Source organism: Cricetulus griseus, chromosome 5 (genome assembly GCF_003668045.3).
Source record: "Cricetulus griseus strain 17A/GY chromosome 5, alternate assembly CriGri-PICRH-1.0, whole genome shotgun sequence".
NCBI classification, from domain to species: domain Eukaryota; kingdom Metazoa; phylum Chordata; class Mammalia; order Rodentia; family Cricetidae; genus Cricetulus; species Cricetulus griseus.
The window spans coordinates 3,779,067-3,850,651 of record NC_048598.1 but is presented as its reverse complement, the minus strand read 5'-3'; the positions used below and the strand labels follow the sequence as shown (position 1 = coordinate 3,850,651).

At 46.3% G+C, this 71,585-nt stretch overlaps 2 protein-coding genes and 1 long non-coding RNA gene across 3 annotated transcripts in view; 2 read left to right on the top strand and 1 right to left on the bottom strand.

The window, feature by feature from the left end:
- Atf3 (activating transcription factor 3) overlaps positions 1-700 on the bottom strand; it is a 12,933-nt gene extending 12,233 nt beyond the window's left edge. Inside the window, exon 1 of the mRNA XM_027418686.2 lies at positions 471-700. The gene's annotated coding sequence lies outside the window, so the exon portion shown is untranslated. The remainder of the gene's footprint in view (positions 1-470) is intronic.
- Positions 701-33,241: 32,541 nt separating this feature from the next.
- Positions 33,242-38,252, top strand: LOC103162096. The gene is made up of 3 exons (XR_003486110.2): positions 33,242-33,430; positions 35,169-35,266; positions 38,077-38,252. It is a non-coding gene; the product is annotated as an uncharacterized LOC103162096 (long non-coding RNA).
- Positions 38,253-38,784: 532 nt separating this feature from the next.
- On the top strand, positions 38,785-48,445 carry LOC113836103. Its single transcript, XM_027419034.2, has 4 exons — positions 38,785-38,885; positions 39,999-40,113; positions 42,214-42,782; positions 43,292-48,445. Exons 1-4 carry the CDS (start codon positions 38,785-38,787, stop codon positions 43,404-43,406), a joined length of 900 nt encoding a protein of 299 aa, XP_027274835.1. The 3' UTR covers positions 43,407-48,445.
- The last annotated feature ends 23,140 nt before the right edge of the window (positions 48,446-71,585 follow it).

Sequence of the window (71,585 nt, the reverse complement as noted above, 5' to 3'; positions counted from 1 at the left end):
ACCGAGCGTTCCTTCCCCATTCATTTCGCTCGGGACCGGGAGCAGCGCTACCACCAGCCGCGGCCACCGCGCCTCTCCGCGCGGACCTAGGAGGGACCCGCTCCGGCTCCGGCGTCCGGACACCAGGTGAGGGACACAGTGACCCGCGATCCCGAGAGTGTGGGTCACCCCCGCGCACCAAGCAGCACTCAGCACCCACCCAGGCGACCTCTCTAGAAGCAGGCTGAGAGCGCGCGGTCTCCTCCGTCCCCGGGCATCTTTCACGACTCAAAAGAGAAAGTTCGTTCTTTCACTTTACTAGAAACTTTGTCCCAGCTCGGAGCGGCAGCGGCAAGGAGCAGTTCAGCCGAGCGACTGTGGCGCGGCAGAATAGGACTCGGGTCCGGGTGGCTCAGGGGTCCCGGGACTGGTCACTAGAGGGGAGACGAGCAGGGGAGAGCCGCTTTCCGCCGCGTGGCTCTAATACTCACCTCCAATCTCCGCTCGGGGCGGCCAGGGTCCAGAGAGCGGCCAGAGGCGGGCGTTCTGTCCCGCTGGCGGGCGAGCACCGAGGGCTCTGCCGGAGCGCGGGCTGACCGGTCAGCTCCGCGGGGGAAGCACCGTGCCCAGCGCGTCTCGCTGCCTGAGACTGTGGCTGAGAGCGCGTTGCATCACCCCTTTTATAGCCCTCGCGCTAGCTTAACTCCAAGTTACCAATCCCAGGCTGACGTAATGCTATTAATAGCTTCCAGGGAGAACTGGCCAGAGGAGGGTGGAGGAGGGCCGAGGGCGGGGCTAAGGGTGGGTGGAGACCTCGGGTTGGTGATGCAAGTGCGAGAAGGGGCGGTCACCGAGCGTCCTGCGCGCCTCGCACGCCCGGGACACACACACACACCCGCCCTCTCTCTCCATATCAGGCCCGGAGTCGCCCGGGCGCACCGCCAGCCGTGCGTATTCGTCGCTGCGTGTTCCAGGCATGAGCCAATGGTGCCCAAGCCAGCGGCATGACTCCACCGCCCTGGCATCTCTCCCTCCGCTAGGTTGGGGTAGGGGGAGGGGCTCGGGAGGCGGGTCCTGGAGGTGGCCCAGACTAGGTGAGGCTGGGTAGCGGGCACGACCTTTCTCAAAAATGCGTGGTCATTTTTCTAAAACTTCAGGAAAAAGCGCCTTCTCTGGCCAGCGGCTTTGCTCAGGGAGGGGGCAGGGAACGGGTAGGTGACAATCTTCCTCGGGAAGGAGGTGCTCAAAGTTACCCTCTGGTGAACCCACACCGTTACCCGCCAGTGTGACCTCCGCCGCCGCGGGCCCCGCTGGCAGCCGTGGATTAACCCAGTCTCCCAAGCTCGCGCCCCCCACACACGCAGGGCCTCCGGACTCGCTGGGAACCCGAGCTGCCAGTGACGAGACGCTGTCAGCTTGGTTATGGGTTTTCAATAACAACCACAAAACATTTGCGAAAGCAAGAGTGTAGATAGAGGAAAGATCTGGAGCGATCAGAGGCCACCTTTGGGCTGGGAAAAGACGTCGGCTCAGGGAGTCCCGGCTAGAGGACGCTTTGATCCTCACGCGCCCCGCCTTGGCGGAGGTAGGGGGCGGGGGTCCGCCTGGATGTCAGGAAGTATTTAGAGAAAAACCGTCTCCAGGTTTCTAGTGTCTGCAGGAACAGAGAGTCCTGCTGGGGCCCGGCTGCCCGGACTGAGCACGTACTGCTTAGAGCCGGAACGTGGGGCCCTCTGCCCTGAAATCTGGTGGCGGGAAAAGTTGGACGTAGGGCTCGAGTTTCAAGCCGAGGCCTCAGCAGAACTGGGTTTGAACGTTGAAAACAGTTTGCTGGTTCTGATCCAGTAATTTCGAAAGTCTTCGGCTGAGCGCAAGACCCCGGGCGGGTCTCCATAGCTAACCAAGGAATGCGGCCCAGGGCTCGCACAACGGTCTGGGAAGCCTTCGGGCGCACACGTCGGGCAGGGCGCCGGGATGTAAAGACAGAGGCACCTGCTAACACCTGCCTTCGAGGGGGAGGCGATCGGAAGGTCTCAGAGTGATAGTTTGGGGTAAGAAGGAATTGTCCATAACACCTTTCACCTGGATTGTTAGGGTCGTAAGGAAGGTCTCTCTCTCTCTCTCTCTCTCTCTCTCTCTCTCTCTCTCTCTCTTTACACACACACACACACACACACACACACACACACACACACACACACACACCCGCATTACACCCCAAGGAACTGATGTCCTTTGAGCAGACACTTTGGGCAGAATCAAGTTCTCTGCACCCGGGTTCCTTCTGTCCAAGGCAGAGCCTCGCCTTCCACAGGCCCCTGCCCGCCAGGGAGGCCCCCGAAGTCCCGCCCACGCCGGCCGGGGAAGCCTGAGGTGGTTCCATCCCGGGGATCCTCGTAGATCCTGCCAGGATCTGACGCGATTGCAGTAGCCTCGCGCGGGAAGCGCCGGGCGGGTGTTTTGCTTTGGTTTTTGCCTTGGTAACGGCTCTCGGGGCCACACCCTCCATCTCCCACGCCCACACTCTGCTCCTCACCTCCACCGCCCGCCCTTCAGTCAACCTGCAGGCAGGTAAACTCCGGGCGTGTCCGCACAACCCCGAAGAATGCCAGGTGCCTGTAAATGAAAGTCATTTGTGATCTGCACTTATCTGTCCCGTCTCGGTACAGGCTGCCCTGGATAACAGCACCACTGTACCGTGAGACAAGGAGATGGGGGCATGAAGCGCCCCCCGCCCCGCGCCGCTGTGAACCCCTACAGACATCCTTAATTGTTTTACGGATTAAACTGCGGTTCCATTAATACCCGAGCCAGATCTGTGGCGGTCGGTCCTGTCCTCAAGAGGAAGGCTCAGCCGAGGGTCCTGAGAACCCAAGCAAAAAGACCAGCGCCTTCGTATAACAGTGGAAGGGTATTGTGGACTGAAGTCTGAGGAACGTCCAGGGCACCTTGTCATTCCCGTGGTGGCTCCCACCCCACCCCACCCCCGTCTTTCTGCTAATCATTAGCTTTCAATCTCCAAGTCGCACCTGGATAGAAACACTCTCGATTGTTTACAGGGCTCAGAGTCGGCCATCCTCCGCCTCCCTGTCCTACAGAAACCCCCAAAGCGATAAGAATCTTCAGGGAGAAATCCGGCCCCCAACCCCCAACTTGAAAGAAACTCCTGTCCCAGGCAAACCGAAGCCACTTTCTGCCTGTCTCGGTCCCCTAGGCTCCTCCGGAGAGTCGTAAAAGGCTTAGACAAACTGGGCCAAAGGAAGTCGTCAATATCTGAGTGCCCTCGTGCCTCAGTTTACGCTGACTTAATGCCACTAGTGTTTAGCGCGCACACTCGCCCCAGAAGCATGGGTAGCGCCACGCAGAGGGGCAAGAAAAACCCCGACACCCAAATCGCTTCCCGACACGTGGGCAAAGGCATGCCTCTCCAGTAAGCCCTGGCTAGAGTGATTTCAGGGGTTAATCCCCAGTCAAAGAGGGTTACGCGGAAATTTGAATGTTGTGGAGGTTTTCGCCAGAGAACCGCCCCGGGGAGCCCGTATGCAGGTCAGCTCCGGTCTGTTTTGCTGAGTGAGATAAGAACTGGAGATTTCATGCTGAGGCTTGTACCAAAGGAATAGGGGAAATTAAAAGGGGGAGGGAGGAGGAGCCAGGCAGCTAAAAACAGTCCCCTCGTGGCAACCAAAAACTAAACACAAAAACACTGCAAGGAGCCAAAAGCAAAACCGGGAAAGTTCAGAGATATTTAAAGGATTTTGCAATTGAGTGGGTGATCTCGTCCCACACTCCTCTGCTTCCCCAACTGTGTTCTTCGTACTGCGAGGCTGTATTTGCTCAGAGAACTCTGGAAACGAGATAGCGCCATCCAGGGCCGCTTGAGTTGCCCGGCTGGCCTGTCTGGGCACGGGTCTTGACCCCACTTCTTCACCTTGGGAAGGCAGGGGGGTGTTTTTTTTTTTTCCCCCAGCCCGTGCTTTTGACCAAACTGAATGTGGGAATTACTAATTTAAGTCCCTTGAAGTGCACCCTCCTGATAAGGGTAGCCCAGTGGGCGCTGAAGTGTAGGAGCCCTGAGTGGACTGTGGATGCTGTACTTAGCACCAGTGACCCCCTGGGTCAGGGGAAAAACAAAAAACAAAAAACGACCCACTTGAGAATGAGGCACACAGCCAGTCTTTAATTGTGGATCAGGAAGGCTTTCTGGGGTACCCTCTGTCCCCTTCATCAGCGAGAAGCTAAGGGTGATATCTGGTGACACCCAGGATGGCAATCATGAGAGTGGCTGGGATGAGATCCCCCCTGTCGCCCCCTAAAAGCAACAGGAGTAAGCCTTGCTCTCCACCACAACTAATCAGATACTAGTGCTAGATGCCAGGGACAAAGCCGGCTGGGCTGGGCTGGGCTGGGCTGGAGATTCTAAGGGCCTTCTAGTTCTGCCTTCTTCACTCTTGAGAAAGGTGGGCCCTCCTTTAGGGTTCCCACTTTTTTGTTATGGAGGTTCCTGGATGGAGACTGTCTTCCCCAAAGCCACCCAAACTGCCTTGCAGATTTCCGAGAGCTGAAAGCTGGCTCTGGGAAAAGCTGTTGGTTGCATGGAACAGTGCAGCCCCATTTCTCTAGAAACTATGGCTGAGAGGCATCAGACACAGCCCGTCCTCTCTTTTCCACTTCACTCCCAACATTAAAACAAAACAAAACAAAACAGACCAGCCTGGTCTACAAGAGCTAGTTCCAGGACAGCCTCCAAAGCCACAGAGAAACCCTGTCTTGAAAAACCAAAAAAAAAAAAAAAAACTTACCTCATGTGGGTCCCCAGCCAGAGCTCAGGGTCGCATCTTTTGAGGACATCGTGTATATGGACATGAACTTAGGACCACGGGGCCAAATCTAGGTAGCAGCTATTCCTACTCAAGAGAGCGGACCCTGGGACTCCAGGAATCTGAGATGCAGTCACAGAAGCTCCAGGGTTAGGAGGACACTGTAGGTCTGAGAACTGCCCACAGGTTGACCTCCAGACACTGGGTGACTTTGCAAGTCACCAACATACTACCTCAGTTTGCTGATCCACGAAGTGGTTATCTAAGGTGAACTCCCCTGAAAGCGTTGGTATAAAAATCAGATGACATAACAGATGTTAAGTCAGTTGGAAACAGTTTCTAAAACCATACTGAAGGTTCATAGCTGGACATGGCAGCTCATGCTTCTCATCCCAACGCATCTGAGACTGCGGGAGAAGGCAGAGCGTGTGAGGCCACCTTGTGATGCAAAGACAGCAAGCAGATGGAGGCTAGCCTGGGCTCCACAGCAAGGTTCTGTCTCGAAAAACAAAAGCAAGCTTTTATTAAATAATATTTTGCCATTATGAGAATTAGGGCAAAAGGCAAGAGAAAAAGTTACTTACAATCTCAGACCATCAGTATTTTGACCTGTCTTTCCTGCTTTTTTTCTCCCTCATACACATGATTTTAAAATTTGGTTGCGGTTTTATATTTGCAAACTTCAGACCTCCTCATTTGCTTATCGCTGGGTAGTGCATGGTGTTTGTCACCATCATTGTTTCCTCTTAAAAACATGTCCATTTTATTGTAAGACAGAGCACATATTCTGATAGATATACGACACATATGTACATTTAAATAATAAAATATACTGAGGATTGCCACCCTGTCTAAGAAGTAGAATGTCACCTGCAGTGTTTAGAAGCCTATGTATATGGCCCTACCGATGTCATCTACTCCTGCCTCCCAGTAGGAACCACTGCCCTGACTTATTCCCGTGGTCTGTAGGAGCTCATGGGTGTTGTGTAACTTACTCAGTTGTTACTCTACATTTAGTATCTAAGGAACTACCAACATTTTGCTAACATGCTAGACAAACTTTAGTCTTTTTTTGTGGGGAAAGAGGCCAACTACTGCTTCACTCCTTGCTTCAATGGAATTAGGGGAGGGTCTTGGTTCTACCTTCAAAGAAAAAAAACTGCAGGTGCTTTTCCCATGGAGCATGCCCTTTGACCCCTCCTCCCTCTACTTTTGAGACTCTGTCTGCCCATTATGGAAAAGGAAATCTAGTCCTCAGTATGAGAGAACGATGACGGGCAGGACCACCTGGCAAAATACCGTGGCTCAAGCTGTGCCGTAGCGCTGGCACGGCTATACTGGCGGCCGTGACATGGATGGATACTGGGCTGGTTATCCCCGACTCCAGTCTGTACCTGGGGCCAGTGCCAGGGTCAGGTGCCACTGCTTTCCAGAACTACGTGACACCAGGGTTAGACCCTGGAAGTCCTCTGCTTCCACCTTTCCCAAACATGGGCACAGGACTCTGGAGAGGGCAAAGGGGGGTCATCTGCTGTGTACACCAGGTGCTTCAAGTACTGCTCTATCTTGTACAAGTAAGGATGTGTTGAATTCCAATGTAAGCCATATGAAAATGTTTAAGGACAAAGATACCAAATACATTCTGGGTTTGGGCTGGACCATGTAAGTCAGATGTTACAACCCTGGGGGAATTAGTTCCTTGGGGGGGGTTGGTTTTTTTTTTATCCTTTTTAGATAATATTAGTAAGCTACTTTGGTGAATAATAAGAGCTGTAATCCTGGCACTCAGAAGGCTGAGGCAGGAGGACCACTGTAAGCTTGGGGGCAGCCTGGGATACACACAGAGTCTCAGCCCAGTGCTAGCCCCCCTCTCAAAGAAAACTAAGCAAACAAAAAAGAGAGCAACTACTATTACCAAGTGCCTACTGTGACCCTGGCTGCAGGGTTAGCTCCCTACTTTTTGAACTGCAGTGGGATACATGGGGGGCTGGGAAAGGTCACTCTCCATGGCCTCAGAACTAAAGGACTTTCAGCCTTCTGGACTGTTGAGCCTCTTTTTGCCCTCTGCCTGGGGAGGGGCTTTGTTTGCCAAGATGGCAGCCAAGGTGAAGGAAAACTGACTGTAAGACAGAGAACTTGGCTGGGCCCGTACCCGAGAGCCAAGGCAGGCACAGCATACTGAGTTTGAGGCCAGCTTGGACAACACATTCAATTTTAATCCACGGGCTACAGAGTGAGATCCTGTCTTACAAAACAAAGCAAGAAGGAGGTTTGACAATGTCTCCAGGGCATCTGGCTAGCAAGGCATGACATGGGGCTAGCAGAGAGCAGGCACCTGGGATGACAGAGTGTCTGCACTCAGTAGATGGATTAACAGAGAAACTCACCAGTCAGAGCTCAGAGGAGAAGTATGCAGTGCCCAGCCATTAATGAGACATCTTCACACACAGACACACAGACACACACAGACACACACAGACACACTCACATACACACACTCACACACACATGCACACTCACATACTCACTCTCTCTCTCTCTCTCTCTCTCTCTCTCACACACACACACACACACACACACACATACACACACACACACACACACACACAGGCTCGGGGACTGTTGTGGAAGAGGGAGGGGAAAATATTGAAGAGCCAGAGGCCGGGGAGGAATGGGGTGAAATTGTCTTCTGAACATGACTGGACAGCTGCCCCCATGAATTCACAGTGTTCCGGTTGCTTGCACAAAATCTGCCCAGATCAAGCCAGTCAGCATCCCAGCATGGAGGTCGGGGAGGGCTCACTAGCCCTCACCCCTGACTGAGGAGCTACTGATAGGTGACGGTTGCTGCAGGAGAGAGAGCCAGTTTTATTTAACAGTGTAGCCCCTTGTAGTGCTCCAGCCGATGTCCCCATGCTCATGTGTATATGAACTTTGTGGGATATGTAATATGATATAATACACACACACATACATATGGAATTGGAGGGATATGGAGAGTGGATCTGGGAGGAGTTGAATAGTGGGGGAGAGTATAGTAAAAAAATTACATTATATGCAATTATAAAATTATCAAAGAGTTAAAGCCGGGTGGTAGTGGGGCACACCTTTAATCCCAGCACTCTGAGGCAGAGGCAGGTGGATGTCTGGGAATCCAAGGCTAGCCTGGTCTACTGAGCTAGTTCTGGACAGCCAGGGCTACACAAAGAAACTCAGCCTCAACACCCACCCCACACACACACACAAAAAAAAAAAAGAGAGAGAGAGAGAGAGAGAGAAAGGAAGGAAGAAAAAATCAAAGAATGAATAAAAATATCATATTAAAAGAAGAAAGTCCCTATAGTTAGAACTGAGTTCAGACCCACACTGGGTGGCTCTGGGTGGGTCCTAAGCCATTCGCTTCTCTTGTAAAGGGAGGCTAGTGTTTATCTTATAAGGTAATTGTGAGAATTAAAGAGAGATGCAGCTGATCTTGGTGTGCACACACTCGGGAGGCTGAGGCAGGAAGATGATCAGAGTTTGAGGCCAGCCTGAGTGAGCTACATAGCAAATTCCAGGCCACTCAGGCTACACAGGGAGGCCCTGAAACAAGAGCAAACCGACTCTCTCTCTCTCTCTCTCTCTCTCTCTCTCTCTCTCTCTCTCTCTCTGTGTGTGTGTGTGTGTGTGTGTGTGTGTGTGTGTGTGTCTGTCTGTCTGTCTGTCTGTCTGTCTGTCTCCAGGGTTCTCACTATGTAGCTCTGACTGTCCTGGAATGCATTATGTAGACCCAGCTGGCCTCAAACTCAGAGAGATCCTCCTGCCTCAGCCTCTAGAGAGAGTACTGGGATTAAAGGCGTGTGCCACCACGCCCAGTTTGTCTCCTTTTTATGCATTGGTCACATAGATCCCAGAGTTATCAGAAATGTCTACAGACCCCAGAGGGAAGTTTCATCTCACGAAAACTCATTGATTTGAAAAGGATATATATATATATATATATATATATATATATATATATATATATATTGTAAAATCATTATGCGACCAGGTCATAATTACACTGGTCTCTTATTTCATGTTCATACTAAGCCTGTCGGGCTGATTCTATTTTCTCCATCTTACAGATGAAGAAAGGAAGCTTGGGAAGGTTAGGAAAATACTCTTTGGTGTTTGACTCCAACATAGATCTGACTTTAAGACTTACCACCTAGCTAAATTCTGCCTGTCCATTGGCTGAAGCAGCTTTATTCATCAAGCAATTAAAGCAACACATATTTGCTGCATACAGAAGCATCATCTCCACTTTTCTGTCTAAACAAAAAGGAAGGTTTTAAGATAGTAAAATTATATGTAAAAAAGCAGTTATCAAATAAGAATCACATTAACAACATTTAGTCCATTTACATATGGCAAAATTTAAAGAAAATACTCTATCAGGGACAGAGAGAAGGAAGACAGAGTAGAGGAGACACCATGTAGTCACTGGGCACTCAAGATGCCAGGGTATCACAACCAGTAAGTCAAAGCCACTTGGAGATACACAGATTAATAGAAATGGGTCAATAATTAAGAGAGAGCTAGCCAGTAAGAAGCCTAATCCATTGGCCAAACCATTGTAACAGTTATTAAGCCTCAGAATGGTTATTTCATAGCAGCTTGGGGACCCGATGGGCAGAGAGAAACTGGTCCATTGAGACCAGACTAGACGGAGAAAATTCTCCCAATACAGATCCTTCAGATCCTGGAGAGCTTCACCTAGCTTTATTTTCTCGAACTCTGTGGTCTGTGCTAGGAAGCAGGTCCTTCTCACACAGCATCCTTGGATGCTAGATGCTTCTGGACTTGACCTTACCAGGAAACTCTTACTCCTGAAGTTCCAGAAGATTCACACTTGAAAAATGCCAGCCTTCCGTGACACTGTCTTCTCTGCCAAATTGGCCATTATTCCCTAATTTGCTTTAACCACAAACATAAGCCCTGCTATTGACTGAGTAAGCCAAGCAGGGCTTTTTAGACTTTTATTCTGTTTCCCAAAATATGAGGAACTGAAGTCATCAGATGATGAGCTCGTACTTGAAACTGAGAGCAGAGTGAGTCACTCCCGTGATTTTGTACCTATCAGTCAACTCATCGAGTCATGTCCCACTGCCAGGCACTGCTCTCAGCACTGTGCTCAGACACTCTGTGCTCACAGGGGCAGGGTAGGGACACTCCTTAACCTTGAGGACATTAAAAATCTTCAGGTGGCAAATTAGCATATAAAACAGCATCCAGCAATAAATATTTTAACAAGCACCTACTATGTTCTGTGCCAGGAGCTCAATGTCACAGTGAAGTAAAACAGTTCTCCTCCATCACAGCTCTTGGGGAGACTGATAGTGACGATCCCATGTAATATGGGCTGACACAGGGCAGAGGGGCTGTGTCCAGGGAAGCAGGCAAGTGTTGATGAACAAGTGGCTTATGAATGTTTTATAGGCAAAGGAAGACAGGGGAAATCCCACACAGAGGTGGACAAGGAGCCATGCGTGTCTGGCTCATCTCTGCCCGGTCCCAACTCCTTGTCCAGTTCAACACTACATGTCTGCACAGTCGATGAACCGAAACAAAGACTTTCCAAGACAAGCATGGAGGAGAGGAGCCGGGGTGGAGCAGGTGACAGGCTGTGAAGGAGCAGCAAAGCCTCTGCTAATTAGTCTGAACTGTGTCCCCAGGGACACAGGTGATGCTGGAAGGTAGGGGACATCACAGGGTCTTTCAGTAGCAAGTACACACGCACAGGAAGCATTCTAGCCCAGGGTGTGTGTGGACCGGTTAGCTGCTGATCGTCAGGCAGGTGAAGAGGAAAGGTCAGGAGGAATGCCTGTTTCTTGTGAAATAAAAGTTATTCGAAAAGCAGCGCTGTGGTATGTCCTGAAATTTAAAGTGGATTTTTTTTCTTTAGATCTTGTCATTTCATACACACTTTAGGATTCCTTCGTTAAAGCTGAACTTGGGGTAGGGTTCGCTTCAACAGTGCCTGGTGAACAGAAGGAGATTCAGGTGCTTAGGTGTGGGCAACAGCTTGCTGTGGCATCGGCCGTCCTGTCTCAGGTGATACAAGGAAACTGAGTTGAGACTGTGTTGGCAAGGGGTGAGACTCCAGTCACTTGGGAACAGACAAGGGCATAGCCGGTGGATGTCACAAAGAGAGGGCTTTGAGAACCCACATGTTGGGGACATCAGAATAACAGGGGGAAAAAAAAGGAGAGCAGGTTACCAGCTTAATTACCAAGCACTAAGTCGGCTCTACCAGTTCACATATGGGTGCAGGGTTTCCCCTGAGGCTTGACATTGCCGTGGCTGTGGCATTGCTGTGGCTGTGGCAAATGGACAATGGAACACCACCAAGGAACTGGAGAAGCCAACAGAACTCAGTCTCGAATAATGGAGAACTTGAAAAGGTGGAAATTTATTAAGTAACAGCCTACAAGGCCTGTTGTTATGTGTAATTGATATGTGCCAACAAAGATATAAGACTGTATTTTGAGCAGGACATGGTGTTGTACACCTTTAATCCCTGCACTTGGGAGGCAGAGGTAAATGGGTCAGCTTGGTCTCCAAAGTCAGTTCCAGGATAGCCAGGGCTACACAGAGAAACCCTGTCTCAAAACAAAAACAAAAGACAAACAAAAAAGACTATTTGTTTGCTGGGTGTGGTGGTATGTGCAAGTACTTGGCCGGCTGAGGCAGGAGGGTGAGGAGTTCATTGCCGGCTTTGGTTTCAAAACGAGTTTGAAGCTACATGAGACCCACTTTTGAGAGGAAAAAGTTAATTAAAAGTCTATTCTTTGAATGCTCTGCCACTATTTAAAAAGATGTTTGTTAATTCTGGACATGGTGACATGTGCCTACAATCTTAGCACTCAGGAGGCTAAGGCAGGAGGATTGCTGAGAGTTTGAGGTCAACTTGGGCTATATAATGAAAAAAAAAAAAAATCTCAAAGTAAAGACACACAAAACCTGTTTATATCCCAGTACTTTGAAAGCCCCAGCAGGAGATGGTCAACTTGACAAAACAGCAAAGAGAAAAGTAAGCATTTGTTTATAAAGGAAATGTAACTTAGAGAATGCTGTAGGAATGTGCAAGGTTTAATAGGCAACATATTATAAACAGAACAGTTGCGACTCAGTAAAGGTATTAATGAAAAATAAATAACAAGATTAAAAAGATACTCTGCTTATTACAAGACTCTAATTCTGGTTGGTGGAACCATAGATGGGTGATTCTTTTCCTCCTCTACTTACAGATTTCTGACTAGACGCATGTTCTGTAGCAGGGGTAGGCGAAGTAACTTTATGTTAGGATAAATGTAAAAGCAAATGGAAGCCGTGTCTTTCAAAGAACCCCATTGCAGATTACCCAGCCCGGCACTGAAGGATCAGGATTCTGTCCAGCCAGAACCTTAGCTCAATGAATGCATGAGCGTGTATGAAACACCTGCCAGGTACCAAGGACGAGAAGGGGCATAGGGAGGAAGAGCCGTTTCTGACGTAGGACATGGACTAGCAAGTCCTCAGTGAACTGGTCCTGCTAGCCCTGCAGCCCGGAAGGAAATCCTCAGTGTGCTTGTCCTCACTGACAGCAGCAAAGACTCAGGCCTGCTTCCACACGGACAGGACAGCCCTGGGACTCTCCAGGCTCAGCCTCCCTGGGTTAACTGGGTTACAACCCCCAAAGCCATCAGGAGTCCCAGCTCCACCATTTGTTGACCTGGGACATTGAAATGAAAGCAGAAGTGTCTGTCCTTTACAGGGCTGACTCAGGGAATACGTATCAAGATACACACATTGAAAAAGTGAAAACACTAGGAATAATAGTTTACTGACCAGATTACAGCCAGTCTCCTGGCCCTCCCTTCCCCCAGCTACTCACCCTCCTTTTAACCCGATATTCTCTACTCTTCCCAAGCTCCTCTCAGTCTCTCTCTCTCTCTCTCTCTCTCTCTCTCTCTCTCTCTCTCTCCTCTCCTCTCCTCTCCTCTCTTTTCTTCTCTCTTGCTAGCTTGCTTTTCCACTATTCTTTCCCACGATCTTGCTTCCATAAGCCTGGCCATGTCCAATCTACTTTTTCCTCTTTCTACTCTGGACTCTTCCCGGTACCGATGTACATTTTCTCTCTCTTATGCACTCTCCCTAACAACGGATCAGCCGGGTCAGCAGCTTCTTTTCTGCACCCCTTTGCATGCAGTGTCATTAGCAAGTTCCAAGCCAACCAGGGCTACATAGTGAGAACACAGATACAAATCAGGTATGATGGTGCATGTTTGCAATCTCAATACTTAGAGTGCTGAGGCAGGACGGTTATTGTGAATTCAAGGCTAGCCTGAGCTGTATAATGAGTTCCAGGCCTGTTTTGTCTATACTGTGAGAGAAGAAGAAGAAGAAAAAGAAGATATGTGCATATACATGTATATATATACATATATAATAAGTACAATAATTAAACAGCAAAGACACAGTAAACTACATGGAGAAGAGACACTTGGAATATAGAAAATTGCCAGAAAGCAGAAGCATCTGTGATTATAAAATTTAAAATTCCCTGCTGTGTGGTTTTGGTATGTTAAGAAGCCCTTTTTTTTCTTGACATTCCTTGTTGATCACAGGTTCCACGGAAGAGACACAGGGGTGGTCAGTCATGCTAAAGTCACAGAAGAGGCTTGTATTCTCTCAGTGTCCCATGGGCCTGCCTGGCTGGATGCAGCATCTCTTGTCCTAATCCCAGACATCCCAGCTGTATAGAGTTGCTCTGAGGAGTAACCATGTCTTCTTAGCCTTCCTGTGCCTACTACAAGCTGGCCATGTAAGGGTGTGGGGCCACAGCAGGAGGAGCTGTGCTCAGCAGACAGCCCTGGAGGGTTTTCTTCTTACATTTGCCCTAAACTACATGGAATTCCAGAGATAATCCCTGGTCACAAACCTAGTATCTCAACAGCATTTTTAAAAAGGATATGGTATCAAAATGTTACGAGCTCAGGTCACTGTGTGAGAGCATCCCTTCCCTAGGGGGGATCTCTCTCTCTCTCTCTCTCTCTCTCTCTCTCTCTCTCTCTCTCTCTCTCTCTCTCTCTCTCTCTCTCTCTCTCTCTCTCTCTCTCTCTGACTTTACAGAGCCTTAGCTGTAACTTTCACACTCCTACAGTGCACTTCTGCCTTGGCTCCTTACACGCCCTGACATGCAGAGCCCAAGGAAACACAAACTGAAAACGAAACCAATGTTCCACCTGAGTCACCGTCTGTTTCTCTTTTATCACCAAAGCGATGAACTCCCACACAATTGAGGCATGCTCTATTTAGGTCTTAGAAATGTCATCCCGGTAATTAAAGCAGGCTATTATTGTACAGTAAACAATCAGAAAACATGTTCTTAGAAACATCTCTCTGATTCACAGATTGTTGCGCTGCGCTCTGACGTAAGGGAGGTGGAGGGCTTTGTTACTTTGTTACCAGCTGGATAAGGATCAGGGAACCCTAACCGCCTACAGGGTTAGGTCAGCATCCTAGAAGTGGAAAAAAAACGGTAGGGACATAGGACATCTAGCTTGAAATGGTTGTTTGGAATAATACAGTTTAAAACATATTCTTTTCCTAACATTGCAACCGACTTGACATTTGTTTATTCATTCTTTCAGGAGGTATTTATTGACTGAATTCTGTCCTTCCTGCTGGGCGGGGACCACACACCGCTGCACTTTAAAACGCCAGCCACTTGGGGCGCCTCTGTGTTTCTAGGATCCTCTTCTCTGTGACTGGAACTTCCTCCTTCCAGCTACCCCAACTTTCTCCAGCAGGAAAACTGCTACTATTTTTATTTATTGTTCAATCTTCCAATTGCAGGGTGGTCGTGGTGGGGAACACCTGTAACCCAGCACTTGGAAAACAGAGGTAGGTAGGATACTCAGGAGTTAAGGAGGGTCATCCTTATCTACATAGTGAATGAAGCAGAGGACAGCCTGTCTTAAAAAAAAAAAAAAAAAAAAAAAAATCAAAGCTGCTTCCTCCTAAACATGGTGTAAGTCACATTCAGGATTAGCTATGCCATTTCAGGGACCCATGACAAAATGTAAACGTAGAGTTCCCTTTTCAGAGCGGTAACAGCAGGGTTGAGACAATTGTAGCTTTTTACAAGTGGGTGTAATAGTTTCTTGGCTGTTCAGCATCTCTTCACTCCACCAGAGCCAATGTTTCCCATTTGGCCTCTGGGAAAGCAGCACACCTCACATTTTTGGTTCATGAGTAGTGGGTGGCCAGTCCAAGCAGACCATCCCAGTCAGAGCTGACAAGCTGCTGGAAGCACAGGGCTAGGGCTGGGTCCAGTTTTCCTGCTCCTTGGATCCAAGGAGCTAAGAGCCTGGGATTGCAGGGGCAGCTTCATGTAGCTGGAGAAAAACCACAAAATGTCACCATCAGGCTGGTCTGGCCACCACACCCACCGTGGGGGTCTCAGTGGTGAGGTCAATAAGTCTGCTCTCTTAAGTCTTTGTTTAAGTCATTTGAAGTGACGTTTCCCCCATACTTGCCTGTAATGGTCAGAGGGAAGAATGTATGTGCAGCTCTCATTAGTGGCTTGTTTGTTTTATTGTTTCTGCATGCAGATCTAGAGCTTGGCATCATGGCTCCTGCTCTGTGTCTGTCTGTAGCCTCCTCTCGCTCCTGCCATGCTCATCTGTGGCTTGTCTCCTTTCTTTTTCTCTTTTTGTCCGGTTCTTGAGCTCACCTGCCTCTGCCTCTGCCTCCCAAGTGCTGGGATTAAAGGCGTTCACCGCCACTGCCTGGCCAGAATACTTTCTTGAAGATGGGTCTTGACGGGGAGGGTGGTCTGTGGGTGTAGCTCAGTCCATAGAGAGCATGCATGGTGTGTATAAAGCCGGGTGTTTGATCCCCAGCACCACATAAACCAAGTGAGGTAGTGCACATCTGTTGTCCCACACTTGGAAGGTAGAGGAAGAACAAGTTCAGATGTTCAAGACCATCCTTAGCTATACAGTGAGTTTGTAATCAGCCTGGGATACATGAGACCTATCTGAAAAAAAAAAAATCAAAGATGGCTGGGAATGAAGTAGAGAGCATTCCAGGCACAGGGCATAGACTCTGCAAAGGTGTGGGACATGAAGGAAGATGGCTGTCTTCAGAGAGGGAGAGGAGACCTATACCCCTGGGCAAGAGCACATAAGCAAGACGAACCTGGGAAATCACTTGAGGACAGATTATAAATGGCCTTATATGTCTTGCTACAAATTGAAATCTTCTGACAAGCTGGGAGTCTACCAAAGACCACATTCTTTGTAAAGATGGACACCTGGATGTGACTGCAGTCTGGCTTTGACACCTGTCACCCTGCTAATTGTCAGAATTTATTCTGCTAATCTGCCTGGCTTTTCCCCCTCACTACTCCCTGAGTGTCCATCCTGGAGCTGTGTGTCCATCTCCAGCTAAGAGAATGACCTTCCCCAACAGAGGAGGGCCTGTGCAGGTCAAATGTCTAAAAGTAACCTTGATCCCCTGCAGAAATTCCAAACAGGTTCTCAGGATGGACACTGACCTTCCCTCTTACTTTAAGCTCGACTGGGAGTTGTGGCGATACAGGAAAATGTCTGATTCTTTGGACAACCGGGGACACCTGGCTATGGAGTTCAAAACTATGTTACACACCCAAACTTTGAATCCACCGTTAAACACCATTGTTCAGCCATGGGTAGGAACAAGGAGATTAAGAGACATCTACTCAGGTAATACAAGATCTCAGTATCTGCAATCAGACCCATCACAAAGAGAACCCTTGATTCTCCCCAGTCTTCTCCTCACTGCCTAAGTGCCTGGCACACTTGTTTTAAAGCCAACAGTGATGGAAGTGAAGACGCGTTACCCCGCCCTCCAATGCTACCCTTATCCAGTGTAGCATCACAAGACTTTTACCAAGAGGTCCATTAAGCTTATATAGTTGCTCAGGGGGGTGCCTGGGAAATGCAGCTTCCCAAGGAACGGTACAGATTAAGGCTGTGAAACAAACACTACCAGCCCTGGCTTAGAGAGATGGCTCAGCAGTTAAGAGCACTGGCTGCTCTTCCAGAGGTCCTGAGTTCAATTCCCAGCAACCACATGATGGCTCACAACCATCTGTAGTGAGATCTGGTGCCCTCTTCTGCCCTGCAGGCAAACACTGATAATAAGTAAATAAAGTGTGCCAGGGAAAAAAACAAAGAAACCAAAAAATACTAGCAGGCGTGATTCCCGAATTTAAACTGAATTCAAGTTTTAAACCTATTTTGTAAGTTAGGTATGGGGGATTAGGCCTGCAATTCCAAAACTTGGGAGGTAGAGACAGGAGGATCAAAAATGTAAAGCCAAACTTTTGTTTTTCTTAAATCCATGAAGAGAAATGAAAGTTCTGTCATTTGCAGGAAATGGAAATAACGGAGAGAATGATTAGGCAAATTAAGTCTCAGAAAGACAAATGGTGCATTTTTTCTCATTTGTGGTTTCTAGATTTTGTATAAGTTATATAAAATCATACATGTGCATAGGGTAGGAAAATAGAAGTGAAACTATCCAGGGGAACAAAGGGGACTGGCAAGAACAGACGTGGGGAGAAAAGGGAGGGGACACAGTTTGGGGGATGTGCTCAACTACAACACATACATGGATGAAAATTTTAAAATATATAATTTGAAAAATGCAAATAAAATAAAAACCCTCCCTGGTCTTCCTGCTCCTCCCTGTGAGGGAGTCCCGCTGCCATGGCCACAGGAAGGCATCTTTGACCGTGGTCACACATGACCAAGGAGAAGCACAGAGCGTGGAAAGCAAGCTCTCTTCAGGAGTGATTTGGTGACAGCCCGTGCCCAGGAGTGGCCCATCTTAACCATACAGTGGTTTTCAGCTGTAGCCTGACACGATGAGAAAGCTGTCTGCACCCACTGACTTATCCTGGACACAGATGCAGGATGAGCAGACAGATGGTGGCAGCTCGTGTCTCACTCCCAAAGGACAATGCTCACGTGATGCATCAAACTATGTCAGTAAGAAAGCAGGCTTTGGGGCCTAGAAAGCAAGGTCAACCTCGAAGGAGAAATAAACGGGGCCAGTGTCACGCTTTCAAGCCCCTGCCTCATTGCAGACTCTGCCAGGAATGGTCTTGTTTTGTACTACAGGAAAAAAGATTTTTGTCATTTTTTTTCTTTTGGGGGGGATGTGTACATACCATGGTGTGTGTGTGTGTGTGTGTGTGTGTGTGTGTGTGTACGCACACATGTGCGAATGCTCAGGTGTGAGTGTGTTTGTAGGTCAGGGAACAACCTCGGGGAGTTGGTTCTCTCACTGTGTGGGTCCCTGGCATCTGACACAGGGCATTAGGCTGGAGGTGGGCACCTTTACTTGCTCAACCATCCTGCCACCCTCTTCTTCAGGAATTTTCTGGTAACAAACCCTGGGCTAAAGTAGCTGCAGAAAGAGACATATTGCATCTAATTACTTTTCTTCTTAAGGTTTATCTCCAAGTTTTCCAGATGGTGAACAAAGGCTGGAATGAATGAGAAGTAGAACCAAGTATGGCCTGAACCATGAAGTATAAATACTGTAAGACATCGTTATGTTCAGGAACCAGGGAAGCTTCCAGGCATACCGATGCAGCCAGGCTTTCCAAAGATGCTTGCTTGTTTGCCTCCTTCTTCCCTTCCTTCCTTCCTTCCTTCCTTCCTTCCTTCCTTCCTCCCTCCCTCCCTCCCTCCCTCCCTTTCTTCCTCTCTTATTTTTTTTAAGAGAGAGTCTCATGTAGTTTAGGATAGCCTTGAACTTGCTAAATATCTGAATTTGACTTTTTCCTACCTTTTCCTGCCTCCACCATGCTTGGCTGTAGGGGGTTGTGGAGATGGAAGGCAGGGTTCCTTCACGCTAGGCCAGCACTCCACCAACTGAGCTACGTGTCCAGTCCCAGAGGGCAGACTTTCGCATTCAGACAACTTTCCTCTGGGTTTTTTCCTGTTGCCAAGACTCCACATCCTTTGTTCCTCCTCCCCCAGGACAACAATAAGGAAGAACTAAGCTTCTCCAGGTCACCCCTCCAGGAAGGGGGGGGGTCACCTGACTACAGCTTGCAAAGAAAGCCACTGAGGTAGGAACCTGGTCTTAGTACTCCTCACTCACCCCAAATCTGAGCCTCACCAGGTCAGCAGGGATACTGTGTCCCAGCAGGCACCTTGCTTGAAACTCTGCTTTGCCAAATTAAAGATTACTGTTATTGCTGTTGCTGTTACTAAAACCATGTGTCTGCCTGTGGGTACAGGCATGTGAGCTCACAGAACCTAGAGCCTCTAGATCACTGGAGCTGGAGTTACAAGTGGTTGGAAGCCATTTGGCATAGGTGCTGGGATCTGAACTCAGGTTCTCTCAAAGAACAGCCAGTGCTCTCAACTGCTGAACCATCTCTCCAGCCTGAGAAGTAACCTGTCCGCTTTGTGAATCAATAGTGCAGCTTTCAGCCCACACCTTCCATTTTCTACAACGCTGTGAAGCTTCTCATCTGCTGTCATCCCCTCCGTCCTTTCTGCCCTCATGAGTTATTTTCCATTTCGTTCTGAGGTTAGGCTGGTCTCAAACTCACTGTGAAGCTGAGGACGCCCAGGACCCTCTGAAATCCTTTCATTTCAGCCTCCTCCATTCTGTGACTACAGAGGAGCCACCACACCTAGCTCAGACTATAGTTTAAAACTTTCTAATACAAAGTATCTGTTTAGTGTTACTTTTGTTGTTACTGTTGTTTTTGAGACTGGGTCTGACTATTGTGGCCCTGGCTTGCCTGGAACAGCTAGTTTTGAACTCATTGCAATCCTCTTGCCACAGCCTCCCCAGGTCTGGGATTACATGTGGGCACTTGTAGGGAGACACTGTAGCCCCGCCTCCTAGTAGCCCCCACAGGTGTGCCTGGCCGCGCCTGTGAGGGCATGGTCAGGGGAGGTTGAAGATGACCCGGAGAGAATTCTTAAGAGGCCACGAACACGTGGATGCCCCTTCTCTTTGGCCACACTAGCTTTCGGCCTCTAGGCACGCTCTGGCTTGCGTTTGGGATGGTGTTTATCTAAATAAAGAAATCTTAGCCTTACGGACTACGGATCATCTTTGAGCGCACGCAGCACTTAATAGGCACTGGCCAAGGCTGGTGTGAGATCAATCTTGATTGTTCACTTGACTGGAGTTAGAATCGCTATCTCAGCAAACCTTCCAGCACATCTGTGAGGGAGTTTCAAGTCGGGGCAACTGAAGAGAGAAGAGCCGCCTTACACGTGGGTGGCACCATTCCCTATGCCAGGGTCCTAGACCAAATAAGGAAGTGAGCCGAGTACCAGCATTTGTCTCTCCAGTTCCTGAGCACATGGTGTGACCAGATGCCTTGTGCTCACGCTGCCTGCCTCCCTTCCACGATGGACTAGATCCTTCAAACTGTGAGCCAATGTGAACCCCTCCTTCCCGATTGGCTTTTGTCAAGTATTTTGCCACAGCAATGGAAAGGTAACTAATATGCTGATTTTAACGCCTCGTTTTAACTGGAGATGCAAGGGCCTTTAAAAGCTAGGTTTTATTTACCGTTTCCTGTCTTCTGGTGAGGTATCTACTTGTATGACAGGCATGAGTCTGAATCTCATCTGTGAGCTTCTAAGCACGTGGTTGGTCACAAGAGACCCCGTGGATTGCGTCATGGAAGCAACCTCAATTTCCGCAAAAGTGCACTTGCAACTCATTTGTTTGGAGGGCAAAACACTCTAGTATTTGAGTTCATTTGTCAAGCTGTTCAAAGCCTGCTTACCTCATGTAGAGCTTATGGATACAAATATCCCTTATTTACTTCTGTGTTCTTTGATTTACATTACTACTATAAGATCCTACTAAATACGCCCTTATAAATACACAACTGTTCTCAGTTTCTAACTTCCATAGTTTTCTACTTTCAAAATCTCAGTTCTTTTTGTATTTTTCTTTCTTTCTTGCAGAGACAGGCCTCATATAGTCCCTGTGCCTCCAGGTCATCCTCCTGCCTCCTCTTCTCGTGCTGAGATTACAGCCTTGGGCCACCATACCCAGGCTTCCACCACCAACTCTCAACAAATCTTTCCTAATTCACTCATTTTACCGAAGCAGGGTGGGAAGTGACGTTTATGTCAGAATCAGTGAGAGCATTCATCTGTCACAGACAGAAAGCCCCAGCATGCATTGCCCTACCCAGAAGACTCCTGCCCCTTGGTCCAGCCCAGGGTCACCACAAGAAGAAGCCTATTGTGTGCCCCTAAGAACACTGTGACAGCGGCAGTGGCACTGGGAATCTCAGATCTTCCTCCACAAGCCACCTGTGAAGGCTCAACTGATAGTGCCTGGTTTTTTTGTTTGTTTGTTTTGTTTTGTTTTTGCATCGCTGTCAATTCTCAGGGAGCACCCTGTTACTCCTGTCATCTTATTTCATGTGTCTAGGTTTATGTTTGGTTTAGCATGTTCTCCACGGTGGTTCTGGGCAGGCAGAACCAGGATGAAGGGGATCTAGTCATTCATATTTTTATTACACTTAAAAAATCTTACTTGTGTGTATGTGTGCACATTGCCTCTCTTTGCTGTGTGTCCCCCAATGCCCCAGCACTGGAATTACAGGCATGAACCACCACAGCCAGCTTTCTATGGGACTCCTGGGGCAAGTACTCTACTCACTGAGCCATCTGACCAGTCCCATATCCATCTATCCATCCATCCATCCATCCGCTTCTCAGGTTCAGTTTTCTTTCTTTCTTTTTTTTTTTTTCTTTTTGGTTTTTGAGACAGGGTTTCTCTGTGGCTTTGGAGGCTGTCCTGAAACTAGCTCTGTAGACCAGGCTGGTCTCGAACTCACAGAGAATTGACTGTCTCTGCCTGTAGAGTGTTGAGATTAAAGGCGTGTGCCACCACTACCCGGCTCAGGGTCAATTTTTGTAGCAACGCCTAATGCCTGTGTCACATGACAGAAAGTGACTCTCAGGACCACTGGGATTTTTTCTCTAAAAAGTCAGAACTAAGGACTATGACTAAAACAGACTCTGTAGGGGAGGCATCAACCTCCTCCTGGAGAGCCGTGCGTCAGGGTGTCTTCTCCCCTTCTTTCTTTTCCCCTGTCTCAGGGTTTCTATTGCTGCAGCGAAAGAAAACACCAAGGCCAAAAGGCCAGTTGAGGAGGAAAGGGTTAATTGGCTTACACTTCCACATCACTGTTCATCAATGAAGGAAGTCAGGTCAGGAACTCAAACAGGGCAGGAGCTGATGCGAGGCCATGGAGAAGATTGTGCACTGCACTTGCTTCCCCCGGCTTGTAGAACCCAGGGCCAGTAGCCCACTTCCCACCATGGGCTGTACACTCCACCACTGATCACTCAGTGAGAAAATGCCTTACAGCTGCATCTCCTGGAGGCATTTCCTCAGTTGAGGCTCCTTCCTCTGATGACTCTAGCTTGTGTCAAGCTGACACACAAAACCATAAGGTACACTGGCCTCTACCTTCCTTCTCGATCTGCTGCAGATAGAATCAGGGCCTTGCAAGTTCTAGGCCCTGCCGTCCCCACTAAGCTGCACCCTGGCCCTTTAATCCACTAACAAGTTGTGGAGAGGGCTGGAGAGATGTTCAGTTGTTAAAAGCACGGTCTGCCCTTCCACAGGACCCAGTTCCCAGCACCCGTTATCTGCCGTTCACGACTGCTAGCAACTCCATCTCCAAGAGGTCTGGCTCTTCTGCTAGCCTCCCTGGGCATCTGCACTCATGCAGGCACATACGTGTGCACCAAATACAAGAAAACTGAAAAGAAGCTATGAAAAACTTCTGGAGGTTTAGACACAGACTGGCCAAATTCCTTCTAAGAGGTAATGGGAAATGAGAGCCACCATAGTACAGACAGGAGTCTGGAGGCACACCTGAAATCTTAGGTGAAGTGTGATTACCATGAACTGGGCCAGCCAGGGCTACATCGCACGAGTTTTAAAAATCTTATTTATTTATTTATTTATTTATTTATTTATTTATTTATTTGCAAACAGGATTGTAAGAATTGCCAGGCAATGTCCTGCTAAGCATGAATTTCAGACCAACAACAAATGATTTTTTAGCATAGGCATGTTCCATGTAGTATTGGGGATGTATTTAAAGTGAGAAAACTTTGTGTTAATCACACAAAACAAAAAATTCGATTCACTTTTCCCTAGATACTGGGTGCTTTTCTTTGACTATTCTTCTAGCGGTGGCACAGATGAGGCAGAGAGCAGTGTGGCTGCTTTAAGACAATGTCGTTCACAAGAACCTCTCATTCACTCTGGAAGTTGTAGTGCGCACTTATAAACCACCGTGGGGCTGGGGAGATGGCTGTGGCTAAGAGGTTACCACACTAGTGTGATGATGGAGTTCAGACTCCTAGAAATGCCTGGGGCATGGCAGCCTGCCTGTAACTGCAGCTCAGAGCATGAGACAGGGATCCCACGGCAAGCTGGCGGGAGAGGAGTCTGGCTATTCTGCAGGGAAGCCATATGGACTTGATTCAGAGGTCCTGCCGCATTGAATAAAGTGGAAGAACAGCTGAGGCTGACTCCTGATCAGCCTGGACTCTGCATGCATGCTCACACACGCACCCCCAACACACAAACACAATGCATACCAGACACACACACACACACACACACACACACACACACACACACGCACGCACGCACGCACACACACACACACGCATGCATACTAGACACACTTATCAAAATGTAAAAAGAAAAAATAGAAACTAATAGGCTGTTTACAAATTGCTCTACTAGACTTATTGAAAGAGAACTCTTTAAATCTGCGTTGGGAGTGGTGGCTCTTGCCTGTAACTCCAGCACTTGGGAAGCTGAGGCAGGAGGACTGATGTAAGTCTGTTTGGGCTATACGAGTTCCTGTGCTACAGAATGAGATGCTACCTAAAAAAGTAAAAATAATAATAATAATAATTTCTTCTTAGCTGAGTTCTTGGGAATGTTGCAGGAAACAACACTGCATCTCCTTGGGAACTTGCCGCCGTCTCTTCCATAGAAGCCATGTATCCAGCAACTTCAAATATCAAAATGCTGCCCGGGGCTTATTGTTAGCGTTTGTCAGATATTTCACATGAGAAATTAAGCCTCAGAGTTAGGAGAGGAGGTGCACAAAGTGACATAAAAGGAGTTGCCTAAGTAGCTCAGTAGGGAACCTTGCCTGGCATACATAAAGCCCCAAGTTCAAACCCCAGGACCTCAGTGTGCCACAGAGCTGCAGTCCACACTGAACGGTTTATGCTGCTTGTGCCTTTTCTAAACATTAGTATCACAATGTGTAGTGTCCAGAGCAACGATAAAGCCTAAGCCTTCACAAGCGGTTTTTGTACTTTTAAATTCAAAAGATGATGCTGCCATTGGCAGAAACAGTAAATACAACAGCAACCAACAAAACTCCTTTATGGCCCCGGAGAGGCCAGGGGAAGGGAGGTGTGGTGGCACCTGCAATCCCTTCAGGAGGCAGAGGCAGGAGGATTGCTGCAAATTCAAGGTAAGCTCTTTCACAAGGCAACAAGGTTCATCAGGCAAAGGCACTTGTCACCAAACCCAATGAGCTAAGTTCAGTCTCTGGGACCCACGGGCTGGAAAGGAAGGACAAAGTCCTGCAGGGATCCTCTGACCATCAGTGTGCAGGGCACTGCCTGGGCACACCTGTGTGTGTGCTTCCACACCCAAAAGCATGCTGTCTACACACATGCGCGCGCAAAATAGATGAGATGGTTCTTGACATTGGAACGTGCCCAACCCAAGATCTCTAAGTGCACACATGTGCATTTGCTCTCAATGCTATACACATGCTCAGGGCACGGACAAACTTTTATTACATAGCTACTCCATCCGGTCCCCTAAAGGCCTGTGTAATAAAGGCTTGCTTCCCAGCATGGCATTAGATAAATGGTGGATGTTTGGGGGAGGGGTGTCACAAGTGATGCGTCTTTGAATGGGGGAGAGGTGGTGTCACAGGCGATGCGTCTTTGAATGGGGGAGGGGTGCCACAGGCGATGCGTCTTTGAAGGGAATGGTGAGGCTGGTGTCTCATCTTCTAGCTGTGAACTGAGATGGTTAGTCTTCACCGTCAACGCGATGGGCTTGGAATCACCTAGGAGACACACTGTTGGGTGGGCAAGTGTGTAAGCTTTAACTGAGGACAGACGGCCCCTCCCCCAATGAATGACACACCCTGCAGGGTAGAGTCTTGAAGAGAATAAAGCAGGAAGGAGGGGACAGGAAGCAGGGCACCACACCTCTCTTTTTGGCTCTCTACAGTGCACACAGTGTTTGGCCACCTCACACTCCCTTGACATGCCTTCTGCTCCATGACAGTCAGTAGCATGTGAGCATGGAGAGTCATGGCAAACCCTTCTGTCATTAAGTTGCTATTGTCACAGCAATGAGAAAAGTAGTTGACACATGGAGCAAGTGGTGGAGCTCTACTTCATCCTTTGTCCCATGCTGCACTTTGTCCCAGACCCAAAGCAAGGATGGCGCTATTGTGAGCTGGAACACCAAAACTCTAAGCCAAGATAGAGCTTTTCTCTTTGTAAGACTGCTTTAGATACTTGTTATAGTGGCAGGAAGGTGACTGAGCCCCCTAGCTCATTGGGAGATAACAATCAACTCTCAAGCCTCAGTGCTCATCTATCTGCTGAGGGGTCTGCTCTGTTCTTCCCACCCTGGAGCAGGCTGCCATGATGAGCAGGTTATCCTCCCTGGGGGTGTTTATTCTGGAGCAGAGGAGTGTTGAGCTAGGGGAGTAGCTCTCCCACCTCTTGGGTCAGTGTCACTTCCCCTCTGTAGAGAGAAGCCCAGCTATGTGCTAGGTGACCTACAGTTTCCAGGGGGACTGGGCGTAAAGAGAGCTAGGACAAGGATGAGCCTTAGAGCACAGAGATCCAGCTATTGACCTCAGCAGCATTCACTTGCTCAGCCCACTGTGAGCTCACACTGTCCCGAAGTCCCTCTCTCTGAGGAGAGAGAAGATGGTTCTGTGATGGGGCCGGAGATCTGTTTGAGATTCCCAATTTGGGAAGAGACTGTGGAAAAGCTGCTCCGGGTATGTGTGTGTGTGTGGGGGGGGTGTCGTGGGATGACCTACAAGCTAAAATAACTGTTGGTCTACAAGGCTGCAGGCCTCTGGGGTAGGAGACCACAGATGCACCACGGTGGCTGAGAATAAGTCACTGCTGTCATGACCCACACAGTGCAGCAGTGACCTTAAAATGCCATCAGACACCATGGGTCTGGGTTGGGAGACAGAGGGCTTGGAGTCGGCCCTGCAAGATGGGAGGACAGGAAGGGACAGCTTGGGAGAAGAGAGAAACAAAATGACAACAAACACGGCTTTCCTCTGAAATGAGTCTGGGAACTCAAATTCCAAAGTACACTCAGAAAGAAGGGCCACAAAGTCAGTAATCAGATCAGAGCTGTACTCCAGGCTGAAACTGATTTCGTAGATCAGCATAACGAAGAATTTAGAATAAGTACATTCAGGGTGTCAAGAGATGGATGAGAGGAGACATAAGCAAGAAAGATGCAAATAACAGCAGGTAGGGCTTAGACAGTAGCAGGCTTCCCAGCATGCTCTAGGCCCTGAGTAAACTATGTGACATCTGTAATGCCCCTGATTGTCAGGTAGAAGCAAGAGCATCATCCCAGGTTACAAAGTGAACTAGAGGCCATCCTGAGCTACAAAACAAACAAAACAGGACAGAAACAGAATCCAGATGGTTCAAAAAGGGGCTGACAGGCTGCCTCCTAATGAATAACAGGAATATTGAGAACGTTGAGGCCAACAGTCTATTAGCTGGGGGTTTAGCTTGCTCATAGGTCGAATGAGAGAACTCTTGGCCTGGGTGAAGTTGAAGAGGGCGTTGGTGGACTGGGGAGGGTGGTGAATGGCACGTCAGAACACAGGCAAGGAGAGAAAGCCTGAAAAGACAGAGGGAGCCGCCCTCAGTCTGTAAATCCACACACCTGTGCTCATGCAAGCAACCCTAGTTAAATGCAGAGGGCCACAGGAAAAAATAAGCACAATAAAAGACACAGAAAATCTACGGGTGGGTACCAGCCACCATCAAGTAGGAATTCTGGAAAAGAGGAAAATGATGGCAAAGCAATATTTAAAGAGATGGTGCTGATTCAGTGAAGACAGACAGACAGACACACACACACACACACACACACACACAGAGAGAGAGAGAGAGAGAGAGAGAGAGAGAGAGAGAGAGAGAGAGAGAGAGAATTTCCAGAATAAAAAAGGTCAAATTTACATTTGAGTGCAAAGAAATATGAAATGGTGCATACAGAGACATACTGTAGGAAGACTGCAGAACCTTAAGGGTAAAGAGAGGATAAATGGTTGATAGATAAGGAAGGATTACCTACAAAGGAATGCAAATCAGTCAGATTGTAGCTTTCACTTACACCGCAGTAGATTCTAGAGTGTGTTTCTAGAGTCCTGGGACGCTACAGATCCTCATCCAGTAAGAGCTTACCAACCACAGACTGCCACTCTGAAAGCTAGAAAAGGATGCTGTGTTTTCATAAACAACATTAAGTACTGACCATTTTAAAATCCCCTTTAAAATCCCTTTTTTCTTTTCAATTTAGAGGCAAGGCTACAACTCTGAAACAACCATAAGATACAGAGCAGGGTTCTAACGCAGCCCAGTGCTGGAGTCCTTATTCTGGCCAAAGAGAGGGGAAATTCTACTTAACCAAATACGCATGGTCAGTAAAAACCAAACAAAAAAACTAAGCAAGCACTGGATACATATGCGAGGTGTTCATCTTAAGAAATGAGGCAGAGAACCAGAGAGAAACCTGATGGAGAAGAAAAGAATAAATACCAGAGACAGGAGGCAGAGGGAAGCAGGGGTGTGAAGATCACCAGGGCACGGAGGATCTTTGCTTCTAAGACTCCACTCCTTATAGAAATAAACTCTGAGAGTAGCTGCCCGAGAGAAACTCGTTAATTATTCCTTTTATCCTAAGAAGTACAGAAACCTATAGGTGGGTAGCTTTTCAGAAAAAAAAATCTGATAATTTATTCAGATGAAATTAGGAAAAAATTTCCAGTGAAAATTGAATGTTCTCCCAGCTGCAAGGGCAGTGAAGCCAGAAGGCTTTCCCAGATATTCCACATAAACCCTGCTTCAAGATGAGAGCTGTTCCAGAGAACAGGGTAGAAAAGAAAAGGACTAAAAAAAGAAAAAGAAGGTGACTTCTCCCAACTTAATTTTTGAGACATGAAAGTCAATCAAGCAGGGTTTGTAAAGAACACACAGCTTAACCTTAGTTTTCAAGCAACCAAAAGTCTTAGAGAAAATATGGTGAAGTAGAATTTAACCTCAAGAATGAAACCGTAATTCAAAGTTAAAAACCTGTTTCAATTAACATATTAAAAAGAAAAGTTATTTATCCTTTACCTTTTAAGCAACACCTCGAAAACACACACACACACACACACAGAGAGAGAGAGAGAGAGAGGGGGGGAGAGAGAGAGAGAGAGGGTGTTTGACGGGACTCGGTATTCATTCATATTAGAAAAACAAAACCCTTAGCAGACTAGGTCTAGAGGCATTTTCCTTCAGCTGATAAAAGGCCACGATTAAGACTGTGCAGGCAAATATACAAACTGGGGATATCTTAGAGACATTTCTGTTAAAGTCAGGAATAATCTACAGAGACTGGTTGTAACCACTGTTTACACTAAAGGTCTTTATTGATGCAGTGTAAGTAGAGTTGGGAGAAAGAGAAAGAAAACTATTCTAAAAAATGAAGGGCTCTAACAGAAAACTCAAAATGTGCAGCAAGGGAACACAAACCACACCAAGGCCAATAGTTAGGAAATATAAAAGAAGAATATTTACACCCATAAATTATATTTTAAAGTTTTATATAATTTATTTTTGAATAGTTATATTGTATGCTGCTTAGGAACAGATTGTTAAAATATATGCAAAGCCTCTGAAGAAAACCACTGAACAACAACAACAAAAAACCTAATAAGTAGAAATACTGTGTTTGTTAATTAGGGACCCAATAACACGAAGCAATCGGTTATCTATAAATGACTCAGTGCCTCAAAACTAAAAAAAGTTTAGTTTTGAAAGCCTCAAGTGTGTGATTCACATGTGAGGGCCCAGAGGGGAAGATTATTCTGATGGGACTCAAGAGAGGCGCAGGATTGGTCTTATTAAATATTTAGACTTATTAAAGGGGTCAGTGGTACTGGCATGGGAGGTCACAAATAGATGACTGGATCAGAATAAAAGCTCTGAAATACCATGTGCACCAAGGAAGTCAGCCTGTGACTGCGGCAGTGGCAGGTCTGAGACCGCTGTGTGTCTGTGTGGGAGGAAGCCGGCGGAGTGACTCCCTGCTCATATCAACCACTGAGACCCAAGTGTGAACCTAGGAACTTTATAAGAAAATACACCCATTGGCATCAGATAGGGAAAGATTTCTTATATGACACATAAACATTGAAACAGTGGGGTAAGAGGATCCATTCGGCTGCTTTAAGATGAAAGATGTGGAAAAGGGTAGGACAGACCACGTAGGAGCCGGGCAGGGCAAGGAGGAAAAAATGTGCAAGGCATATGAGTAACCAAACCAAACAAAACATAAACATAAACAAGAGGAGGGAAGGAGCTATTTTAAGAAGCAGAAATTACATAAGCTTAACTCTTCCATCCCAAGCAACACAACTGGCTGTAGAAGTCAATGTGAAAATGAAATATAAGAATATTAAAAAAAAATGAAAGTATAAAAATTCAGCAGCTAGAAGATGATCCCAGAAGGTCCACCATGTCAAAGTCATGAAACATTATCAGATCTATACTAAAAGGTGAATGTATAGTTCATATTTTAATAATCTTCAAGGAAAACAAAAATGAAAGTATTCAACCCTAACACTCACAGAAACAACAAAATCTTTAAAGAATAGGAAGAGAGAAAAGAGACAAGAGAAACCAAGCTGAAACCAGGGAAATTCATAGAATTAGTTCAAGGGCTATATTTTAAAATAGACAACAAGACAAAACTAAGTAAGAAAAAAAGACTGTAGTTAATAAAATTACTAGTAAAAAGAAGAATAAATTCATCACCAGAAAAATTGGTATCTTAAATCTAAGATAATACTTTGTAAAACTATGTTAAACTTGAAAACCTAAAGGAAATTAATAACCTAGAAGTACATAACTAGAAATATAAAACTAAATACAAGTTACAGCTGAAGGGACTGAAATAGGAAAGAGGGAGGGGGTCTCCCTGGAGAAGCATGCAGACCTACACATCACAGGAGGAAAAATCTTTCAACTCTTAAAAAAAAAATCAAGTCACTACATCTCATGTATAATTATTTCAAAACATTGGAAAATACCACAGCTTATCTTATTTGTGTTAAAGAGGCAATCCTATATCAAACCTTGAAAAGAAAATGTTGCCAGATTATAAATATAAGGGAAGAAATTGAAACAGATAAGAGTGCCCAGAAGATTCATCCAATCTGAACTAAATAAAAATCAGCTGGATTTTAACTCTGAACATTGGAGTCTGTGTCGTACACAGAGGCTAAGGGTCCTGGGAAAGAGGTTTGGAAAAGAAGACAGTCTGGGTTCAGTGCCCAGTACCACAAGAAAACTACCAAGATCAGTGGTATTCTCCAAAGACACAGAGAATTCCATCGTTTGTATTTATTTGAAAATGATTGCACACCGGAAGCAGTCAAAGCCACCCCTTTAAAATGAGCTACCCTGGCAGCATTAAAATCAGAAATGAAATGTATGCTGTTGTTTATGGCCAATTTTAATTTTGGTATTTTCTAACCAATGAAATGGAGCATTTCTAAAAAAAAAAAAAAAAAAAAAAAAGAAAGAAAGTAAATGTTATCTTTATATTTCTGGAGACTAAAAGGAATAATCCAACTAAAATCATTACAGTTGACATGTGAGTGTTCTAGAAAATGCTAATCTAAATATGTGTGTGATTAAAATATCAAATAGTTTTTAAAGGAAATTTTTAAAAACTTTACTTTTATGTTAAAAATCTAGTAGCTATCTTATATAGAAAATAACTGTCTTTCTTCTTTCTTCCTTTCTCTCTGTCGTGTGTGTGTGTGTGTGTGTGTGTGTGTGTGTGTGTGTGTGTGTTGGGTAGGGTTTCTCCACGTAGCATCGGCTGTCCTGGAAGGTATGCACCAACATGCTCTGCTCTATGCTTTTCTATATGAGCACTGAAAAATGTGGTTTTCATTATTAATTATTTTTTAGAAAATATGATTTTAAAAAAGATCAAATTGCCATAGCAAAAGTCAGCAGAAATGACATCAGAGATGTCTATGAAATGACTTAGGATGCCTTTCATAAAAATGTGACAGACAGGCAAAACCAGCATTTGAATGTTATTTTTTAATTAATTAAATTATTTATTTTACATCCCAACCAAAGTTTTAGTTATTAAAATCTTATGAGTTTGTATGGTGAATGGACCCTGCAATTCCAGCAGTTGGAAGGCCGAGGCAGGAGGATTGCCTTGAGTTTGAGGCCACTCTGGGCTATACAACAAGATCCTGTCTTAAAAATCAAAACAAGCCTATAATTTTACCACTTTGGAGATGGAGGCACTTTTAACAATTTGATATATATCAAAATTAAGGCTGGTCTTAACTACATAGGATTCTGTCCCAAAAACTAAAATTGAAATAACAACAAAACCCACAAGTATAAAAATATGTTAAGTATGCTTTAATGCACTTTTATAGTATTATATTATGTATAAATATTTACATGATACACATATAGTATATTTAAATCTATCAGCCCAACCAGGCTTTGGTGGTGCATGCCTTTAGTCCTAGCACTCGGGAGGCAGAGGCCGGTGGATCTCTGTGAGTTCAAGGCCAGCCTGGTCTACAGCTTAAATTCCAGGACAGCCTCCAAGGCAATACAGAGAAACCCTGTCTTGAAAAACCACACACAAAAAAAAATCTATCAGCCAAAATATATGAATATAACCAATATTAAAATGTAACCATTAAACCAGGAAATTATTATTATATGTTAAAAATATTAAACTAGACATGCAAGTATTTGTATATATATTTCTGTATGTGTAACAATTCTAAATTGCTACAAATGTCCAGACAGACACAAACATATAAAGACTAAATGTAAAATATGTACACAGAAAATAAAACTTGTTAACAAATGGGGTATTCCTGTGTGTTTACCAAAATTAAAATTATATTATGAGCCACAAACACTCTGTTTTGTGTACTCTGGTTTATATTTAAGAAATACACTTGCTTTCTTGTAAAAGCATAAAAAAGAAAAGAAAAGAAACCAAACCAAACCAAACCAAAAAACCCAACAGGAACCAATTGTGTGTGGGAAAAGTCTCTGCACAGAGTTTTGGTTATTTCAAGTGTCCCCTCTAGTGTTCTCTGAATATTGGAGAACCAGGCAGCCCCTGAGTGTTTCACACAGGGGATGTGTTAAGTGAGTCACAGTGCAGAGATACTAAACCCACTTAGGACTCCTTAAGACTAACTTCGTAGAAGACCATTACTCCGTAACTATTTTTTCAGACTGAAAGCTATTTTGGTGTGGTGGCTCACACCATGAAACAGCACTCAGAATGGCAAGTTTGAGGCTAGCCTGAGTTACACATCAAGATCTTGTCCCCAAACAGTATAATAAAATTTAAAAATAAAAGGGAGATTGGATAGAGTAGCCTGTCACAGAGAGAAAGATTTTGTAAAAAGCTACAGCTGCGATTACAAGATATTGAAACTTGTAAGTCCATCCTGGCATATAAACTGTTTATTTTCCAATTAAAATTATACAATTAATTGTTTGCGACTTCTTTTGACAGAATTAATATAACTTTCTTTGTATCTTTAAATGTGTATCTGACTGTGAACTGCAGTTTTTATTTTGTCTTTTGTTTTTTGAGACTCTCAGGTTGGCCTCAGACTTAAGATCCTTCTATCTCCTGCCTCCGCCTAGGAATGCCAGGATTACACGTGTGTAAAATTTAATTGAACAGCTGTCAACCCTTCGTCACAGGTCCCTGAACAATCATCACAGTCACATCTTAGCAGCAGCATGCTTCAGTGACATCCTAAGACAACTATTATAATTGTTTGTTTGCTTGCTTATTTTTTCCAGACCCGGTTTCACTGTGTATCCCTGGCTGTCCTGGAAATTGCCCTATATACCAAGCTGGGCTGGAACTCAAAGATTCGCCTGCCTCTGTCTCCCGAATGCTGGGATTAAAGGTGTGCCACCATGTCTGGTTATAATTGTAATTGTTGGTATTATCATTATTATTAATATTAATCATCTGCCTATCTTTATTCGAGGCCAGGAGAGATGGCTCAACAGTTAAGAGCATATACTGCTCTTCAGAAGACCAAAGCTCAGTTCCCAGCATCCACATGCCAGTTTACAAACACCTGTAACTTCAACTCCAAGGGATCTGAACCCCTCTCCTGGCTTCCTTAGACACCAGTACTCACAGTTGCACAAATGTACACATGTATAAAAGTAAGTAAAAAAAAAAGGAGAAACCCTAAATTAGGGGGAGGGAAGGGAAGGGTGGAGAGAGAATGAACCAGGCCTTGTGGCATGGCACAGGCTTGTAATTCATCTACTCAGAACTTGAGGCAGGAAGATGGATGGCAAGTTCAAGGTCTGCCTATAGTAACACTGAGCTACAGAATGAGCTTAAGATCAGGGTTTCTCTGTGTAACAGTCCTGTCTGTCCTGGAACTCACTCTGTAAACCAGGCTGGCCTCGAACTCACTGAGATCCACCTCCCTCTGCCTCCCAAGTGCTGGGATTAAAGGCGTGCGCCACCAATGCCTGGCTGTAAAAAGTTTTTAAAAGGAGCTGAGAATGTAGCTTAGTTAGCAGAGTGCCACCCTGGGACCTGTAAAGCCTGGGTGGGATCTCCACCACCACATAAACTGATTCCAGTGTTGGGGAGCTAGACATAGGAGGATCAAGAGTCCAAGGTTATCCTAGTCTATACCTTGAGTTTGAGGTTAGCCTGGGCTACCTGAGACCATGTCCAAAAACAGTTTCATTTTCAGACTGGAGGATATAGCTCAGGGGCAGAGTATTTTACCTAGCATTTTCGAGGCCTGTGTTCAAAACCTAGTATAGCAAAATCAGATAAATAAGTAACAGCATATATATATATATATATATATATATATATATATATATATATGTCCCCAAAGACTTTTTTAACTTTTTTTTTTGAGACAGGATCTCATTGTGTAGCCCAGGTTGGCCCAGAACTCACAGTAATTCTCCTGCCTCAGCCTCTCAAGTGTTGATTACAGTTGTGGGTCTCTATCCCCAGACAATTGTCACAGACTTTAAACACAGCTTTTCCTAGATCTGAATAAATGAAAAATTATATTGTAAAGACATTTTCCCACCTCCGTTTAAACACCAGAGGCGATGGTCCCAGAGAAGCTCAATCCTTGGAGCCCCTGGGTTACCTGCTGGCTGAGGCAGGTGGTGTCCCAGGGCACTTCCCTGCCCTTGGCTTGGTTCAGCCTCGAGCAGCGGCTGGGAGTGCTCAGAAACGTTCCCTGACATTCTCTGACACCAGGCATTACTCACAGTTTGAAAATCGCTGTAATTATGGTAATGTCAGATGAGTCAGCTACTGGGCAGCCCTGCTCTGCCCTGGCCATCTCCTCTAGCCTTAAGAGCCTCAGCACCTGGGGCTTCAAAACATCGAGAACCAGAAGAAAAGAGAGCCCTCCTCCACCCTGCCCTGCCCTGGGAGGGAAGTGAAGTCACCCCGGGAGTTCCAAGAACAGCTTCAAAAGGAGCTGCCAATCGCTGTGGCTGCCACAAGGAAGGGACAGTTGCAGGGACATAGCTAACCGGGGAAGGGGGTAGGGGTAGGGGTAGGGCTGAAGGTTGGGGGTGAGGGGCATCTACTCAAATGAAGGAAAACAGGAGTGTGGAGTTTCTACAGAGACTCTGTGACTGTCCCAGGGTGGGTGGGGACTAGTCACTGATCAGGTGTTATTTCCAGGGCTCCCCCCAGTGTTCTCACATCTGCCGAGGGCTCCTCAGAAGTTGGTCCCTAGGACCCGAGAGGCCACTCCTTACTGAGGGGACTGCACACCCTGCACACCCTGGCTGGCTTCCCGGCCTCTCTGCTTTAGCCACGTGCCCATTTGGGTATCCAGCACAGCAGCAGCCACTTGCCCGGAGTTTTCTGGGTATCATGTCGTTCCTGACTTCTTCACTCTTTTAGCTTCTGTGGAATATCAGGAACCCGGAAAGTCTGCATCAGAAGGAAGCTCCCACAGGCTAACTGACTGTGATCCTCCCCCCTGGCCAGCCAACTCTCAGGTAACCCCAGTTATCTGCGCCTCAGCCAGCTTTACCTAACATTCCAGCCAAACCCAGGGCACCACTTAACACCTTTCACATTGCCTCAGAAAAGACCCTCAAATACATTCTTCTCTCACAGAGGTCTCCTTACAACCATAGTTTATAAATAGGGAAAAAGGGTTCAGAGAAGGCATGCCACTGACCAAGGTTGCACAGCAAGCAACAAACCCCTCCAGTCCTATGCTCCTTCTACTCTAGCCAAGACACATGTCTTTCACATTGAAAGAACAGGAGAGGACCAAACTGGGTAGGAAGGAGCCCCAACCAAGCGCACACCTTACTACAGTTGAGGTAGAGACAGAATCAAGAGGAGCACAATGACCTGCCCAAAGTGACACAACCGTGTCAGCAACAGGCTTCCAAACACGTCCTCTGCCCTCCCTCCAGTTCCCGAACACTGAAGCCCCTCACTTGCTCACTCTGGCCTTGGTGCAGTGTAACCATGAAGAGAGTCCCCAAGACCACACAACTGCTGACATGAAGTATTCCCCCCCTAAAGCATGGGGCGGGCACAAAACAAGGACTGTCATGGGGAGGACACTGGAGTGAAGGGCTGAACCAAGCCCAATGGCCTCCTAGGGTGAGGTGAATTAGAGCCACCCCAGGTGGCATCAGAGCTTTGCCTAGGATGAGGCTGAACCACCACTCCCTGGCCCTGCCCGGGTTATGGAACCTGTGCGCCTGGGAGTTCTTCAGCACCCTCATCCTGAGTCGCTTCCAGCCCCTACCTTGCAGACCACCACTTTGGGTGCCATGTAGATGCCATGTGATTGGCTCACAGAATTTCAGATTTCCCACCCTCTTCAGGGTGGCACCCACCCAGCCTGGCCATGGAGGGCATGCCCCGGCTAGAAGATTCCTGAGTATGCTTTTTCTCCCACTGGTTCCCCAAACAAAGAAAAATCAAGACTTACATTTTGGGTTGAGGTACTGGAAATCCTTGGGACTCTGTGGGAGATGCTGTTTAGAGGACTCTCTCTTCCCTACTCTTGTCTGCTCTGGTCCTACCCAATTTATCCTCCAGGCACGATTGGTTGTCTGGAGTTGACCCCTCCCCTGCCCCCCAAAGCAACTAACAGCTGTTACTCTATTGAGTGGCAATATGAGGTCATATTATAGGTGACTAACCCACCGAGGCTTCCTTGCGAGCCATCATCTAAATATGGTGACCTCTGTCATCCTGACCTTTCCGTGGAAGAAGCTGAGTGAGGGGCTAGACACTGACTCTGGGGCTCTAGTGAACATCTGGCTTCTGGGGCAGTGGGGTGGGGCAGCCCCTCTGAGCATCAGAAGACAAGCCCCCCCCCCCCATGCAGATTTCCTTCCCAGAGATGTCTTCACTCCAGACAGCATCTTCCCCTGGGCTGAGTGTGAAGTCGGCAGGACAGAGGATATGATGGTCCAAGCCAGGGAGAGGACTGTATACAGATCCCGGGTGCCACGACAGACTCTTTATGACGTTCTGCACTTACTGAGGAAGCCAGGACAACCCCAGCAGAGTTGGAGAAACTGAGGCCAAAGGGTTCAGTGACTTCCCAAGGTTACAGAGCTGACCAGAGCCGGCTGGAGCTCATATTTCAGCCCAGGTCTGTCTGTGAGACTCCACAGAGCACCGAGCTTTACAGAGAAGCACTGCCACGTCACTTGGCTTTGTTTGTTTGTTTGGTTGGTTTTTAACAGAGTTCATTTGTAGAGCAGTTTTGAGTTTTTATTTTTCTATAGAAATAAATCAGAGAGTATGGAAATTTCTTAAATATCCCCTGTCCCCATACCGGGCACAACTACTCTTTTTGTCTGTATTCCCCACTGGAAAGGTCAATTGATAGCCCTACCTGACACGTCATTGTCACCCACAGTCCTTATTTACCTTGGTGGCACACATTCTGTGAGTTTGTGTTAAAACAACTTTGGTGTGTATATGCTTTTTTGAGACAGAGTTGCCTCGCTATGTAGCCCATGCTTACTTGAACTCACTATGTAGTCTAGGCTTGTCCAGAATATGTAGCTCATGTTTACTTGAACCCACTATGTAGTCTAGGTTAGTCTAGAACTCAATCCTCTTGCCTCAACCTTCTGAGCGCTGGGATCACAGGGTGTACCACCATGTCTGGCTTAGGAATCCCCCATGACAGTGCCACTAAGAGTCACTTCACAGTGCCCTGGACACCCACCTATCATCCCAGTGCTCAGGAAGTGGAGACAGCAGGATCAGAAGTTCAAGGCCATTCTTGACTACATAGCTGCATATGTGGAGCTTGAGGCCAACCTGGGCTACATGAAACCCTCTCTCTCAAAAACAAAAGGAAAGCCCCTGTGCTTTGACCACTTCCCCACCTCAATCCCTGGTAGCCCCTGATGTTTTCACTGTCTATGCCTCTTTCGGGAATGTCACACAGTTGCAACTGGAACTGCACAGTGAAAAGTCTTCTAAGATAGGCTCCACTCACAGTGTAGACATTTGAGCTCCTACCGTGTCTTTCCAGGGCTAGGTGGCTTGTCTCTTTTTTTTGGGGGGGGGTTTCAAGACAGGGTTTCTCTGTGGCTTTGGAGACTGTCCTGGAACTCGCTCTTGTAGACCAGGCTGATCTTGAAGTCACTGAGATCTGACTACCTCTGCCTCCAGTGCTGGATGGATTAAAGGCATGCGCCACCACCGCCCCCCCGACGGCCTCTCTCTCTCTCTCTCTCTCTCTCTCTCTCTCTCTCTCTCTCTCAGCACTGAATACTTTTATTGTCTAGATGTTTCATGTCTGTTCATTTACCTACAGGATGATGGGATTCTGAACTGAGCACGATGACCCATACCTGTAATCCCAGCACTCAGGAAGTTGAGGCCAGAGGATTTTCATGAGCTGGAGGCCAGCCTGGGATACATATGGAGGCTGCTCTATGCTACAGAGACCTTGATACAATCAAATAAAGCAAAGCAAATGAGCCCCACTGAGCTCTTCTTAGGAAGTCCCTGTGATTTGGACCCCAGTACCACATGGGTCCCTGTTTTCCCGTCTGCTGTCTGCCCATCACTCAGTATTCCCTGAGCACTGTCATAGCTCAATGGTCACCATCCCAGCACGGGGGAGGCTGAGGCAGGAAGATGTCGAGATCCAGGCCAGCCTGAACTATATCGTGAGACTGTCTTAGATCTCCACACCCTAATAAGCAGCACTGAAGGCTAACGTCTTGGCCCCAGTGTGATGCTGTTGGGGGTGTGGGTATGTGCGTATCGACTGGGTCTCACTGCCTAGGCCAAGCTGACCTGAAACTCACTATGTAGACCAGGCTGACCCAGAGTCTCCTGCCATCCTCCTGCCTCAGCCTCCTCAGTCCTGGAAGTACAGATAAGAGCCACCATATCAAACTTTTGGGAGGTGATGAAGCTTAGGTTAGGGCAAGAGCAGAAGGAGACCCTGCTGATGGGTTAGTGTCTTATAGAAAGAGGACAGCACAGACAGCCAAACCTCCATGGACACACGGCCATGAAAAGGCCTAGTGAAGAGGCAGCAGGAAGGCAGCCATGCACCAGGGAGCTGGCCCTCACCTCCTGCACCTTGGACATGGACTCCCAGACTCTAGGACTGTGAGAACTAAAGACCTGCTGCTGGTGTCACTTGCTCCCCGGAGTGTGTGAGAGCAGGGTGTCCTGATTTGTTTGCTGTTGCTGTGATAAACACCATGACCGTCAGCTACCTGGGGAGGAAACGGGGTTTATTTCAGTTTTCTGGGTCCCTCACTGAGGGAGGCCACGGCAGGTGGTTGAAGCAGAGACCAGGGGGAAGATGGCTCTCTGTCCGGCTCTTTGGCTTACTTGTGCTGATTTTCTTACACGCATGGTGTTGCCCACTGCGGTCTGGGCACTCCTACACCAATCATGGGCAAAACAATTCCTTACAGATACGGCAACAGACAATCTGATAGGGCGACTCTTCATGTGAGGTCACTCATTCCATGTGGCTGTGGGTTGGGTCAAGTTGACAATAAAAACAGACCTAGGTAAGACAAGCACCCACCACATGGTGAGGACCGGGAGGACTCAGAGGCTGTTCACACACATTTTCGTGCGGTTATGCCCTCACAGCTCCACCCCTGGTAATACTGGTTTGGAGGTGAGGATAGATGTGGGCGGAGAATAAGGTATTGACTGGAAATGAGAAGGCTCTCAGAGCCTCTCCATGATACCGTGGAAGGACAGAATTGACTTTTACAGGTTGTCCTCTGACCTCTGCAAACATGACAACCACAAATAGATGCAATTAAAAAAACAAGATCCAATTACAATTATTATTTTATGTGTAACGTTTATAAGCATGAAGTTGCTGTTATTATTATAGCAAACCCCTCTTCCTCCATTTTAAGACCTAAACTTCTACAGAAACGGGAAAGCTTAAGTTATTTAATGGACTGGACAGGCTGCCATAGAAATAAAAGAGTTTCAGAAAAAAATCCCTGGGGGGGTGCAGTTGTACAAGTTACAGAGGGGAGGCAGGGATAAGCAGGGTGCATTTCTGACCCATGAGGTGGAAGTCTAGAAGGACAAGTGCCCTGATCCTACACAACCATCTTAGGCGCTGTGTTTGAACCAGGAATACTTGAGTAGACAAAGCTCGTGGCTCACCAGCACACCATTGCTAGGGAATTACCATGGAGTCAGGCTCAGCCATGAACCTTTGCGTTTCACCACGCTGGGACCCAGGGAGCGCTGGCTGGTGACTCCTAACTCCTGGATCACTTCCCACTCCCGTGAGAGCAGAGCGTGTGCCTACCGCTCCTGGTCTCTCTCCCGTGTGCTTGGTGCTTTGTGTCACCGAGTGAGTCACTGACATGGTTGGGAACGGTCCAAGGGTTCCTGCTCTTTGCTCGCTGCTGCTGCTTGCCGGAGATCACAATCCTTCCGCATTAGCGGTGGCTTGCATTTATGGCTCTTAGTGACATTTAATGGGGCTTCTGGGGTGGGGAGTGAGAGCTGGGATCTCAGGAAATCAGAAGCTACGATGACACACAGGATCTTGCTTACTGCAGATTTAAAAACAGCAGTGGACCTCATAGTGTCATTCCATGGGGACAATCACCCCAGGCCTGGGTCGCCTGTCTGGAAGCTGGGTGGGAGAGAAGGGGAGGAGGAGAGCCGGCAGTCCTGAGGGCCGCCGGTTCCTCCTAGGATTGATTTCAAGTCCATGTTCACGCCCCATGTCCGGCCTACTACTGTTTGTGGGCACGTTTGTGCCCATTGCTCTACCTGGGTCTTTTTATTTTTTATTTTAAATTATTTTCTTGGTTGGCTCACAAAGAACTGGGTTTCATTATGACATTTTCATGCGTAGGTCATTATAGTTCGTTCTTTCCTCTTACCCGTCCCCTTAGGCGCCCCTCACCCCTCTTACTGCTCCTCCTCCTCCTTCTGCTTGCTTACCCCCATTTCGCGGTTTCTCTCTTCTCAAGCTCCTTTTACTCCCCGCCATGCCACGTCCCTCCCTTTGGTTCTAAAGATTTACTTTGAATCGTGTGGCTGGTTTGTGTCTCTGTGTGAGCATGTGCACATGAGCGCAGTGTCCGCAGAGGCCAGGGGTGTAGGATCCCCTGGACCTGGAGACAGCGGAGTCTGTGAGGAGCCAGATGAGCTGGGAATTGAACTCAGGTCCTCTGCAGAACAGTCTTAAGTGCTCAAGCATGTCCCCAGCCCCTGCTGCACATATAACAGAAAACATGCAATGCTTTTTCAAGTGTGCTTACATCACTTAACAACCAGTTCCAGTTCCGCCCATTTTCCTACAACAATTTTCATTCTCTGCCAAAAATTATTGCAGGGGCCCGAAAAACGGCTCAGCAGTTAAGGGGCTTGTCACCAAGCCTGAGGACGCCGGCTCCCATACCCTCCCTACACGTGAATAAACAAATGAATAAAAACGTAAGCTACAACATTTATTCTACTGTGTATGCACAACACGTGTTCCTTAGCCATCTGCTGATCCACATCGGGGTTGTTCCCCATCTGGCTGTTGTGAGTAGTGCAGCAAAAACATGGATGTGCAGGTGTCTCTGTGGTTGTGAGAATGTGAGTGTGAAAGTGCGTGTGTGAGAGTGTGAGTGTGAGAGTGTGAATGTGTGTCCGTGTGAGTGTGTAAGAGGGTGTGTGTGAGTGTGTGTGAGTGGGAGAGTATGTGTGTGTGTGTGTGAGAGTGTGAATGTGTGAGTGTCTGTGTGAGTGTGTAAGAGGGTGTGTGTGAATGTGTGTGAGAGTGAGAGTATGTGTGCGTGTGTGAGTAAGAGGGTGTGTGTAAATGTGTGTGAGTGGGAGAGTATGTGTGTATGTGTAAGAGGGTGTTGTGAATGTGTGTGAGTGGGAGAGTATGTGTGTGTGTGTGAATGTGTGTGTGAGTGTAAGAGAGAGTATGTATGTGTGTGTGTCGTGTGTGTGTGTGAGAGTGCGTGTAAGAGAGAGTATGTGTGTGTGTGTGAATGTGTGTGAGTGGGAGAGTGTGTGTGTGTGTAAGAGGGTGTGTGTGAATGTGTGTGAGTGGGAGAGTATGTGTGTGTGTAAGAGGGTGTGTGTGAATGTGTGTGTGAGTGTAAGAGAGAGTATGTATGTGTGTGTGTGTGAGAGTGAGTGTAAGAGAGAGTATGTGTGTGTGTGTGAATGTGTGTGAGTGAGAGAGTGTGTGTGTGTGTAAGAGGGTGTGTGTGAATGTGTGTGAGTGGGAGTGTAAGAGAGTGTGTGTGTGTGTGTAAGAGGGTGTGTGTGAATGTGTGTGTGAGTGTAAGAGAGTGTGTGTGTGTGTAAGAGGGTGAATAATGTGTGTGTGAATGTGTGTGTGTGTGTGTGTGTGTGAGATCCGTGTTAACTCCTGAGGACCCTCCCCCTCTCACAGGCCGCAGACCTCAGGCTGTGACCTCCCCGGATGTCACCCTAGCTCCCGGGCACCGGGCTCCTCCGTGTCTGGGGGCACAAAGGGTGTGGCCGCAGACCCGGGCGGGCACACAGGCCGAGACTGAGGGCCGGAACGCTGGTCCAAGTCCACGCGAGGGGTTCCCGTGCGCCTGGCGCGCAGCGGACACAGGCGAGCGAGCGAGCGAGCGGTGCTGGATGCTGGGTGTGTCAGCCTGAGGGACAGCGTCGGGAGGCTGTGCTCGCCCTGGCCGCTGTGCTCAGGGGACACTCGGCGGGGTGGGGGACGGCGAGCTGCAGCCGTGCGGCCCGGGGCCGCCGCAAGCCGAGCCCTGAGGCGGGGACGGAGTCTGGGACCCCGCTTACAGCTCGGGCTGGACCCGCCGCGGCCCCTTTAAGACAGGCGCGCCCAACTTTCCAGCGCGCCCTCTCGGAAGCGCGCTTACGTCACCCTCGGGACACGCCCGCGACGTCAGCGCGTCCTTCGCGAGGGGCGGGGCTGGTGACGCACGCCGTCGGCCCGCAGGCCGCGTGCACGGGAGCGCGCCGCTCGCCCTGTCTAATTTTAGCCGTGAGGTGTCGGGGTCGCGTGAGGTGAGCCGGCCGCGGGGTCGCCACGGGCTTGGGTTGGGGGATCCCGAGGGGTCAGGTCACGTGAGGTGAGACGGGTGGGGGGGATCCCGAGGGGTCAGGTCACGTGAGGTGAGACGGGTGGGGGGGATCCCGAGGGGTCAGGTCACGTGAGGTGAGACGGGTGGGGGTCCCGAGGGGTCAGGTCACGTGAGGTGAGACGGGTGGGGGGTCCCGAGGGGTCAGGTCACGTGAGGTGAGACGGGTGGGGGTCCCGAGGGGTCAGGTCACGTGAGGTGAGACGGGTGGGGGGGGATCCCGAGGTGTCAGGTCACGTGAGGTGAGACGGGTGGGGGGGGATCCCGAGGGGTCAGGTCACGTGAGGTGAGACGGGTGGGGGGTCCTGAGGGGACAAGTCACATGAGGTGAGGTGGGGGGGTTGCTGAGGAGTAGGGTCACGTGAGGTGAATCCTTGGGGTCCAGCACGAGGACCCTGAGCACCTGAGACTCACGTGAGCTCGACACACACACAGCCCGCACTGCAGGCCCACAGTCGGGCAGTCAGGAAGCTGCCCCAACTGGGTCTGTGGACCACGCCTTTTCCGAGGGAAGCAAGTTCTAGAAAGTTCCCTGGTGGGTGAAACTTAGCGGAATTCGAGTTGAGGTAGAGTTGGGACCTTGGTGAGTTCGGTGAGTTCGAGGCTGGACCAGCGCACAGCTGAGGAGACCGTGTCCGCCTGTCATCCTGTCGAGGGCCTCCCGTCGTCGCAGCATCTTCCCTGCAGGACTCGGGACGCTTCCCTGCAAGTCTGTGAGGAGAACAGGAGGCCACACACGGCCTCTGTCACCCACACTGTCCACCAGCACCACTCTGAAGACCAGGCACGGACTGACCCCGACCCACCTCCCCAGGCTCAGGTGTGAGGATGACTGGAGGGGCGGGTGTGGAGTTCGACAGTTGCCGTAGTGTGGGTCCAAGACTGGGGTACGGGAGTGCCATTCAGCGTTGAAGAAATGAATGCCAGGCACCCTGCAAAATGGACTCTCAGCCCCATTGGAGAGAAGTTTTAGAAAAAAGCCCTGTAGGTGGAAAGTGAGCCGCGCTTTTGTGACCTGCGTTCTTAGTGAGGGATGCTCGGGTTACACATGGATCGTCTCCGTGAGCTGTAGAAGGCCTTTGGCCCTCGTGGTACTGGAAACGTCAATGTTTAATGATAAAATGGGGTGGTAAATGGTAACATGAGGACATTTTCTAATGGGTGTTTCAGGTTTTGTCTTTCTATCTTCCCTCCCCACCTTGAAAAAGGAAGGTTAGCCATGGAGATTTTGACAAGAGCATCTGGTGTGATTTTTTTTTTTTTTTAATTTGCTTTCCAAAAATAAGCAGGTTTCCAACTCACAAGAACCCCTGTGAATTGGGAAATGCTCAGTTGTGCAAGCATTTGAGAACTTTATTCCCTGTAACTCTCCACCTTTAGCCAGTTCACAAGGCCTGAAGATTCAAACTCATTGGTATTTTTGACATACCTGCATACCAAGAGTTGTCTCATGACCAGCTCTCAACCTCCTAATGCGTCAACCCTTTAATACAGCCCCTCAGGTTGTAATGACCCCCAACTGTAAAATTATTTTCGTTGCTAATTCGTAACTGTAGTTCTGTTACTATTGTGTGTTGTAATGTAAATATTTGATATACAGGATATCGTGAAAGGGTTGTTCAACACCCCCAAAGGGGTTGTGACCCATCGGTTGATGACCACTGATCTTTAGCACAAAAGAGTGTGTGTGCTATTGACAGTTAAACCAAGGGCCTCTACAACCCAATTGCATCTTGAATTGCCTTTTTATTATTTTATTTCAGTTTTATTGTTGAGATATCTAAATTGTATAGGCTGGCCTTGAAATGTGATCTTCCTGGCTTAGCCTTCCCCAGGATTATAGGGCTGTGCCACCTGGTCCAGTTTTCTCTCTGCCTCCACACACAAACAGGGGCATCCCTCCTTTAAAACTTCTGTTGTGGGGGTACTTGTGGAAATCAAGAGGCCAAATTGGTGTTAAGAGACTTTACCTGGGGGCTGGAGAGATGGCTCAGCAGTTGAGAGCACTGACTGCTCTTCCAGAGGACCCTGGTTCAATTCCCAGCACCCAAAAAACTTTCTGTAACTCCAGTTCCAGGAAATCCAATCCTCTCACACAGATTTATTTGCCGGCAAAACAGCAATGCACATAAAATAAAAAGTTATTAAAACAAAAACCCCTTTATCTGCTGTACCATCTTTTTATCTCCCTTTACCCGTATTCCTTACATTTCTACTTCCATCTCTGATTTTAGGCCTGACTTTCTTGGCTTTCTTGGGCCATGCTTTTCATCTCCTCTATAAAGTTTCTATTTTTTGTTGTTGTTTGTTTTTGTGAGACAGGTTCTTTTTGTTACACAACCCTGGCTGTCCTGGAACTCAGGGAGTAGACCAGGCTGGCCTCACAACTCAGATCTGACTGCATGTACCTCACAAATTCTGGGGTTAAATACATGTGACCTAGTGTAGTGGTTCACACCTTTAATCCCAGCATAAAGTGGGCAGAGGCAGGTGGATCTCTGAGTTCAGGGACAGCCTGGTCTACAGAGGGAGTTCCAGGACAGCCAGGGCTACATAATAGAGAAAAGGCCTTAAAAGCAAATGACCCAGTGCCCACCACCATGCCTGCCCCTATTCTGAAAGTGTGAAGTTGATAAGATCCGAGTGATGATGAGTCATGTTCTCAAACTTGGGCTGATTGGGGAGGGGGGACGTGTACGTGTGTGTGTGTGTGTGTGTTTATAAGAACCTTCACATGGCATTCTCTTAAATGTTTGTTGTGGTTTTGTTTGTTTTTTGTCTGCCAAACTTTTATATTGTACTCAGGTTCCAGTAGAGAGCAAAAGCTCCAGGTTTAACAAAGGTTGACTCAGGTTAGAGTGCTGTAAAGTTCAGGTGGTGCAGGCCTGCAATCCTAGGTACTCAGGAGGTTAAGGCAGGAGGATAGGAAGTCAAGGCCAGGTTAGGCAACTCTATGAGGCCTTGTTTCAAAATAAAATTTAAACAGGTGTATATGGCATAGTCTGTGTGAGGACCAAGATGCAAAAAAAATAGAACTTTGTTCAGCTCTCCAAGACCATAACCTAATTTATATTTGGGCATTATTAGTAGTTGGGTTCTTGTCACAATATTGGCCATTTGCTGTTTAAAAATTATTTGTGCATCTGGGGGTGGGGCATGAGTACCATGGTGTTTCTGAAGGACAACTTGGAGTAGGTTCTCTCCTTCCACCAGGTGGGTTCAGGTATCTCAAACTCAGGTTGCTAGGCTTGGCAGGTACCTGTTGCACCATCCAGCTGGCATGTCAAACTTGATCACCCTGCTTCTATCATCCAAGTGCTGGTCTTCACCACCATGACCAGTACCAGGGTTAAGGATCTATTTATTTTTATGTGTATGAGTGTTTGGCCTGCATGTATGTCTGTGCCTCACAAACAGGCTTAGTACTCAAGGAGTCCAGAAGAAGGTGTTAGATCCCCTGGAACCTGGAGTTAGACTGTCATGAGCTTCCTGTGGGTGCTGGGAATTGAATCTGGGTCTCCTGGAAGGGCAGCTAGTGCTCTTAGCCACTAAGCCATCTCTAACTTTTCCCTTTCCTCTTTAGTCTCTTCTGTCACTAGGTTATAAGCACCATGAAATCAGGCCCTTTGTATTGTTTCCAACTATATTGTTGGTGCATAGCTTTTGGATTAATGAATTATTGTTCATGGTGGGTTAGATCTAAAGAAAGACGTAATAGAATCGAAATCTGAGAAAACTTAGTGTTCTGCTGGGTTGAATTCTAAGCCGCTCCAAGTCACAGGTGGTTTTGTGGGGAAGTGAAATGATGTCACTTGTGCTTTAGATGAAGAATCTGTAAGTAACAGGCTAGATTTCATTTGAGAAGTACCAGTGTCAAACCCAAGACTAATACTTCCAAAACATATTATCAAGAGAGAACCACTAAGACTAGCATACAATATCATAAACGATACCCATCCCAACAAATGAACAATTAATTCTCAACATAGAAAACACAGGAACAATGAAAAGCAAAAGCCCCAAACAGTTAAATGTACTAAAGAAAGCGACACAGGATCTGAAAGTAAACAGGACAGAAATCATAGAGGAAACAAGTAGCTCTCAAGATCAAATAGAAAAACTAGTTGGCAGCCTGTAAAACAAATTAGATCAAACAGAATTAAAAATAAACAGCTTGAAAACATCTTTTGAATTGTTGGTGTCAGAACAAAAGAGAAAAAAACATGAAGAGAAAATCCAAGAGCTTTAGGATACTCCTAAAAAATCAAATATTTGGATCATTGCCATACCTGAGGAAGAAAAGCTACAGGTTGAGGGTGTAAAAACAAATCAACAACAACAAAAAGCTCAGTAAAATAATAACAGAAAACCCCCCAAATCTTTGGAAAGACATGGACATGTAGGTGTTAGAAGCATTTAGAGGCTCAAACACACATGACTGTAGAATAGTTGTTAAAAGTACAGGATAAAGAATATTACAGTTTTCAAGAGAGAAAGGTCAAGCAACATTTGATGGTAGATACATCAGGCTAACTGCAGATTTCTTAAAACTTGTAAAAAGCCAGGAGGGCATGGAATGATGTGTTTCAGGTCCTGAGTGAACATTACTACCAACCAAGGTTATACCCAGCAAAGTTGTCCATCACAGTTGAAAGAGAAGTAAAGGCCTTCCAGAATAAGGATAAATTAAGGGAAATCATGACCATTAGAACACAATTACAAAAGATGCTTACAGGAATCCTATACCCAGAGGAGAAAGAATTTAGTAAGCAGTATAATTGAGAATGTGAATAAATTCCACTGTAAAAAGATACATATCAATGAGGAATAAGAAAAATTACTAATATAGTAAACCATTGAATTTATAAGATATAGGGAGATATAAACAAACTATATCCAAAGCTACTAGAAGAAAATCAGATTAAGATGTAAATTTATGTGACAGGTATTTGAACAGCACCTAGTTTTATAAAAAAAACACCACTAGATTTAAAAGGAGATTTAGGCCCCAGTGTAACGCTGGTGACTTTTAATACCAAGAATAACATTGCATAACTGGAGAAAACATCACAAAATTCATGTGACCACAAAATACTTCAGTTAGCTAATGAAATCTAAGCAAAATTGTATTGGAACCAAAATAAGATGTAAGGAAAACACTTCAAGGTATTGGCACAGGTAGTTTTCCTAGGTGAGTCTTCAAAAGTAGAGAAACAAGAAATGATGCCTGGAATTACATCTAAAAGTTCCGCCCAGCAAAGCAGATGGTCTTCACTTTGCCAACCCATAGAATGAAAAGGTCTGTGGTGGTTTGAATGAAAATGGCCTCTTATAGGCTCCTGTGTTTGAATATTTGGTCCCCAGTTGGAAGTGTTGGAGAAAGATTAGGAGGCATGCTCTTCTTGGAGGTGTATCACTGGAGGTCAGTTCTGCGGTTTCAGAAGGCATTGCCATTCCCAGTATGCTCTCTGCTTCTTGCTAGTGGTTCAAAATGTAAGCGCTCAACTGTTTTGCTGCTATGCCTTTGCTCTACCCCCGTGTATTCTAACCCTGTTGAACCAAGACTGGATTAAACTCTTTTGTAAGCTGCCTTGGTCACAGTGTTTCATCACAGTAATAGAAAAGCAGGTAATAATTGGTCTTTATTTATTTTATAGAAGATTATATAAGGAACTTACACAATTAATATATAGTTCAAAGGATGTGACAATCTGATTAGATACCAAAGAAGAAATACAACCAGCTAATAACTTTATGGGAATGTACTCATTTAGTCATCTGACAAATGCAACTACAATGAGACTCCATTACTTACCCATGTTACAGAAAGTTTTTTGAGAAAAAGGCAGAATTTGGAGAAGAGGAGCCCTTACCATGCATAGGCTGTTAGGAGTAAGTTAATACGAGAATGGCCAGCATCGAACAGAGTATGGAGGTTTCTCCAAACATGAAGGATGGAATGACCATATCAGTTAGCTATCACATTTCTGGGGTTTTTTGTTTGTTTGTTTTTTGTTTGTTTGTTTTTTTTAATCAGAAAATAGAACCAGCATACAAAAGGGAAATGGGCATGCTTACTGACATTTGCTATAACCAAGGTGTGGACTGAGCCTAGGTGGCAGCCAGTAAATGAGTGAATACAGTATGCAAACAGAAGCGTCATCACCATCACAAGAGAAACATGTTAAGGAAATAATTTCAATTGTGTTTTCTTTTGCATATAAATAGAAAAGGACTTGGAATAGAAGTGTTACTAGGAACTGGGAAGGGGACCAAGGCAGAGCAGGGAGAGATCAGAAGGGTCAGTGGACAGTGCATCCAGAATGAAGATGCCACACTGAGTCCACACTGGAGAAGATGTGGGCTGCTCATTGGCCAGCCAGCCTGCCTAACTGCAAAAGTAAGCTCTAGATTTAATGAGAGACATTAAGTGAATAAGGGCAGGGGACCTGTGCACACAGATGAACACATGCAGACATACCACTCAAAATACCGCACAAAAGGAGGGGCTAGTAGTAGGACCTGGGCATCAAAGAGTCAGCCTACATTCTAGTATTAATATTACTAGCCCTGAGACCAAGGCTAGTTCCTACACCTCCTTTGCTACCTCATGTAAAGAAGTTTCTAGAACTTGTAAAATTCCATTTTTTTTCTGTTTCTGTGGTTTTAAGACTTAAGCCTTTTCTACCCTCTTTTGCTGTGTTGTGCTTTCACTAAATCACACAAACTTGTTTTCTGGATCTGTTACTAAGGGTAGCTAGGTTGTTGATCATCTTGGGCAGCTTCCCTCGTCACATACTTAGGAGCAGAAATTGCACTTTCAGGACAGAGCTTGTTCTGTGTAACCCCCAAGCTGGCTCTACCGCTACTATTTCTTCACCCTTTCAGTACGCTTAGAATGGATACTTTTGTGTTTCACACTCTCTACCTGGCTGTTCTACAATCACTAACCAAGGATTTTTTGAACAGCTACAATGTAAAATTCACCATAATTCAGGTTTTTCTTTATCTTCCATAAAGAACTTCTAACTTCCGGGTTTTTCTTTTCAATTTTATCACTTAATTTTCTTTATCTTTTTTAAAAAATTTTTGATAGTCTTACTATATATTCCTGGTGGCCTGTTAGTAGTTGTGTATCTCAAGGTGGTCTCCAACTCAACAGCTGTTTTGTCTGAGCTTCCTTGCTGCTCAGTTTGAAGCTGTAGGTCACCATGTTTGGTTTTTCCTGGCTCTTTTGTTTTTAGATAGAGTGTCTTATGACCAAGGCTACTCTTACAAAAGAAAGCATTTAATTCGGGGCTGGCTTATAGTTTTTGAAGGTTAGTTCATGATCACCATGGTGGGAAGCAGACAGGCCTGACACAGGAGCAGTAGCTGAGAGCTTTACACCCCCTGATCTGAGGCCATAAGCAGACTGACACTGGGCCTGGTGTGGGCTTTTGAAACTTCAAAGCCTCTAGTGACACATCTCCTAACCCTTCCCAAACAGTTCCACTAATGGAACCTAAAGGATTCAAACATGAGCCTATGAAGGCCATTCTCAATCAAACCATCACATAAGGTCTCCCTATATAGTCCTGGACCAAGCTAACCTCAACTCAGAGGTTTACCTGCCTCTGCCTCCCAAATGCTGGAACTAAAGCATTGTACCAACACTCTTGCAAAATAATAATTTTTAGAACAGCAGACTATTCTCATATTTCACATTATAAGTGAAAACTGCACTTTTATATCCCACTTCTTCCCTCCAAAACTATTCTTTCTGCTAGGAAGGAGGAAGTCTTCTGGTCATGCATCTGAAAACACACAATCTTAGCGTTGTGATCTCTGGTGAAACAGAGTGAAAAATACATACTGATAAAGAAAGCCTCATCTGTCTGAATGAGTCATGACAGGCTGAGTGGACAATGACGTAATGCAAGTGGGAGGTCTCATCATCGGAGGCCCAGGTATGTGTCTTGGGCATCATCCCAAGAGGAGGGCCATGGTTGGCATCGTGGGAGGGCCTCCCATGTGGAGTGCAGGGATCATGCCAGGGTGAAGAGAACCTGGGAGACTTGGGGGAGGAGGGATCATGGCCCCTGCAGGGGGAGGAGCAGAGAATGGAGCTGGAGCTGTCTTTCCTTGTTGAAATGCAGTCTTGTTTTGTCAGTCAGGCTCTGGGCCTGCTCTTCCATCCCTTTCTGGTAGTAGTCTCTCACATGCTCTCTGTTTCCAACCACTGCAGTGTGTCTTTCTCACAGATGGGCAGTCATAGGTCAATACAATTTAGACATGTTGCTCCCCAGGCTGTAGACTGCCCAGTCAGATGATTACATCCAAAAACCCATAAAACATGCACATGTGTGGTGTGTTCCCATTAATGTTAAAAAATAAATCTTGTGTATGCCTAGGAAACTTTGGAAACTAAAAGGAGGTATTAGTGGCAGCTTCATGTTATTTGGGATGAGAAGTTTTTCACTAAAGCTGACCAAACAACAAAACAAAACAGGGCAATATTAACCTAGTTTGTATGTTCTCTTCAGGAGGACATGAGGCTTTGAAAACTTAAGAATACTTTTAGTACGATTTAATTATCATTTTCTTCATATGTGAGAAAAGTACTAAAGTATATAAAAAGACATTGAATGTAAACAACTGCAGGGCTTTTACAGGAACAAGAGGGGGAGTCTAAATTGTTTCAAAGAGTTGGAACCTAAGATACATGCTTGTGTACCTTGGTATATGAAACACTTTTCCCCTGAGAGTGTTGCGGAACATAAGAAAGCTGAACTTGCACTTAGTACTTGTACTCTAAGATTAAACATGAGGCTCCTTGGTCTCATCACCCTGGATACTGTTCCAGTGGCTGACCAAGATGTTAGGACAATGCTTTACCACACCTCTTGCTGGGAAATTTCGGGAATTGTGCTGTTACCAACACCAAAGCTAGGTATTTGGGGAACCAAGAGGGTTTGAGTGGAAGAAGCACTTAGATTAGAAGATAGCCTGTGAGTGCAATGGGCTCTTCCACAAAGAGTTACTCTGTCCTGGAAGTACTAACAGTGGACAAACTTTTCCTGCTACTCTGTGCTTCATTGCATGTTCCAAGGTGTCTGTATGTGCATGGTATTCTCAGTAGTTGCATGTGAAAAAGGAAGGGACATTATAATATTAGAGAAGTCACATTAACTTTTAAATTGTAAGTATGTAGGCAAAAACCAAAAAGTGCTCAGAATGACACTGAGTCTGTGTGACAAGATGAACCTTGAGTGTTAGATTGGGAACCCACAGAGATGCACATGTCTCTGCCTCCTGAGTGCTGGGACTAAAGGTGTGTGCGCCACTGCCCAGCTGAAACAGTGTTATTTTAGTTAAAATGTAATACTTCAGATTTTAATAAACTTATGTCAGGTATACATACTGTTTTTTTTCATTTAGAAATTTTGAGTATGAGAAAACTACTTAAGATATAACTTCATTTTTAATTGAGATTATAGTTACCACTAGGACATAAATTACATAAAAACCTTAGCAGTGTGGTGACTTCATTTGAAGTCAGTCGAGTAGTATTCATTAGTTATATACTTGTATCACCTATATTGTCACTACATCGGAATACCCAGACATAGCCAGAGATAAGGAGATTCTGTTGTCTTACTGCACATGTGAAATCTTCATCTTGCACCTTCTCAACTTGGATGTTGTGCACGTGTGCTTGGATGTGTCAAGGTAGTGGTACAGCACACACTTGAAGTTTGTTGCCTAATATCTTAGGGTTTCTATTGCTGTGAAGAGTCACCATGACCATGGCAACTCTTATAAAGTAAAGCATTTAATTGGGGCTGGCTTATAGTTAAGAGGTTTACTCCATTGTTGTCATGGAGGGAAGCATGGCTGTGACATGGTGCTGGAGAGGTAGCTGAGAGTTCTGTATCTGGACCCCCCAGGGAGCAGGAAAAGACAGTGAGCCACTAGGCCTGTGAGCTTGAACCCTCCAAGCCCACCCTACAGTAGCAGACTTCCTCCAACAGCACCTCAGCTATTCCAACAATATCACACCTCCAATAATGTCTTGAGTCTATGGGGACTGTTTTCATTCAGACCACCACAGCTTATATAACGTATATGTACGGGCTAGTCTTGTGTACCAGCTTGACACAAGCTACAGTCATCAGAGGAAGGAGTTTAGGCCTAATGAGAACCAGCAGTAAGGCATTTTCTCATTTAGTGGTCAATAGGAGAGGCCCCAGCCTGCGGTGGGTGGTGCCGTTCCTGGGCTGATAGTCTTAGGCTCTATAAGAAAGCAGACTGGGCAAGCTATGAGAAGCAAGCCAGTAAGCATCTCTCTCCTCTATGGCCTCTGCATCAGTTCCTGCCTCTAGGATCCTGCCCTGCTTGGATTCCTGTCCTGACTTCCTTCATTGAAGTGTAAGCCAAATAAATAAACCCTTTTCTCCCCAGCTTGCTTTTTGGTCATGGTGTTTTTGTTGCAGCAAGAGAAACTCTAAGACAAATTGGTACCAACATATTGGGGTATCCCTGTGATAGCCATGACCGTGTTTTGGGGAGGATTGAGGAAGGACTTTGGAACCTTGGGCTAGAAGAGCCATTGGGTGTTAAAAGCTCTGTGGGATGTTCTGTGGGAATTTGGAAGATAAGAATGTTAAGAGCAGTGCAGAAGATGGGAGGCCTGGCTTGTGAAGTTTCAGTTAAGTTTAAAGACTATCAGGGCCATTTGTTAATTTGAATTAAGGTCCTGTGGCTCTGGTTAGCTGGGGCTGAAGAATCAGCTGTGATTAACAAGATACCAGAACGAGTAAGGGCAAAATTTTGCTTTGTTAAGAAACTTGATGCTGGTTGGCTGGAGCTAAGAAATAAGCAGCGATTAAAAAAAGACTAGTATCACTGAAGTGAAATCTTCTGGGAAGTGTTTCCTGCGAGCACAGAGAAGCTGTGTTTTAGAAGCCATCAAGGCGGTAACTCAGGATGACTGCTGGACTTGGTAATAAAGAGTCGCCCAGGTGGTGCTAATTTTGAAGGCTTGAAAGGGGTCATGGAGAGCAGCTGAGGCACTGTGAGAGTCTAAGGAGAGACCATTGGTGAAGCTGCAGTCTCAGTGGTTTTGAAGTCCTAGGACTGAAGGGGTCATGCAGAGAAGTTGAGGCTTGGTGCCACTATGAGAGGCTATTGGTGAAAGTGCAGCCCAGTTGCAGCAGAGTCCCCAGCATTTTGGAGACGCCAATACCATAGGAAGACCACCAAGATCAGCAGCAGCGGTGGAGTGGAGCCAGCAGGAGCCTAGAAGACGAGCTGTGTGCTGCAGAGGGCAGAGCTGAAGAAGTGACTCAAGCCCTTCGGAGGAGTCCAGAAGATCGTGAGTGGGTCCCAGATAATGGGACATTGAGTTATTTATACCGTTTGGCGTTCCTCTTGCCTCAGCCTCCAGAATATTGGAATTATAAACCAGCTCAGAAAATTATTTTTGAGATCTAATCTAGAGGGAAACACTTTTCAAATATTTATATGTTTGAAAATATGGGACCGCTATGTAGCCTTTAGTGACAGATTGGAACAAAAAGTTCCTTTCCAGATACAGTGTCTCACAACTGCAATTCCCACAGCTGGAGGTAGAGGCAGAAGGATCAGGGTTCAAGTCATCCCCAGCTGCATATCCAGTTTGAGAATAGACTGTGCTACATGAGGTGCGGTTTTGTTTTGTTGTAGGTTTTGGTTTTTTCATGGCTGGGAGAGACAGGTGCAATGGCTCAGTGAGTTACGGTGCTTTCTGGGCAAGATGATGACTGACCAGTTCAACCCTCAGAACCTACTGTGAAGGGTTAGATAGAATCAACTCCTAGAAATTGCCCTTCAACTTTCATGTGCACTCACACACAAAATAATGTTTTAATGCCAAACATGGGCTACATAAGGAACCAAAACAAGAAAACATACCAAAACCGGGACATAGGTCAAAGGCGAGCAGAGGAATGAAGCAGAGTAGGACCAAAGAATAATAACCACAGAAAACCCAAACAGGGAAATGAGAGTAAGATGATGGAAGAGTGGACATTAAAAATTCTTTATAAAGTGAACCAGAGGAACAAATAGGAAAACATTGCCTACCTAACTAGAAGGGAGAAATACACATTTACTAGCCCAGTGAACTCAAGATTGAGAGGGAGTCGCACTGCTCCGTGGGTACAGGTGAGCTGCCTTTGACCCAGGGGCCTCCCAGCTCAGCATTTATTACTATGGGGAATTACCTTTCAGAACCCCACTTTGTGAATTGTAAGTTGGAGGTGATTTTGTTGGGCTGTGGCAATGGCTCAGTAGATAATGTACTTGCTGTGCAAGCATGAAGACCTGAGTTCAGATCCCAGAGTCCGTGTAATTGCCGGGTGTGGTAGTGTGTGCCTGTAACTACAGCCTTGAGACAAAGATTTCGGGGCTTGCTGGCCACACACAAGGGCACTCACTTACACCCTGTAATTTTGCTACTGTGAAAGGTTATTATAAAGGACGCTGTTCACAAAGCAGTGTGACAATAGCACAGTGATACACAACTGTGATTCCCAACACTTGGAAGCCAGAAGCAGGAGGATCAGAAGTTCAAGGTCATTCTCAACTCCATAGCAAGTTGGAGACCAGCTTGGGCTACATTAAAAAAGAAGGGGGCATAGAAAAGGACTTAGTGTGGGATCCACAGGTATTTACCTATCTCCCCAAGACACGGGTAACTACCCTCCTGTTGTTCCTCGTCTTTTTCGTTGCTACCTTGGATAACAAACTGAGTTGTTTCACATTCTTTTTGTTTGTTCGTTTGTTTGTTTCTAAGACAGGGTTTCTCTGTGTAGCCCAACTGTCCTGGAACTCACTCTGTAGACCAGGATGGGCTTGAACTCAGAGAGATCTGTCTGCTTCTGCCTTCCAAGGGATGGGATTTTAAAAGCATGCACTTGTGTTCTTATTTATAATCTGTATCATGGCATATTACTAAACCCTGACTTAATTATAGAAATTAAGACCTGGGGATGGAGCTCAGTTGGTTGAATGCTCGTCTAGCAATGAAGTTCAGGCTTCAGTCCTCAGCATCAGTACTACATAAGCTAGGCATTGTAGTACACACCTGTGATCTTAGCACTTGAGAGTTAGAGGCAGGAAGATAAGAAATCCAAGGTCATCTTCAGCTCCATAGAAAGTTGAAAGCCAGCCCAGAATTGAGACTGTGTCTTAACAAAAAAAGAAAAGAAATTCTACATTTGCTGTGTTATCAGTATTTTTTGAAAGTAAATACCCTTGTGTTTGTGAAACATTTAGTATTAGAAATGTTCCTATTATAAAACAAATTATCCACGAGTTGATATTTGGAAAATCTGTATTACAAAAATATGTCTTATTGGAGACTATCTGCCCCCCTCCAGTTTTGTTTTTGAGATAGGGTCTGATTTTGTAGCCTAGCCTAGTCTCGAATTTTCCATCTGCATGCCTCCCCGTTGAATGTGCAGGGATTACAGATGGTGACGTCACACCTGGTTTGTGTGTTGTACTTGGCCCTGTTTTCTATTGGTGGTAATAGTAGTGATCATTAGTGTTTATTCTTGCCTCTCTGTCTACACTTGGGGTTTGTAGAGATGTGATGCTGCTTGGCCAGATGTGAATATTTACTCAGCAAAGAGACTCTGCATGGGGGCGGGGGAGGCGATGGAGTGGGGACCTACAGGGCTCCTGGCTCCCTTCCAAACTCTGGATTAAGCACAAACCACACCCAAACACCTGTTTTCACAGAGAGATACTTTATTATTGGGGGAAGAAAAGTTAAAGTGGTTGCTTTCTGACTTGGGCAGAAAAACAAAAGCAAATGACCGTGCAGGTGTCATTTTAAGAGGAAGAAAGGGAGAGTGAACAGACTAGGATGCAGTGATAAAGAAGATAGGCGCAGAGGGGAGGACGGGGCGTGGGAGAAGGGGGTGTGTCCCAGAGGGACACAGGGCTGCCCCTGGATAGAGGGAGACAGACATGGCACGTGGGCAAACGGTGGCTTACACAGGTAAAAGGGGAAACCCCGTGTTAGGATGAAGTGTTCAGTTTTAATGGTATGTTAATTAGGTGAGCCAAAGAGAGCTTTTGATTGATTGCTGGACTTCTGGTAGTCAGCCTCAGGAGGAAGAAGTGTTCCAATAAGGGAATAGATCTTGGGTGCTAGCTGTAGGAATGTGATCTAATATTCTTTAGCAAAGCAGAGGGAATGGGGCAGAACAAGACCTCCCAGAGCCACACGCTCTCGTGAGCTAGTACCCCTTCAACCTACATCATGGGTAATGAAGTAGGGACCAGAATGGCCAATCCAAACTAGAAACGTCCAGATTGGGGGGTGGGAGTCCAGATTTAAGTTTCTGAGCCCAGTAAAATTGCAAAAAGTTAAAGAGATTGGCCTTGAAGTAAGAAAGAAAAAGCGCTGGGCTGGAGAGATTAGTCAGTGCAAGCATGAGAACCTGACTTTGGATTCCAGCCACTATGCAAAAAGCTAGGCATGGTCCTGCCCATGTCTGTAACATCAACACTTTGGGACAGAGACAGGAGGATTGCCAGAATGTGCTGACCCCAGCCCAGCTCCAGCTTCAGTAAGAGGCCTTGTCTCAAAGGAATAAAGCAAGGAGTGACAGAGTGGGACACGGATGCCCTTGTGTGACCACTACATACAGGCAGCCATACTGGCACATACATCCTCATTGATGACAGCAGTTTTATACATGTGTATAATGCATTTTGGTAATATTTGCCCTCATTGTCCTCTCTTGTCTCCGTCCCACCTCCTCCTTCCTCTTCCCGACTAATTCTTAATAAAAGAAAGGACATGTTAACACTGAAACCCTGATGGGAAGCACAAAAGTATCAGAGTAAGTCATCCATAGAAGTGACAAAGATACCTTTAGATAGTCCCACATGCGTGTACTATTAATTTTTCCTATTGCCAGAGACGAGGGAAAATGGACTAATTGAATCCTATGCACTGATTCATTAGAACAGCCAGGACTCCTGCAGTGTGGGTGTAGAGTACAGAAAAAGCAGGCAACCTGTTAGTTCCAGGCCCACTGTCTGGGCCAAGAGCTTTGTTTACCTGAGCAGAGACAGTACTGGTAGCCATTGTGAGAGAGAGCCTGCTATGAAAGCCACGCAAATGCCAAAGCCTTCGCTGGTGATTGTTCCAAAACCACCGTCACTGTGAGAGTTACAAACTCCAGCATAACAGGCCAGCCAGGCCTTCAGAGGCCTTTGTAGCAGGGTCTGACCACAGTGGAGCTCAGTGCCCTTTCACTTAGAAAAAGCTCACAAGTTTCTATGCTATGACAGCACTGCTTTGACCAATTTGCTGAGCCTTCCCTGAGACCACAACAACCAACTCGTTCTGAAAACCAAAAATAGCCTCACAGTCTAAATCAAGACTCAGAGAGAGTGACCATTCCGAGTCACCCAAACTCACTTGCTACATACGTTATTTTTGGATAACTTTAGTGAGACTGAAAGTGCTTTGTTGCTGGTTCTTCCCTGCAAACAAGAGTACAAAGCCGGGAGCTAAGTCATGTGGCTTTGTCTGGCTTACCACAAAGACTGCAACTGGTATGATGTGATTCATTAGCTTTGGAAAGCCCACTGTCATTAGGGGTGGGATGGTAACATCTGTCTGAACTGACTGAACTGCCAAAAAGATCCTGTGAAAGCTTAGCTCCCTAAAAAGCAAGTTAATCTTTCCTCAGGTTCTAGTAAACGAGAATTTTCCACGGGATGGATGAAAACAGCATGTTTCCCTTATTTAGGCTTTATGTCTACTTTAAGATGTTGAACTAATTTTGTGTTTGTAATTTTCTTCTTCAATTTTATTTTTTGACAATTTAAATGTTAATGCATTTGATATCCCCCCATTATTTTCTCTTGCCTCCCTCCCCTACTTCTTCTTTCCAACTAGTACAGCATGATGGGTAGTATTTACAAGTACATAGGAAACTTAGCAACTTACGGTAGCCACATTGCTGAAGAAAATGTCTCCCTCTCCCTCAGCAACCATAAACTCCAGTAGTTCCTCAGGCCTGAGAGGGTGTTGGGGCCTATAAACCCTTTTCCTAGCCATGATGCAGGGTTGTCAGGCCCAGTTCTGGTATGAGCAACTGTAGCTGCTCTGGGTTAATGACTGGAAGACAGCTCTCATCACATTGTTCCCCTCCTCTGGTTGCTACATTCTTTTAAAACCTCTTTTATGTGATGTTCTCTGTGCTTTGGAGATGGTTATATTTGTTCTCTCCTTAAGGGATAAGTTCTTTAACTGGTTATGAGTCTTGGTAGTAACTGCTGCCCACTGCAAAAGATGCCTCTCTGACACAGCTGAGAGCAACACTAATCTATGCAGAAATACGAGTATTTAGAAGACAGTTTGATGGTGCCAATGCATCCATTTAGAAAAACACAGTAGTACACTGGTAGTGTCTACCCCACTAGGGTCTGTGGACTCACTCTCCAGCAAAGGCTTTTGACCAGGTTTTCAGTGTCAAGCATGAATTCTATCCCATGTAAAAGGCTTGAAATCCAATCAGAAAAGAGTTGGTTGCCCCTGTAATGGTCATGCTACTATTGCATTGGTGGGCAAGACCTTGACTGTCAGGTTACTAGTATAGCGAACACAGGGTTCTTGCCTGAATAAGACTGTTGAGTTTTCTTTCCAGCTTCTGGTGTGATGAAAACAGGGAGAAAGCTTACAGGTTAATTCTAGTTTGACTTCTCTACCCTGCAGCTGTGGAGTGTGGGACTCTTAGCAATAGACTCTTGTGATTGCAGCCTGCATTGTTGAGTTGTTTGCTCCTTCTGTTTCAGAAGCCACCTTACAGGATGATTGTCTCAATTTTGGAGGAAATTTACTCAACACTCATGTCTGTCTAAACCTCTTCACGCACATTTCCCCCTGGATTTATAATGTTGATTGTGATTCTTACAAACATATTTCAATGTACTAAATACATTACCCTTATCAATAAACATTATTTTTACGAGCACACTACCTGTTCCTCTACTTACTTCTTAATCACTGCAGCCTCAGGCCTTAATCTCTTTCCATTCAGTGCTGCTTGGCATTCTTCGTTTTTACAAAGGGCGGAGGTCATTCTCACCTTAGTATCTTTGCATTTGCTCTTTGCTTAGCCTGAGTGGTTCCTTACCATCTCTGTATAGTTGGCTTCTTTTTTGTCACTTAAGTCTCTGTTCAAATAGTCCTTGGAAAAACTTTATAATCATTTTGGATGAAATAGTTCATCTCCGTCAGTTCCTCTCTAACTATCTCCTCATTTTATCATCTTTAGAGCATGTCTGACTAGTGGCTTACTCACCATTTATTTACTGTTTATTATGTATAGTGAAAAGTCAGGGAAAATAGCAACTTTTTCCCGTTGTTCTTGCAGCCAGCTGTAACAGCAGCAAGTGCATGAATTGTTTCAAATTTTTCACCTTTTCCTAGAGAATTTATGTCTAGATGGCACAAGGGCTAATATGTTCACCAAATATTTTGCTAACAATAAACATGGGCTAAATGACTCATGATTTAAGATTTAAGTCGTCTGGCTTGGCACTCTATAATTGATCCTATCACCAAACAGCTGCCAAATACCTGCTTCACCTAAGTTTTGTAGTTCACCTTGAGAACAAAACTTGATAAGGGTATAAATAAAAATTTAATAGTATACAAGGAAGATGAGATATGATTTAGGATAAACCCAAAAAGTAGCTTACATGGTAATTACTAACGGGAAAAGAACCACTGAAAATAAAGCCCCACTTTCCTCTTACTTAAAATACTAACTGGGGAATTTGAACCAATGCACTAAGACAAGAAAACTAAGACCTGAGACAAGCCAGGCATGATAGTTGGAGGGACTCTGGCCGGCTCGAGTGTGGTAAGTGTGGCTCTGTCAGGCCTTGCCCTTCTCTCCCACACCCTCTGCCTTGCTAAAAACCATTAGATTATATGGTGTTGGAGTCCTGAACCAGTACTTTCCTTTCAATAGTGTGTGGCTGTAATCTCTGCACTCATCAGCCTGGGCTGTGTAGTGACTTCCAGGCCAGCAAGAGTGTCATGTCACTATTTTAAAGCAGAGAAGAAATTATCTCTACAGATGATTATCCACCAGGAAACTACTTCTCACACTCATATATTCTGTCTCTGTCTCTGTCTGTCCCCCCCACTCTCCTGAAGCTTACTATGTAGTCCAGGCTGGACTTAAATTCACAGAGATCCCTCTGCCTACTGAGTGGTGGGATTGAAGATGTGCCACCACACCTGGCCTCTGCTAACATCTGTATTCCTTCATTTATTGTTCTATCCTAAAACATGGAGAAAACAGGACAAAGAAGAAGACATCATTCCTGCTCTTAAAGACTTTTGTCACTTTTCTTCTAGAAAAAAAAAATGCATGAAGAACTTGTAACAGGGAGGGAGCCCTGGGCTCAGGGAGAGAGACCTTGCCTCAGAAAATGAGGAGAGTGATAAAGAAAAGCACTTGAAGTTGACCTCTGGCTACAGGGGCAAGCGTGTACAGACATGCAGGCACACATGAACATGTGCATGGGCACACACACACACACAGGTCTCATACACACACACACACACAGGTCTCATACACACACACACACACACACACAATACACACACACACACACACACACACACACACACACACACACACACACAGATACACACAGGTCTCACACAAAGAGGGAGTTTAAGGTTACAGATAAGGCAAGTTCACAAGCAGCTGTAAGTGGTTAGCACCATTAAAGAAAAGGCTGGCACTCTTCACAGGGACAAGGAAAATGATCCAACCCATCAAAGGCTCTGTCTTTTGCATATGCATTTTAAAGGAGGAGCCTAAACCTCAGGGAGGGCTTCCCTGCTAGAAAAGCACCTACCTGTGCAAGTGTTTGCCCCAGGGTCAGCCTGGAACCAGGCTCCATCCCAAAGCTGACAGCAGAACTCAGCAGCACTGCTCACACTGTACTGGTTTTGTAAGCATCAAAGATACAAGGTTGATGGGTCTTAAATTTTGCACCATGGTTCCAGAGAACTGCTCAGGCCAGGCAAGGTATGGCAGGGTCAGAGTCCCTGGAAGGGGCCCTAAGAGGCTACTGCATGAGGTTGTGAAGGTAAAACCTACATTAACGGTGGGGATGCCAGGGTATTGGAGCAGTCAGAGCTGCGGGGGTGTATGCTGAGGGAATGTGTAGGCAGAGTGTAGCTGACCTAAGGAGAAGCCATATATGCTGCAGGTGGCAGAGCTGGATGGGTGAGGCTCCCTTCGGGGACCAGATAATTCTGTCACAGTCTCCGGCTCCCTGAATGGAGCTGTAGGATTTGCTGTGTCCCTGCTAGGTTTTGGTCTAGTCTTGGCTTACTGTGTTCCCACTCCTACCTTTAGAACTGGGTCTTTTACTCTCTTCTGCTGCATGTTGGAACCATGTAACTTGTCTTTTGATGGCCTGGAAGTCGACAGGTAAAAGAGTGCTTGGTTGTCAGAAGTCCTTTGGACTGACCACTGGACAGCATTGGGACTATTAAAGACTGTGGTGACTTTTGAAGTTAGACTGAACACAATTTTCACTGTGAGATGCCCATGAGCTTATGGGAACAAGGGATAGATGTCTGTGGTTTCAAAGTGATACGTTGGTTAAGTTGGCAAGAGGTGGACTTGTGATGGTTGATACTGTCAATTTGACAGAAGCCAGAATCATGTGGGAGACACATCTCTGAAGAGTCTGTGAGGGTACTCCTAGACAGATTTAACTGAGGAGGGAAGAACCCCCAAGATTTGGGCAGCACCACCCCATGAACTAGGCTCCCCAAATAAAAGGAAGAACGTGAGCTGAATGCCACCTTTCTTCTCTCTCTGCTCCCTTGGCTCCTGCTGCCACGCCTTCCCCACTGTCAGGACTGTCACACAAACTGTGAGCCAAAGAAGCCCTTTGTCTTAGCCTCTCTTCTGTTGCTGTAATAAATCACCACAGCCAAAGCAGCTTACAGAAGAAATAGTTGTTTCAGAGGGACAATAGTCCATCAGGGCAGCCCGTGACAGGCATGGCAGGAACAGCGGAGAGCTTACATCTCTGACAGCAAATAGCAAGTGGAGAGAGCAAACTAGGAATGGTGCAGGGATTTGAAACCTCAAAGCTCACCCTCAGTGACACACTTCCTCTAACAAGGCCACATATTCTAAACCTCCCCAAACAGCACCACCACCTGGGGACCAAGTGTTCAAACATCTGAACCCATGGGGACATCCTCCTTCAAAACACAGCACCCACCCACCCACCCACTCTCCCCTCCCTCCCTCCTCTCTCCCTCCCTCCCTCCCTCCCTCCCTCCCTCCCTCTCTCCCTCCCTCCCTCCCTCCCTCTTTCGAGTTGCTTTTGCCAGGTGCCAAAACTTACACAGAGCTTGGCAGAAATGAACCTAATACACTTCTCTCCTCTCTTCCCCTTCCTGTCTCCAACCCCACATTCCCTGGGTATGGCACAAGGAAGGCATTTAGTGAATGCATACTGACTCTGTATTTGTCCACTTGTAGATGGTGGGATTCAGAGAGACAGAGGAGTGAGAGGTGGTTCTGTTTAGACATTTATATTTCAATGTTAATGGCATGCTTTCTTTTATAAATATTAGTAAGAGGGCTGGGGAGATGGTCTAGTCAGTGAAACACTTACTACATAAGGATGAGGACTTGTGTTTGGATTCCCAACACCCAAATAAAAACTGGAACAGCAGCATGCACCTGAAATCCCAGTAGTAGGAGAGGCACAAGAGTCCCGGGCTTGCTGGCCAGCTAGTCCAGAGAATCACTGAGCCTCAGAACCTGTCTAAAAATAAGATGTTGGGGAAGACAGCCTTATGCTGACCTCTGGCCTCCAATCACACATACATCCAACACATTCACCATATATACACACATACCACATACATACAAACACATGTAAAAATATATAAATGTTAATAAATTGGTTAGGAGAGGAGCTATTTGGGGGACAAGATTATTTGTTTCTTTTTATAATTTACATTTATCATCTGTATGTGTGTATACATGTGCCATTGTTAGAGGACAACTTGCTGGAGTTGGTTCTCTCCTTCTACTATGTGGGACCCAGAAATCACACTTGGGTTGTTAGGCTCTTGGCTGAGTCATCTTGCCAGTCCTTGTTCACTTTCTCTTTCCCTGTCTTTATCCCCATGCCCCCCCCTCTTTTGGTCCATTTGGCTTTGAAGGTCTTAGGTCACTGTGTGGTCTAGGCTGGCCTTAAACCCTATTCTGACCCCCAAGTGCTGAGATTACAGTTGTGAGTCACACATTTAACTTAACTGTATTTGAGAGACTAGGAGAATTATCCAGGTAAAGGGAGAATGTGCAAGTAGAATTGTGTGCATATAGGGACAAAGGATGACGCTGATAGACACTACGGGAGGTGTCAACTGAAGTAGGAGTATTTGAGACACCCAGGAGGTAGAAGATGAAAAGCACAGCACTGAGGACAAGGCGACACAACAGAGGGTCATGGAGCAAGTCAGAGTGGGGAGCAAACTGTGTTCAGATCACCGAAAGCCAAGGTGGGATTCTGAGGAGTGCAGTCAACAGCTGAACCAGTGACACCCACTGGGAAAATTATACCTGGCAGTCAACATAAGCATAGAGCTAGCATATGTCTGAAAGAAAGGTAGGAGGTGAAATCAAATTAAACAGGACAAAGTGTAAGAGAAAGGCAGTTAGATTATCCGCTCAAGAAAGTTAGGCAGAAAAGAGGGCTGTGGGCACATTTCTTTATAGACACAATTAAGTAGATGGCTAGGTAAAGTATCCACACGACATACCAGTGTCAGGCCTGTGTGTCATATAACCTCCCCTGGTATATTCTGTACTCGGTAGCTAGTCAACAGATGCTAGTAGAGATGGGACTGATGCTTGCAGCCAAGTCTGAGGACCAGAGACCAGTCCTTGGACCCACCACTTAGTGGAAGGAGAGAACTGATTCCTGCAAGTTGTCCTCTGACCTCACACGTGTGCCCAATATGTAAATAAATAAATAAATGGATGCCAGTGATCTCCTAGAGCATTAGCCAGGACCTGGAACAGGAGGGGCATTTTGGCAGTGCGGGAGGGTTAGGGTAACAAAGCACAGAGCCAAAAGTACCCACCTGGGTCACAGCAGCAGTGACCTGTTCTGTGCCGGGCACTGTAGTCTGGGAGGATTGAGGTGAAGGACTTTTCCTAGCAGCACCTGGAACAGCTCCCACAGGGAACAGCTAGTGGCTGGGATAGGGGGGAAGATCTCTCCAAGTTGAGTTTGAAGTTGGCCTGAGTGAGCCAGAGTAGGGAAATGGGAACCTTCACAACTGTGGGGCACACTGAAGGACAGCACAGAGCGTGGGGCCTGCTTTCCTGAGGGCCCTTGGAATTTCCCCATTACTGTCTTGGATGTGGAGAGCTTATGAGAGAGCAGAGTTAGAGGGCATCCCGAAAGGCCTTTCTTCGGCCCACAGAGGTAGCTGCTTCTTGATGTGGAAATACCTGGGATGTCACCAGCACACCAGTGGTTAGGAAAAACATTTCTAAAATAAATACATTTTCACAACCCATGGTATTCATATGAAGGACCTTTTCCCTGTGATCAGGAGGATGTGAACAGCCTTCCCAGATGCTCTGTCGTCTGGTGTCATCATGGTCATGAGACCAGGCATGAGATCAAAGATGCATGTGACTCAAGTTCTGTTCCAAGTAGTTTAAAGAAAGTAGCCAAACGCTGGCTTTCTTTGTCCCACTTGACATTAGACCTTAGACAAAGAAGTGTGTGTGTGTGTGTGTGTGTGTGTGTGTGTGTGTGTGTGGTGATGGTGGTGGTGGTGGTATTTGCTTATTAGTCCAGACACTGTCAAGTCCAGAAAGAGTGCCAGTTCCCCCGAACTGAAATTATAGGTGGTTCCAAGTCACCACATAGGTCCTAGGAACCGAACTAGATCCTCTGGGAGAGCAGCAAGTACTCTTGCTCAGTGAGCCGTCTCTCCAAACACCTAGGCTTTCCTTCCTTCCTTTAGCTTCCTCCCTCCCTCCCTTCCTTCACTTTCAATATTGTGCTTAGACCACGTAAGTGTTCTCTGAGATCTTTTCAGGTTTTGTCTTTGTCTTAATGTTCTGTTGCTGTGAAGAGACACCATGACCAAGGAAACTTATAAAAGAGCACATTTAACTGGCGGCTCACGGTTTCAGAGAGTGAGTTCATGCCCATCTTGGTGGGGATCATGGTGGCACACAAGCAGGCACGGTGCTGGAGCAGTAGCTGAGAGCTCCTATCTGATCCACAAGCAGGGGGCAAAGAGAGCAAGTAGCCGAGAGTTGGCTTTTGAAAAGGACACAGAGGAAATGAGGTTTCCAAGGGGATGGTTATGGGCAGCTTTACAGTGTTCTACAATAGGGTGTTATTTCCTCAGGATAAATAGCAGGAAGCAAAGAGATGTTCACCAAGTTTGGGGATCACAGCTACAGACAGCAGAGGGCTAAGGGGAATTGTCACCTATGACATCTCAGGGTTCTAGTCCTTGAGTTTAAGGTAGTATTTATACATCTCTCATTAGAAGTTTGATAATAGATACAAATTTTCCAGACCCGTGGGCTTGGTAGCTGTGGAGATGGTGCAACATTTTGCCAAGAGCAGCGAAGGATCCTGTCATCCTTATGTCTGGGTGAGGGTGTGCTGCCCACTGCCGTCTGGGAACGAGAAGCAATCCAATGAGGGGCTGGATGGGCTCATACAGTCAACACAGCACTTGTGTGTGCTCTGACTTGGTGGCTAACTTTTGTAAGGTCTCTGGGTTCCTTTGGAAATTTTAGCCTGTAAATTCAGGAGGAAGTTATAAGAAAAGGCCCAATATCCAGAAGCAAAATCAACTTAGTCTTAGGCACTCAGTCATCTCTGCAGATGGGACTCATGAGACCTGCTTGTTTCTCTTCTTCAGTCTGTATCATGGTCAGGCTGTGTGGTAAGCACTGTGGATATAAAGAAGGTTTCTCCATTATCACTGTTGGGCTCAGGTGTCAGGTTGTGGACAAGATGGAGGGTGCCCTCTTCACATGGGCCACAACTCCCGTGAGGTCTCCATGTGTTTAGCAGGAATAGAAACCAGGATGAATTTTTTTTGGGGGGGGTGTTTTTCGAAACAGGGTTTTTCTGTGGCTTTGGAGGCTGTCCTGGAACTAGCTCTTGTAGACCAGGCTGGTCTCCAACTCACTGAGATCTGCCCGCCTCTGCCTCCCGGGTGCTGGGATTAAAGGCGTGCCCCACCACCACCCAGCTGAGAAATACAATTTTTAAAAAATTGAAAACAATTAGTGCTTGAATTTTATTTCAACACAATTTGCCTACCACTGCTATGCAGGAGAACTTGAGTTAGTTCATGTTGTCTGAATCTGGTGATCCATCGTAGGACAGATAAGCTCCGAGGGACTTTTCCCTATTTTTGTTGAAGGAAAGTGGACCTTGGGGTTTCCTGCTGACACCAGATGAGGATGGGACTCTGTGGGTTCATCTTTCCCATCTGCTTCACCTGACCTTGACAGACCTACAGTACGAGCGAGTGTCCAGGGGACACTTGGCTATTTCAAGATGACTTACTCTCCACCATCACCGAAGATGGACCGATGTTCCTTCTCTGTGGTGTTATGGGAACTGTGAGTTGCTGTTTGGGAGTGCCTCAACAATGCTCCACCTGCCAAGAGCACTCCATCTCCTGGAAAGTCTCTGGACCAGGAGGAGGCCAGTGCAGCGTGACACATTGCCTTAGTCTCACGAAGAGCACATTTAACGGGAAATGACTTAAGTTTACTGTATCTGCTAGTAATCCTGTGATGCCATCCCCAACAAAAATCACATGACTACTTGTAAGCCCATCACACAGGCAGAGGAAATTGGATTCTGCTCAGAAAAACCAGGCTGTAATCGTTCTGATCCAATAATGTGGCCCTGCAGGGTGGCGTCATCAGCCCTGAGACCCAGAGAGGAGGGGAAGGGGAAGCACTCTGGGAGGTTATTGCCCAGCTCTCCAGACACTCGAGCCAATGAAAAATTCATGAGGCAATGCTTTATAGCCAATGTCTAATGCCACTGCTGGGTCACAAGCTGATCCGAGCCAATCAATAGAATTCATCATCATGAAGGGAGCTAGTGATGGAATGTTTATGAGAACTGGCGGACGTTTCAAGCCAAAGACCAGTGTCTGGTTACTTAATATATGTCACCCTAAAAAGTACAGAACTTACTTTGAAAATGGACTTGGTAAAACGAGATATTCCCTGATCTCAGAAACCGCTCAAACATTACCGAGGGCAAAGGGAAGAGGCACTTTTGAAATCCACAGAAGAATATTGTGAACATTTAAAAAAGCCAACCAAGGACTACTTTTCAGATAGAAACTGCTTTGTTGCAGTCTTTGCTAGTCTTTCTTTTTCTTTTTAAAATATGATTTCTTTTTTTGCCAAGTCTAGAATTTTAAGAAATGTTTGATTCCTCCAGACACAAAGGGAAATACATGAGAATTAAATCATATAAAATTATACTCAGATTTGTAGGTGATGTCGTTTAAGTCACAGCTTGATGGTAAGAAGCTTTTAAGACTATAGAAACACCGACCTGACCCTCGTGGCTTTCTCTACCCAAGCGATGTTTCAAGCAGAGCCTCAATACAAACCAGAATGAGCTCTGAAGTCTGCCGAGGACTTGAGAGTGACACTCAAGTCTGGTTAGGTGGGAGAAGGTCTGTGAAGATAGGCCGTCAGTGTGGGTGCTCCAGGCATGTCTTAAGCAGAGCCCTCTTGAGGGCTTCAAAGGTGTATTCCATTAGGTGCCTTCTCTTCCACTCCCACCAAAGTTGTTTCTGGGTGAATACAACCTCAGGGGCCCACAAATGGAAAGTCGTGGAGAATTCACCTGTGAGACAGAGACAGGAGAGGAATGCCAGAGAGGGATGAGGAGAGTCTTATCCCTGATGACGGTGTCAGGAAGAAGCTGTGCCTTGTATCTTTGTAAGCAAATAAGATTCCTTTCTGGGCTGTAAAACAAGATCATTGTTTTTGAAAACTAGAAGATTCAGAAAACTAAAAATCATTCATGAGATGAATGTCCTGATAAAACCACTTAACAAAGTAGCTCATCCTTCCACGTATGACAAGTACACAGACATGTGTATGTATGGTGCATGAACACATGCACACATACTCGTGTGCATCCAAGACTCAGCTGGAGTGTGGATGGTTCTGTGCCTTGGGTGGTTCTTGTATCTTATTTTGACAAGTTCACATCTTTAAGTGGTCAGGTGTACATCACTGTCCAAGGAGAATTCTTGTTAAAGACACACTCTTCTGTCCCAAGGTCATGTGTTTTCAAGCCCCAAGCCTGGCCTGCCTGTCGCCATCTTCATTCTCGAACACTTGCTTGTTTAGTTCTGATAACCTTCTACTGAAGCCTGCCCTGTGGAGTGCCAGAGTCAGTGGAGTTTGGACTTGGATGCACAAGCCTGGGCCCCAGATATGGAGCTATACCCCTGGGAAGCTTCTGAAGTAATCTTTAGTGTATCACCACAACATGGGGCTACTACTCCTTACCCTGGAGTCATGCTGATCTAAGGACTGCCCGGAAGAGTGGATATGATAGTTTTCCCAATTCTGCCCTTCCTTAGCTTTCCGTTTTCCCTCCAGAGCAGGGTAGTGGTTAGGAGCTTGAGTGAGCTTCGATAAATGGCCTCATACCTCTGTGCCTCAGTTTCTTCATCTGGGTTATGGGTCTAATAGTACTTATCCTGTATTACAGGCTTGTAGAAGGGATTAAATCAGGGGCTGGACATAAGTTACTTGGTGCCTGCTCTTTTTAGTCTGAGGAGCCCTTTTGGGGTGGTCTGAAGAGGAGGAACCCCTCCTTAATGGTGGCTGAGCACCCTGACACCAGACCTAATGTGAGAGAACCACGAGGAACCACTGTTTTCAGAAGTGGCCTGAGGAAGGCCATTCCAGGAGTGGCCTCAGCAGCCTGATCCATGCCAGGGCATGTGTATGGGATGTCTCTTTCTGACAGGAAGGTGGCTTTGATGTACCAGACAGGAACTTTCACAAGGGGAGGAAAGTTCTCACTTGGACATGTCTGCCCCACCACAGTGCAGTCTGTCTGTTGTCAGTGTGTTCCCCATCTTCCCAGGCAGTCACTTTGAGGTAGGAAACCCAGGAGCTGGTGTTGCAAGGATGGGAAACTTGTCATCTAGGAAGACTTGGACTTAGCAGATAAAATGGTCTTTTTTCAGCTTTGCCAAGTATCAGCCTGTGACATTAGATGAGCCATCTGTGTGCTGCATCTAAAGTTTTCTCAGTTAAAAAGATGATTTTGTTTTTGAGTGTGTGTGTGTGTGTGTGTGTGTGTGTGTGTGTGTGTGTGTGTGTGTGTGCACGCGTGCGTGAATACAAGTACCAGAGGAATCCAGAAGAGGGTGTTGGAACACCCCGAGCTGAAGTTACAGTAAGCTGGCTGATATGGGTGCTAGAAACTGAACTTGGGTCCTCTGCAATAGGATCCAGTGCATGCTATTAACCATTGAGCCATCTTTGCCGTCCCTAGCTTCCTCCATTTTTAACACTTGAATAACAGGGACTGCGGAGTTGGCTCAGCTGTTCACATCAAAAGCAACCACACAAGAAGTTCGCTGTGGCCACACACACCGGTAACCCCCGACTGGTTGGGAGCAGAGGCAGTAGTGGAGCCTAGGGCTCAGTGGCTGCCTGCCTAGCTCCGTGTTCATTGAGAAAGTGAGCAGGCCACCCAGAGCCTTCACACACCACATACACATACCGTGCACGAGCTACACATACAATAAATAAGTAGACAGCTGGGATAAAAATAGCTCATAAGGCTGTTTGAACTGTAAGGATTAAATGTAGAATGGATATGAAATTAATTGGTAATAATCGAGTCGTCAATTAAAAATCAGAGAGTATCTTAATCCTTTTAAAGACTAAAGCTATCTCTTCTGTTTTAGTCCCAGCATTCAGAATCCCTTTGCACACTTTACTGAGAGGTAAAGTTGAAAAGTTCTTTCAAGGCACTGAAGTTCATTCATCCATCAGTGGGCACCTAGGAGAGCAGCTAGTCACCACCTCAGGAAGCTCACACGTGCCAGAATGGCCATGTCTGCCTTACTCCAGGTTCACAGGCCATCAGGACAGTGGGGGACGAGGTATCCTCTCTTCCAGCTGCCCTTGTGGAGTTACACCAGCCTTAGCAGTTGACCAGACCAACCTGGAACATGAATTAGCTTTGACAGACCCTACATTCTAGGCTGCCTTCTTCAGAAACAGGGAGGGAACTGCTTGAATTTATTGAGGAGCATAGCTCACAGCACAAACATACAGGCGGACCCCAAAGCTGACTCCAAAAGAGAAGGGAATGGTAAATTATGGAGAGAAACAGTTGTGTCGAATAGCAGACATCACAGAGGCCTGAGCTCAAAGCCTATAGCTAGTACAAGCTGGTAGTGCAGCATGGCAAAGTCATCCTCCCTCTCTGAGAATAATAATATTTAAATTTCACTTTTGTTTATATAAAAGGATTTTACAAATAGAAGGATGATGTCTGATTATGAAATGATTGTGAATCTACCTATCTGATGTAATTGTTCAGACACCCACATGACGTG

Bases quoted from the DNA above. Each gene is read 5' to 3' on its own strand.
- LOC113836103 (XM_027419034.2), top strand. From the start codon at position 38,785: ATGAAAAGGCCTAGTGAAGAGGCAGCAGGAAGGCAGCCATGCACCAGG. The intron at 38,886-39,998 runs GTGAGAACTAAA...GCTGGGACCCAG, and splicing joins GACTCCCAGACTCTAGGACT to GGAGCGCTGGCTGGTGACTC. The intron at 42,783-43,291 runs GTGAGCCGGCCG...ACACACACACAG, and splicing joins AGGTGTCGGGGTCGCGTGAG to CCCGCACTGCAGGCCCACAG.